The sequence below is a fragment of the Glossina fuscipes genome, unplaced genomic scaffold (genome assembly GCF_014805625.2).
Source record: "Glossina fuscipes isolate IAEA_lab_2018 unplaced genomic scaffold, Yale_Gfus_2 2, whole genome shotgun sequence".
Taxonomy (NCBI): Eukaryota; Metazoa; Arthropoda; class Insecta; order Diptera; family Glossinidae; genus Glossina; species Glossina fuscipes.
This window is the reverse complement of record NW_023998416.1, coordinates 32,022,806-32,083,176: the sequence shown is the minus strand read 5'-3', so window position 1 is coordinate 32,083,176 and position 60,371 is coordinate 32,022,806. Positions and strand designations below refer to the sequence as shown.

The 60,371-nt window shown below is 35.4% G+C and overlaps 8 protein-coding genes across 12 annotated transcripts; 4 read left to right on the top strand and 4 right to left on the bottom strand.

Moving 5' to 3' along the window:
* Positions 1-6,548: 6,548 nt before the first annotated feature.
* LOC119634069 (intraflagellar transport protein 57 homolog) lies at positions 6,549-8,319 on the bottom strand. Its single transcript, XM_038028002.1, has 5 exons — positions 7,914-8,319; positions 7,390-7,854; positions 7,056-7,335; positions 6,701-6,991; positions 6,549-6,608 (listed from the first exon to the last, which is right to left on the bottom strand). The coding sequence occupies exons 1-4, from the start codon at positions 8,217-8,219 to the stop codon at positions 6,843-6,845; spliced, it is 1,200 nt and encodes a 399-aa protein (XP_037883930.1). The 5' UTR covers positions 8,220-8,319; the 3' UTR covers positions 6,549-6,608; positions 6,701-6,842.
* A 3,108-nt stretch (positions 8,320-11,427) lies between these two features.
* Positions 11,428-14,958, top strand: LOC119633593 (protein Spindly). The gene is made up of 5 exons (XM_038027208.1): positions 11,428-12,372; positions 12,424-12,639; positions 12,695-12,836; positions 13,763-13,861; positions 13,923-14,958. Exons 1-5 carry the CDS (start codon positions 11,691-11,693, stop codon positions 14,956-14,958), a joined length of 2,175 nt encoding a protein of 724 aa, XP_037883136.1. The 5' UTR covers positions 11,428-11,690.
* Positions 14,959-16,060: 1,102 nt separating this feature from the next.
* LOC119633748 lies at positions 16,061-18,563 on the bottom strand. Its single transcript, XM_038027457.1, has one exon. The coding sequence runs from the start codon at positions 18,437-18,439 to the stop codon at positions 16,739-16,741; it is 1,701 nt and encodes a 566-aa protein (XP_037883385.1). The 5' UTR covers positions 18,440-18,563; the 3' UTR covers positions 16,061-16,738.
* Positions 18,564-23,981: 5,418 nt separating this feature from the next.
* On the bottom strand, positions 23,982-25,455 carry LOC119633592 (putative leucine-rich repeat-containing protein DDB_G0290503). The gene has a single exon (XM_038027207.1). The coding sequence runs from the start codon at positions 25,389-25,391 to the stop codon at positions 23,982-23,984; it is 1,410 nt and encodes a 469-aa protein (XP_037883135.1). The 5' UTR covers positions 25,392-25,455.
* A 1,173-nt stretch (positions 25,456-26,628) lies between these two features.
* LOC119633591 lies at positions 26,629-28,809 on the top strand. The gene is made up of 2 exons (XM_038027206.1): positions 26,629-27,872; positions 27,936-28,809. Exons 1-2 carry the CDS (start codon positions 26,629-26,631, stop codon positions 28,807-28,809), a joined length of 2,118 nt encoding a protein of 705 aa, XP_037883134.1.
* A 2,413-nt stretch (positions 28,810-31,222) lies between these two features.
* Positions 31,223-33,301, top strand: LOC119633589 (early endosome antigen 1-like). The gene is made up of 3 exons (XM_038027205.1): positions 31,223-31,930; positions 31,997-32,358; positions 32,416-33,301. Exons 1-3 carry the CDS (start codon positions 31,223-31,225, stop codon positions 33,299-33,301), a joined length of 1,956 nt encoding a protein of 651 aa, XP_037883133.1.
* Positions 33,302-33,412: 111 nt separating this feature from the next.
* LOC119633278 (coiled-coil domain-containing protein 47) lies at positions 33,413-35,370 on the bottom strand. The gene is made up of 4 exons (XM_038026745.1): positions 34,809-35,370; positions 34,312-34,753; positions 33,906-34,253; positions 33,413-33,749 (listed from the first exon to the last, which is right to left on the bottom strand). Exons 1-4 carry the CDS (start codon positions 35,207-35,209, stop codon positions 33,510-33,512), a joined length of 1,431 nt encoding a protein of 476 aa, XP_037882673.1. The 5' UTR covers positions 35,210-35,370; the 3' UTR covers positions 33,413-33,509.
* Positions 35,371-36,202: 832 nt separating this feature from the next.
* LOC119633277 (histone acetyltransferase KAT7) lies at positions 36,203-56,552 on the top strand. Of its 5 annotated transcripts, XM_038026740.1 has the most exons (6): positions 36,356-38,010; positions 38,071-38,443; positions 46,906-46,993; positions 54,818-54,975; positions 56,218-56,313; positions 56,389-56,552. In XM_038026740.1, the coding sequence occupies exons 1-6, from the start codon at positions 36,356-36,358 to the stop codon at positions 56,503-56,505; spliced, it is 2,487 nt and encodes an 828-aa protein (XP_037882668.1). In that variant the 3' UTR covers positions 56,506-56,552. The 5 variants fall into 5 exon arrangements, with proteins under 5 accessions (XP_037882669.1, XP_037882670.1, XP_037882671.1 ...); XM_038026741.1 differs by lacking the exons at positions 54,818-54,975; positions 56,218-56,313; positions 56,389-56,552 and adding an exon at positions 50,889-50,994 and having other exon boundaries at positions 36,203-38,010; XM_038026742.1 differs by lacking the exons at positions 46,906-46,993; positions 54,818-54,975; positions 56,218-56,313; positions 56,389-56,552 and adding an exon at positions 38,496-38,648 and having other exon boundaries at positions 36,203-38,010.
* Positions 56,553-60,371: the final 3,819 nt, after the last annotated feature.

Genomic DNA, 60,371 nt, shown 5'->3' with positions numbered 1-60,371 from the left:
TAGTAGTAGTAGTAGTAGTAGTAGTAGTAGTAGTAGTAGTAGTAGTAGTGGTATTGGTAGAGATGCTGGCGGTAGTGGTAGTGGTGGTGGTGGTGGTGGCGGTAGTGACGGTGGCGGCGATGGCGTTGGAGGTATACACATATGTATGTAAAATACCTTTGGACAATTGTGTTTAATATAGCCTGCAACAACATTCTCAGCATTAGTGTTATATCAGGTTCGAATGATTGTTTGTGTACGTCATTCGGTCACTCACTCACTCACTCATTCGGTGAAGTTAGTGCATTCAACAGTTTCTATGCGCCTTCTGTTGAATACAATTGGACAGCAACAGCAGCAGCAACAACAATCATTAAAATGTACAGGAAAATTGTTGATGATCACCAATATTACTAATGCACACATACATATATATATATATATATATATATATCTAAATACATACATAGATATTTGCATAAATGTACGTATTGCTTACTAAGCAGTCATTGAAGACCAATAACTGTAATAACAATAATTATTATTATAATATTTTTTAGAAGATCTGAAAATATTTTTCTCCTTACCACGTCGAGACAATATTTTGGGGTGCAATTGCAGTTTTTTCTCTGATTATCATCGCGCCACTGAAAACCATTGCTGTTATGATGTTAATCAATTAAAAACAACTTTATCATCTCCCGACTTCTTACAAACAATTACTTGAATAATCATTTTACGAAGAGACTACAATCATATAATATTAACACAATAATCATTACATTATAATAATAACGAAAATAAGTTCTTTGCTTTCGTTGGTAAAATTCAAATTTTATTAAAGAATATAAGATCATCCATCTTATTCAGATCTGGATCAAGCAATGCTTTTAACCATTATTTGTGGTATGCAACCTATTACGAACACAATTAACCCATGGTTACATTTCGTGCATGCGGGATGAAACGGCTTTGTTACCCCTTTGGTGGAAAGAAAACACGACTGCTCTTCGCAGGAGCCCTTTACCTATTTATTAACTTGCGAGTGCGGTTTGTGGACTGACAGTGTTATTTTTAATCAAATGATTTCGACTTGAATGGTACGTGATATCAGGAAAACGGCACAAAATGCTATATATCTCGCGAGGGAAAAGTTCAATGATCGTGTAATCTACAAAAATGGCTAACGGAGCTAGGTACAATGTAATGTTATTGGACTTTTTACTTTGGGATTATATGGGGCATTAGCTTACTCTCTAATAAGCCACGAACTCTTAATGACCTCAATGATCTTATTCATCAAATTTATTTATATCACTGACGAAATATGAGCAATTGATTATACGAAAATAGGTGTTCCAGGATTCCAGGGATCGAGAAGCGATCATTTATATGAAATCGTTTTTTATTAAAAACGGCCTGAACCAAATTTAAGAGAAAGAAAGAATGCTTATCTGATAACCGTACACAATGACTTTACTGGCAAATAATGCTGTTAGAACTTCAACAGGGTCCATAGTATACAAGAATCTTTCACTTTTCCAGGATGCTGGTGAAATTTTGACTTCAAATGGGCTCATATTTGTAGAACTTGTTCATTGCTCTAAAGCCGTTCCTTTTCTCCATACGGAGTGATATTACAATTAGTGGTCTTACTAGAGCTAGACTAGCTTATCTGCAAATGTCTCACAAACTAAGATCAGTTCATTTATCCTTTATTACTCTTTCAATATATTCCGCGGTCAACAAGACTGCTTTCTTAATAATTGTCTTCGCTCAATTGCTCTAAGTGTGTTCTGTTTGCGTAAGTTTTTGAAATATTATTGTTATACTTAGAATAGACTTGAAAGCCTAATTCAATTATTGCTACTCGTATCCCACTTCATTGCCTGCAATCTTTCTCAAAGCATGCGATTCTACAAATTTATTTGCAACTATGAGAAATTTCTTCCTTCTATTTCTTTATAAAATCTCCTTTATTGTTTTTAGCTTTTATTGCCTATGCTTATTGCAAAACTGAATGTGCGAAATATGCCTCATCGTGTATCGGATAACTGGCGGATGCGCTCAACGTAGAAACTTCGTGACAGCGAGGTCATCGACCAGTTTTCGCCCTTCTCCAATATTGCAAAGCTGCTGATCAGCTGCTGAAATGTGTCCACATCTAGCTGAAGTAATTGTCCTCAAGAAGAAATAGCTCACGACCATAATCCATAGCTCAAATTAACGATCATGTCCTGGCTTGCTTTTCCTGGCCGAACTTAGATGAATTTCATTGTCTTCGAGATAAACATTTCTGCCTTAAATCTCGTAAATGACTTTCTAGCTGTTTCATAGCTGACCTCCAAGCGAACTTAACTATTTCCGCATTGCCTGCAAGCTTTTCTAGTGTAATCCATTTAAAAGCAGAAGAAAGAAAAGGTCTTAACACTTTGATATACACTGAAGGACAGCCTGTAAAGAACTGCAACTTACGACCACTATATAATAATCCTAAGAGAAGATGGATTGACCTAAAGCAACCATTCACATCCCTTGTAGACGCTAACATGCATGCCCAGTTGGCTTAACTGCTACATATTCGCATTCATCTTTTTAATCGTCAATATACACTGAACGACACACACACACACACACACACACGCATACACGTGACACAGACGCAAATGACCAAGTTATCTATACACAAAATTTCGGAAGAAATAGTCGCACGAGATAGGCTTTCTAAGCGAGAATTTTTTATTTATTATTAATAAAATGTTAATTATAATTATGACAATATATTTGTTTACTTTATCTTCTGTAAATTTATTTACGGCCTCTTTATTAAAATGCTCCTCTGAGCGATAAACAACACGATAAGCTTGGCATAGCTGTACACACCATAATTGATATGAAGAACAAGAGAAGAAAAACTTGAACGACTTGACATAGGCCAATATCATCGAATATGTTGCCGGACCTGTCAATAGACCGCAATTTTCGAAACAGTTTCATGAAATATTTCTACGATAACATGTACCGGTCGAAGGGCGAACGCTCTCGAAGAGCGTTCGTCACAGAACGATGTATTTTATGAAATACCATCGACGGCCTATGTCTGTGTATTAGTCGACTTAGCTTGTTTTTGTTATTATCAATGTTTTCATCACTGATTGGTGTCGATGACATAACGAATGACGCAATTTTTCAACCGCTCAACATGCCACCCATGTCGTGTCCTTTCTAACATTTTCAGTGATATTTAACAAAGCTTTCTTAGTGGAGACGATGCTCTTACACATAATTAAGGATAATTGGCCATTAATCAAGAACAGGCCTTTTATGGATAACAATAGCATCCTCAGCTCCTTTTTTTGGAAGCGTTAAGGCTCGTCTTAATCAATATTTCAGAAAAAAGTAAACTCACATATCAATTCAAATGCTATTGAATATTGAATTGAATATTAAACGCTTCTGTTTGAACTCTACAAGAGTTTTTTTTTTGGATCCAGCATATACTATATTTGTTCTTTTGTACGTAACAACACGAAAAATGCTCATTAGGAATCCTATAAAGTATATACATTCATAACCATTCGTAAAATTCGTCCATTCGTACGTCCGTCTGTCCATCTTTCTTGTTTACATTTTTATCGTTGGTCTTAGAGATGCAAAAATACATTGATCAGCGTAATACTTGCTATGTTCGCTGGTCCATTCATCCATCCATCCGGCCTGCCTCTCTAGCATCTGAAAATTGCCCTATGCACTTGCAATGGCCATTGATCAAATATGAAATATGGCCATTACGTGCCATCGTCCATGCAGTTGCATGTTTGAAGCCCAGTGCAAACGTTTACTGCGATTACATTACATACTCAATATAATCGTAAGATGACGTATGGATTTCGTCACTGTTGATTTCTAGATAATACCAAGTTACAGTTGTTGTTGTGAACGAATGGAAAAAGCCTGAATTCCGTGTGCAGCCTCACTAAAAGAAGTGTATGGCCTGGTCAATAGCCATGCTACATTTGTATGTTATCCCGCGCTCTTGTTGTGTGCCGTGTTATATACAGCTACAGTTAGGAACTGTGCGAAATTTTGACTAAGTTCACACATTTGCTGCCTGGTGTGAGGGCATTCACAATTACGAAAAGTTGGTATGAGAAACTTGCAGAGTTGTGTTCAACTGGGACCAATAAATCCGGTCCGAGAGTAGGTGCAATCAGCCCATCAAAGAGGAGTAAGCAGTCGGAGGACTGATTGAATTGTATGATAAAACAAACAATAAATGAATAAAGTGTATGTGTGCCGAGTGTAATATCGCGTTACTTAAGAGAGTTTTTCTTTTTACCCAAAATATTATTTAACTTAACCGGCTTGAAAGTATTTCGTGAAAAATCGCTAACAAATACTAAAATAAAAGAAAACAATAAAGACATAAACCAAAGGATAACAAAACGGTTAAGATAATGCTTAAAAACACACCTACACATCTTGATCAAATAATCAAAACCACAAACGTAAATTTCATCTCGTACAAGCGTAGTGTATCTGATTCTAAGCAACCTGTAAAGATTTTAACAGATTTCACATGTTAGCGTAGAAAAAATATTATTACCGCAAAACTAAGTAAACAAATAAATAAACTCAGTGCCAATGGTTATGAGGAAAAGTAAAATTTGTAAGTAAACACGTCATCTGTTAAGTGAGTGAGTAAGACACGGAATTGTTTAGAACGCAAATAATTACGGCTATCATCTGAGTACATCGTAAATGTCCTTTTGTGTCCATTAACCGCTATTTGAATATCGACAGATAAGGAGATTTCACATCACAATTATCTGTTATAAAATCAGCGCTAGTTCGAGTTTCTTTCTTTACCTAATACAATATTTATAATGCTTGGGTACAACTTTATCTATCTGTTGTGCCACAGAACACGCCAACCAACCGCACGTTATTGCCACAAACGCCATAATACAATATCTTTGCTTAGTCAAAACTCGTGTCCTTGAAAAGCGGGAATAGGCAAAGCTGGGAATGCTGGGAACTGAATTTTAAATCCATTCTTTCTCTTCCGCGCCATCAAATTAAAGTCGAAATGTAGCTGAATTGTTTTTTAGATATAGTCATACACATCAAAACACGTGAAAATTCAGAGGAAAAAAAGATTAAATGAGTAAAAACGCTATAGTTGATCGCGGCCCGCCAATAAAATATGCTGCATCACTTTTTCAAAATCAGTTATATGGAAAATCGCCAAAAAGATGAGCCGATCCGAGCCGGTGTACCACTATATTTCATCAAGATATCTCAAAAATGGCGTCCTGTAGGTTGAACGCAAAAAAGCGCAAAAGGAGGATAGACGGACAGACAAGCTTAAATTGATTCATAAAGTGATGCAGAAAGCGAAGGGAAGGGTAGAGGACAAAAGATGGACAGGTTTCAAGCCCGCGTAAGTGTTACATGCATCCGTACAAACTCAACATACTATAAAAAATATTGACTATTAAAGGGGAGGAAGGCACGAACGAAATTTTATGAATTCAACTGCATTAGAGGTCTGTATAAAAGTAATTTATTCTTTTTTTTCTCGTCCAGGAATCTCTGACATAAAAAGGTACCAGAAAAATGGCGAAAAGTTGTCAAACAAAATGGCACACGTTTCCGTTAACAGAGTGTTGCTAAAATATAGGAAAAATGTCTTTGATTTACAGTATTTGAGCTTCTAAAGTGATTAGTTAGTTCATACAACCTATTTACCCAATCCTCTTCCAGATGATCCAATGTCGAGGTTGAATTAGTTACAAATATGACCTAAGCCTAACGTTCCACCGCTAAGAACTACATTGTTTAGTTAGTTCTTTACTTATAACATTTTAATAATAATATATTTGCGGCTGTGGCGCACGTAACACGTAAGTACCGAGAATTGTGTCATATACTTTTCTATATTAAGTTTCGACAAATTTTCTATTGAACGTAAAGATGTGCAGATGTCTTATAAAAAGTTGTAAAAAATTATGTTCGTCTAAAGCAAAAGTAGAGCATTTCTTCTTTATGTTTTTATTTTATTATTAAAGAATACGCAAAACATTAAAAAGTTGATCATTTACATATGCCTTTGTTCGTAAAGATAATGCGTACAATTTTATGATTCTCTTAATTAAAACGCCACACACATGCACGATTATGATACAAACATATAATATATAATGATGGGAACTTCTACTTGTACATAGAGGCACATAGCATAAGTAATGAGTGCTTCTTCTCTAATGGAGTTATTATTATGTGCTGTAAACAAACAAATTCCAATGTGGTTTAATCAAGACGAAAAAAATTATACGACCAATTATAAGCCGCTAAGGAAACATAAATACAAAAATCGTTGCCTTATTCAGAATGCCTTTTAATAAAAGATATCAACACACAATATCGCGCAACGATTGTAGTAGATAAGCGGGAGTAAAGAAAGAAAAAATAATGTCCTTTGCCTCTTGACAAAGTGCTCAAGTCAAATGAAGCGTCTTGCGGACGAAAGGCATTGCAGCAATCTAGTCAATTTAAAAAGTGTATAAATTATTTAGTTTATTATTGAAACGTACACCACGGACCACCAACGAACGACTGACGGCTGACTTATTTAATTGTATATGATAAGAGACGTAGAAAAAAATAAAAAAGAAAGAGTCAGATAAATAAATATGTTTACGCTTACGGACAAACAAACCTGATTGCTTTGAAGTTATTAGTTAAATTGTTGAGTAACATTATGGTCCACCGATAGACATAAGATGCAGAAATATGTAGCATAGAATGTGTATTAAAATCAAATGACAATATTTAAGATATCTTCAGGTTGACTTTTTAAGTTAATAATCTCTGGTCGTTTCGATCGTATTCGTTATTTTTCGCACTATCTCACGATCGATACCGCTAACGAGTAACGCAACTTCCAAATTCAGATGAGCTACGTCGTCTTTAAGTTTAGCTACAGCTTTCTTAATCTGTATCACGAAACCTGCAACAGGAAGGAAGATAAAGAAAAGCTTCGCTTACGATAAACGATTAATCAAACAACTCACTGCTATCCGACATCATTTGTCCCCGTCTTTCCATTTCAGTTTTCTTATTGTCATTCTCAGCTATTACAGCTTTCAATTGCTCTACGGATTGTTCAGTTTGTGCCAGTATCTGAGTGTGGCCATGTTGTACGTGAGACAATTCAATGGAGATCTCTTTGTATTGTTGTATAAGCTTTTGTAGTTCGTTATTCAAGTGTTTCTCTCTCGACTCGACCTTTTCTAAGATATAAGTGAACTCATTGTATAGCTTTTTCAATTCCAATTGCGTATCTTCCGTAATCTATTGAAATGAGAAATCACGTTTTTTTCTTTCATTATAATTGCTTCTTTGTACCTCATCTATATTCTTTTTGAAGGATTCCATTTGAGCAAGATGTGCTCTCCAATCTCTGATATCGCTTTTTACAAAGACTTTGAGCTGCGGCAGAACCTGCTCAAATTCTAAACGCCAAAATTGCTGATCGGTAAGCTTATCAGATATCTCCAGACTGTTTAAATTTTTATCAGTGGAACGAATTGTCTGGTTTTGCCATTGCCTAAAATTGTAACCATTTACATCGAATTCACCGCTATCGTCACTCATAATCCCATTTTGTTCGTCCTCAATCTTCTCCAAAATAATCTCTGCGTTATCCTCCATATAATCGTTAATAATATCTTCCTCCTGAGTTATATGGGGCTTTTGGCAGGTGAATTTTATCACTTTTAATACTTGCGTAGCTAAAGTGTCCAAAACAAAAATGCAACTAGCCCCAGCACCTCGTATCAATTTATTAGGAGTGAATTCCACTGGGACATCCTGCAGCAATAGAAAATATTTAAAAATGTTTTAATAAGTTTCTAAAATTTTTCATTTACCATTTCCTGCAGCAAAAGCACAATTTTAGCTATGACTTCATTGGGATCGTCAGATTCCTGCGGTTTAGACATTGTCTGCTTGCCCAACTTTTCTAAAAGCCACCAAGCAATTAATGTAAACATATAAAATTGCTCTCCAGGATTTGTTGATTTTAGGAAATAAAATCTTGAAAGTGGCTTCATTTTAAGTTCACTTAATAAATTCTTCTCATAGTTTAGTAATTTAAGTTTTTCCAATAAATCATCCGCCTGAAAGCTGTTAACAGGTAAATTATGAGCGTCAGCGCTAGCGGGCATTTCGTCCATACTGCTTAAATATACGGATTTGTTTTATTCGGCGCAAGACAAAATAATCACCTGGTTTTTGATCTGCTTAGAGCGTTCAAAGCAGCGATACTATATCTCTGGAATGCTGCAAAAAATTAAATACCAACAATAGCAAAGTTAAAGAAAATTTGTTTATAATTCTTTACATTCTCTTATTTCATAATAAACGAGAAAACGTTTTGTTTGTTTTCAACGCCATAACTAAGGATACGAAAGTTTTGTTGTGACAATAGAAAAAAAATTTATAAAGGGAATAATAAGTAAGGAAACGATGTCGCGAGAGACAAAATGAAATGGAAACTAACTCATTTTTGCGCTTCGTGCTTATACAAAAAAAAAAAACCGATGAAAAATTCAAATTGGAAATGTGTACCAATTCGCCCAATTGGTGTATGCTTCATAATAGTAAATACAACAATCTTTGTTCAAATTGTATTTTCACTTTTCCTTCATTCCATTGTTCCACTTTTCGAAGACACAAACCCTCGGTAACTTTTAACGTAAACCATACATATATAAAAACACCAAAACATTATATGTATAAGATGGAACATTTCGCTAGCAGCGTTCACGTATTAAAATTATCATGTCATGCTTCATGCGCCTAAATGTAAACAAACGTTGTCAGAGCTATGAGAGAGAGAGAGAGAGAGAGAGAGAGAGAGAGAGAGAGAGAGCAAATATTTTGTGCGACGTTTATGTGTAAGTGGAGACAACGAAAAAGCATCTTGTTGAAAATTGTTGATCATAAACCCTATTTGAGAAAACTATATATCTTTCCAACCCAAATGTATATGTATAAAAGAGTACTTTAGTGGTCATTTCATGGCTTAATGGATATTTTACCGACTATAGGAGTTAACGGCAATCCCACACCAAGGGCACTTTTCAGTAATGCATATAACACCCAAAAGGAAGCTTCAGAGACCCTATAAAGTACATATATTCTTAATTAGCGGGAAATTCTGAACCGATGACCCCACGTCTATCCATCTGCGTGCTTCAAATGTCTGTGTGTCAAATGCGTGGGTTTTTGTTCGCCATTCAGAAATTATAAAATGAAAATTAAATATAAAGTTAAAATTTCTTCTGAAATTTTTCACATTTACTTTATGAAAAACTCTACTCCTTACAACTGGAGAAAATCGGCTATGCCCACACAAAGTTACAAACGATTAGATTTTATTGTTTTCACTTTTTTGAGGTTTTGTGCTTATAACGCAAACAGGACAGAATGTACATTCGTCAAATGAAGATATGTTATTATTATTATTATAAGTGCGCTAAATATTGAGCCTAGTAATTTTAATAAAGTAATATATTGTATTGATGTTCTGTTCTGTAGCTGATTTTAGAATGTCCATAGGATTAGTCGCTCCAAATGCAATACTTCTAGCGAAGGCAAATAATGAGAATTTGTCCACAATTTAGATCTTGATTTTCTCAACATTTGTTGGATATAAAGGTGAAATTAATTGATGGTTAAGAGAAGAGTAGTGCTGATGATGGTATTGTAGATTTCATTGTGTAATTTTTTCTTTAACTTTTCTTCCAATGTATCTTTGATGTTCCAACTTTTCCATGACATCACCCATAATTAGAGGTGCAGAAGCAGCATACTTTGCCTCTCGATCAGCCTGCTTATTTCCCAATAAACCGATATGACTTGGCACCTAAAGCATTTTCATTTTTTCGCCGGATGTTGTAATGATATTGCTTAATTTTTTGACGGTGCTCCATCTCGAAGTCGAATGATTCCGTATAGCTTTTAATACAGGCAAACTGCCAGTAATAATGACAGTTTTGAATTTGTCTTTTTGGGAAAGGTTCGTTGTCTACGAAAAAATGCATATGGCAGAGATCGCGATTAATTTTTTCTTAATAATACCAACGATATGGGCATTAAATAAAAGCACTAGAACAGTAGAATGTGAAAAGCCTAGTGATGGATACGTGAGAATCGGTGGTCGCCGAATATAACTTTCTTACTTGTTTAATTTACCAAAAGCACTTATAAAATTAACATCTGCTTTAAGGTAAAAAAATATTTTTACGTGGCACAGTCCTTTACGCGAACCGTTAGTTGTGTTTGCCCGTGTAATCACACGTTAGCGTTAGGTTTTCAACTAGCGTTAATTTATTTTTACCTTATAGTCGTCTCTTTTTTGCTTACTTCTGCGTATACGCGAATAGTCTTTAGTTGTCTTTTGACTCGTCAACATGCATACAAATCCGTTCATTGTTCGTCTACATAGCATATTGCAAAAAATAAAGCGGACTATTTCTACAAGTCTACTATAAGTCCATTTTCAACAGGCGGCGTTCATAATTCACATCGTTTGGCATCATTGCGCGTATCTCCATCGGTTCCAGAAGGGCTCCTAAAAAGGGAAATCTTTTTATACTTCATAAATAGAGATAAGCGCATCATCAAATTAAAACAGGATCAAAAATCCTTTTAAAAGTATATAGGGAAGCACGAAAAAGTTGAAAACAGTGGTGGCGGTTGGTTATTCGCATATCTTGTACAAAACGCATAAAAAAATAAGTAAAAATGCATATTTAATTTAATAAATTTACAAACTTACTTGCAAGCGTGTGTAACATTATCACTTCTTGTTTAACCAATAAACATTTTAATGACCGAACTCGTTTTCTTCTTCTTCTGCAAATCAATAACCGAAAATTCGCAGTGTTCTATAAAAAAGGTTCAATGTGAGCACTAAGTTATTTGTTTGAACCTTTATGAAGTTGATAAAATAAATATTATACGTGTTATGACGTCCGCCACATAACATCAATATTACTTTTCCCGAGTTTCAAGTTAATTAATATTTTTTTAATATTTTTTTTGATTCCATTTCATAGCCACCATTGATTTGCTTTGAAATATAAGTCGAACATATCACATGTGATTTCATAAAAGAAATTTATTATATGTCATACTAAAAAAAATACTTTAATACATAAATATTTATTAATAAAAATTAAAAAATCTTATGAAGCAATTGCCGAAGCAAACCGACCATCCCTTTCAAATAAAAAAATTTGATTCATTTTGTAACTTTTTCATTTATTTCAGTATACGATTAATATTCCAAATGGTTTTTGTTTTAAAATGGTGCTAAAAAGTAAAAAGGAAATCCAAACCAATATAAACAAATAACGTAGGAAAAATAAAAACAAGAAAGTTCATATAAAAATGTATAAAGGCATCAAGTCTCATACGTTAGCATAATTTTCAAAGCTTGATAAATGAACAATGATTCTGTGTAGATTGTACTTAACTCGTTACGATAATTTACATCACAAATTCTTAATATATATAGAAGATGCTAAATACAATATCTTTTATAATTTATAAGAAGAAGAAAAATTAGTTTGATTAAAAGGCGCTGTCTTTCATAAATTTTAAAGAATATTTTCTATTGTCAGTTGTTTCGTGTTAAAATGGATGATTATTCGGATGTTTTAAATTTGTCGCCTGAAGATTTGCTGGAAAAATATTGCAAACTTAATGATCGATATCAAGAAATGGTCAAAGTTAATGAAGCTGATACTCAACACATTTATGAACTAAAAGGAGCACTCCAAAGAGCCACAGCTGCAGAAGCCTTCCTGTCACAAGAATTGGACCAACTGACCAGCTATGAAAACAATCGTAATACAAATGATTTACAACAACTGCAACAGGAAATAGAAAGACTAGAAAATGCTAATCGGAAGCTGAAACAAGACTTTGATGTTGTGGTTGATGAAAATATTCAACTTTCAAAAGTGGTGGAAGAAACTGTCAAAAACAAAACTGACCTTCCTGTTGTTGTATCACCTCAGGAGAGTAAACTGTCCAATGAGGATTTTGAACGCATGCATATGTTAGAGAATGAAAATATTGAATTGTTGCGAAAAATGGAGGAATTTCAAGAGAGTTTTTTGCGCTGCACGCTCACAATAGCCGAACATGAGAAGAACATTGAAATACTACGAGATCAAGTCAATTGTTTAGAAGAAAATTTAAAATCGAAACAGACAGATTTAGAAGAAAAAGTGTCAATGCTCGAAAGCACCCAAGAACAACTAATAGAAGCCAATGCCAAACTAGCGATGATGACAAGCATGCCGGAATGCGTTGGTAATTTATATATTTATGGGGTTTATTGAAATTTTAATTCGTTTTCTTTAGATCGCAAAGGCAATTCCTTGTTTGCTGAAGTTGACGATCAGCGCCAAGCGATGAAAAAGCTGCTAAACGCTCAAAAGGTAAGTTATCTGGAAATGAAAAAGATCTACAGCGAAAGCGAACACGAGATACGTCGTTTAAAACGTGAAAATACTTCTATGCGAACTGAGTTGGAGGCATGCAGTTCAATATTTTGTTTCGCAGATAGGACTTATCAAGGTAAAAACACATCTTTTATTGCAAGGCTCACATTTCAAATGGAAAACTTTTTTAGAAAAACTAAACCAACGTATTCAACGGCTACTAAGTGAGAACGAGGGCTTGGAGCGCAAATTAAATTGGACACAGGAACACCTTAAGGAATTATCTTCTGAAAGAGGAGTACTTTGGCTGGACTCAATGCTTGATTTTTGCAAGTAAGTTTATAACAAATTAAAGTTGACAAGGAGGTGGCATAAAAATATAACGCAATTGCAAGTTATTCTTTTTCAACAAGTGTTTAAAAAAGTTGGGCCAATAATAAAAACAAATCAATCGAATTTCGCATGAACAGACAGGGAGAATGTGTTAATAATTTGCATCGACCTTAGTTATATCTGAAAGTTTTATACAAAGCAAATGTGTGTAAAGCAAATGTGTGATTGATTGTAACCTAATTTCTGGTGCTTTTTGAAATAATCAGGAAGTTGTCCTACACATTCTAGACGTTTGTTGAAAACGCAATAACCACCTCCTCCTAGTCTTGCCTGGAAACTTAAGACGGCTTGGAAAGATATGAAGATCTGAAATATGTTGACACTAATGGGTGTTCCTCGCCCAATAGCGTGCTTGTGGATGTTATTATTGTGGTGGGTTTACTGTAAAAGGCTTGACATGCTCAATTATTTTTATAAATCAACGAGCACGGCAACAGTGGCGGTTTCCTTTTTTTCTAGTTTTCTAGAAGTTTTCTGCGCCCTGCATTTTTTTATTTTTATTTTTAAACATTTACCATAAAGTAGAAACAATTTTGGTAGTTAAGAAATCGGGCTAGAAAGCTAGACATATTTTTATGATCGGATATACAGCCGCACGGTAGATTTACTTAATTTTTTTCCACCCATCAGTCAATTCGAATGCCAGGTTTTTTGAAATTAAACCAACATTTTAGGTTGTTCCTTGAAAATTGTCTGCGTCTCACTGGTTTTCTAAGTTCAATGAGTTTAGCCAAACTGATACATGCTATATTTGCTAAATACACTCATCCATTACATTCATTAGAGAATCTGTTTAGAAAAGTAGAGAAAGTCAAAGTTTCACATCAAACAGTCATTTATTTATTTTTTTTTTTATTATATTCCAGAAAAGAAACTAATACTCTTAGGCAACAGCTGCACAGCGAGCGTTTACAAAGGGCCAGTTTGGAGGAACAGTTACGTAACGCCCTTCAGGATATGGCTCGGCAAGTATTTGGAATGCTTTTCAAAGTTTTATATACTAAAAAAAAATATTTCAAAATTTAGCTGGAGATTTGAATCCTTAAAATCACGTTGCGTTCTTTTAAATCGCGAATATTTATTAAACGAACATAAGATTCCATTTGAACCAATGCAAGCCTTGGATTTTCATATAACCCATAAAGAGCAAGAAGAAGCAAGACCACGTATAATAAATAGACCGAAAAACGATCTGTTAAAGCCAACCGCAATAGCAGAAAGTGAGAAAGAAGATTTAATTGGAAAGGATCAATGCTGCGAAATCCAAAAAATTGGACAAAAACTTGAAGACGAAGCGGAACCCAACGAATTAACAAAAAGTTCTTACGCTGGACTCAAAAACAATCAGCCACCAAGCGGTAGCTCCAACGCAGGCCTATCGGATTGTGAGAAATCGGAAATATCTCCCAAAATATCAGAAGAAATTGCCAAACTAAATCTCGTACAGGAAGTTACTAACCTCTCCACGAAAAGTGAATCATCTGCTTCCGATCAACAAAAGCCTGAAAGCAAATCGCAAAGCAATGAATCTGCAATAAAGGAAGATTATGATGGTGAACAAAAGCCTAAAAACGAATCGCGATGCGATGAATCCTTAACAAAGGCAAACTATGAACTGAAAGGTGAACAGAAACTTCAAGGAAGCCCTGTTCGATCTTTTAATATATATAACGATAACGAGAATTACGAATCGTCTCCGAAAATAAAAGAAAAATTTTTCAAGTTAGTTGGTAAACCGCCCTCTCCAATGCGTCCTTCACAAAGAGCTCTGAGGAAACCAGATAAAGTAGACAAATGTGTAAAGAAGTCGCGTTCAATATTAAGTGAGAAACGTGATTTATTCCATGAAGAAGCACCCAAAAATGTAACATTTTCGACAGAAAAAGCAACGATACATAGTCCGACCTTTGATAAATCATCATCCGAAGATTGTGTGTCCGTTTCAGACGAAACGTTAACACCACTTTTCACAAAGAGCATAAACAAAGTTTCGGTTAAAGGATCTCGAACAAAATCTAATATTGTCGTACGCCATGTAGTTGTGAGCTCCAAACGCGATTAATGTTCAGCTGTCCGTGTCAATATCTATAAAATAATTCTCATTTGTATTATTTATAATTAATTTTTGCAATAATTTGATAAATCAATTCTTTGTTTTTTATTTATCGTATTTTAATTAATCCGAAAAATTTACATTGGCAGAGAGTTTAGAATTTTAAAGCATTCACAGCAACAGCACTTACAGTGAAGTTATGTATAAAAATTCACTGCCTTTATGTCGCTGCCTTAATTTATCATAATGAATGAAGCTCGAGCTTAAAAAACTCAACTTTCCTTTTTTGAGCCATAATGAAGAAAAATAATTTTTTTTTTTTTTTTAACTCAAAGATGTTTTAAACAGGTGTTTGAAATTTTTTCGCCAAGGGAGACTTAACTGAGTGCCTGATCGGACGCTGTATTTGATGATTTCTAACTTATCTAACTCATTAATTAATTAATAAAAAGTGTTTTTTGTTTATTTAAAAGCATTTCCCCTCGTAGCGTAGGATTCAAAGTAAATGAAAATTGTGCGATGAAGACTTTGATGTCTATTACAAATACGGAAGTCATTTCTTGTCGCTTTCTCTGTAATTCCTCAACACGTAAAGTGTAAAACGTGTAGTCGGTATAACACCAAAAACAAAGGCATCTTCTAGCGAAAATTCTTGGGGGAAAAAGAATGCGGAAGATTTGAATTGGATAAGTCAGGGCGTTTTTAAGGTCCTGGGAGTGTACTTAAAATAAATAAATAAACGTATTGTAATACCAAAAACATGCCTATAAGGCATGCGAACAGTTTATATGGATAGCGTTCATAGGATGGCAAACGATGTTCATTCTTTACGTGTGACTTTTCCACAGTATCCTTTATATAGTCTTTTTGTAGAGAAAGTCGAAAAATATTTTAGTTCGTTAGTTCGTCTAAACATTATTTCTCAAGATTGTTGAAAATCGAAAACAACTCGTCTGAACTAATATGCGTTTTTCTCGAAACATGGGTTTCCAAATCGATCGCTCGAAGGATATTTTCAATAAATTGATTTAATTATTTTATATTATTTATTACATAATTCCTTGTTTTACATTACGTTTTTAACTAAATATCACCTTTTTTTGGATAAGGTGGAAATTTTCCGCTTCGTTCAAATAGTTGTTAATCGCACAAAATATTTACTAAGGATTTCACTTATTCTGGCGTCTCCTTTTTTCTTCCCGTTTAGGTGCAAATTTGCTTTAGGCCATGGAGCCCCTTAAATCAAAGTTATGTCTCGCGGGTGTGGCTCCGATCCTACCGTCCTCAATACCTTCCAAATATAATGTATTGTTATACCCTACATCAATCATGGGATAATGGTATACGTACAGACATCCTGCAAGTACGCATAGAGCAACTTTTTAAACATTTGCGAAGTTGAACACAAGACGGACAAACCGGATTGGCAACGGTGGGTGTGTTGTATGCATACGCGCAACTTAATATATGTTGATGTCACAAAAAGGTGTAGGGTACAAAAAGTTATCAAGAATACCCTTTTTGTGTTATCCCAATGGCATTGCTCCTCAATATCTTAGGTTTGATAGCATTTTATCCAATCACCAATTATTGGCTGATTTAAATTAGTCATCGGGAAACGATAAGATTTATTTCATCTGTTTATTTGACTATTTACTTATTTATAATTTTTGTAAACTAGTAAAAAAAACCTTATGGTCTATGCTGCTTTCGCTTCTGCAGTGTAAATGAAAGAAGAGATTATTACTTTGCCTTGACTTTCAATTCTCGAATTCATGCTTCGCATGCTTCATGCTCGCTTCTCTGAGAATTCATCTTCGACATCTATGATTTGTTCATATATTTGTTGTGGACGTTCCTTAGGAAAACTTTCGTAGATTAATTGCAGATTTCTTTGACAATTGCCGCCATTACCGATTTGATTGCAATTGCATATAGATGGTACGTCCAACTTTATCGGTTCTTCATAATTGTCATTAGTTTGATTGCATACAGTAAGCGAGGGATCCGAGACCGTCAAGTGTAGCGAATTGAACTCGTGCCCTGAATTTAAGACACTTTGCTCAGGACGACGCCTGCAATTGAAATTCTGATAATATGACAAGTGAAAAACTTTTTGACAATATATCCACAGGTACAATAGGAGAAATAATAAAGCTATGCCCAACGGCAACATGAAGACAATGATTAAAGCTTCTGCCCGTTGATTTCTTTTAAATTCCCATGGATTACCGTAAATGATAGTGTAGGCGGAGACATTTACTACTTGATCGGATGTGCTAGGACTTGCCGATGTGCTAACTGTAGTTGTACTTGTAGTTATGCTTGTCGCATTACTTTGCATTATGGGTTCATTAACGGTTTGTCGCCTTTCGGAAGGTATACATTCCAAACCATTCACATTTATCTTTGATATGAATTTATCGTATCGTAGTGTGCGAAATACCTCAGGATAATTATGAGCAAAGCTATGCAACCAAAGACAATCCCAGGGATTACGATCACTTAGCACCTGTACCCGAAAAAGCGTTAATTCATTGAATTCATGATCAATATTATGTAAAGATTGCATACGATTGGCTCGAATGTCTAGACGCCGAACTTGTGGTAAATATTGCAATATTTCGTAGAATAGCAAGACTTTAATGTGGTTTCCTTTCAATATAAGATCATGTAAACTGTCAAGATTTGTTAGCCATTTAAGGGGTAACGTTTCCAAACGATTATTACTTAAATCTAACGTACGCAAGTTATTCGTAGAGATTTCGAAATTTTCTAAATTGTTATCACTTAAATTAATGCATTCGATACTGGCAGCTGCATCGTTTACGGAAACGGATTGCAAAAAACAATTAACAATTGTTAGATTATTTAAAGAACCGTCATTAATCACTTGTATAGCATCACTATCGATTACGGTATCTGCTATATAAATATTTGTTAATGCCTCAGGTAATGAATGAAATATATCTGCCGTTAATTGCTTTATTGATTCGATGTGTAAGTTGGTCACTTTAGTGCTCTGTATTAATTCAGAAGATTTGATTATTAGAACCGGTTCATCGACGATTCGCAAAGCGGTTAAACATTGTAAATTTTGTAAAGATTTCGGATGCAAAGATCGCAAAGAGTTATGAGCGATTTCCAATGCTTCTAATAAGTCGTAAGATTCAAATGAATTCTGATCAGCAACAGCGATTTCATTGTTAACGAAACGTAATGCTTTCATCTGCAAAGGGATCGCACTCACGCAGTGTAACTGTCTAATGAAATCCATATGGAAATTCTTTATAACGATTTCAGTGATATTGGAACAAGCTGGAACATATTCCAGACCGTAGCTATGAGTATTTAACGGTGTGCGGCAACCGTCTAATATTATTGACTGGATATCAATAGAACGTTGTGACGTCATTTTCTGTGAACGATCCATATGCGCGCTAATCTCTTCCCGATCGCTGCCTTGCAATGGCGAGCAATCAATTTCCATAATATGACTTCTATCGTAATTCGTTGGATTAGCATGGTTTATAATCTCGATTTTTACCAAACAACTATCATTCCAACTATTCCAACAATTTTTTTGTGCATTTATTACTTTGAAGGTAAAAATTGTGAGGAGAATACACGATACACATCTACCGCCCGATGCAATCATTTTCATTTTCCGTACTAATCACGCTTAATGCTGTTCGCACGTTGCTCTAAAACAATCAATCGCTTTAACTGCTCAATTTTTTCTTCAACTGAATACATTTGGCCAAAAGTTTTCATTTTAAATCCATCTATATAATCAGAGAGATTCATCTCATTCTCCTCACGGTGCCTGTACGTATACGTGTACGTATATGCGTCCGTGTGCGTGCTCTTGCTCATTACAAAATTCTATATTTTCCTATAAATATAAAACATGAAAAAAGAAAAGAAAAAAAGTGCTGCATTTTTTTTAACATATCCCGCTGTTTCCGAAAGCAAGCAAAACAAATTCTCTAGTTGCATAGCATCGGCCATTAAATGTGTCTAATAAGTAGGAAAACGGAATTTCTTCTTGTAACGGATTTTGAGTACCCTAAAATACCGATGAAAAAAATAGTATCGTGCTTTTTTTTTTTTTTTTAATTAATCTTCTGTGATTTCGGCTTTAACCACTTAACTGCGTCCGATATGCGTACACGTCGTGTGGAATAAAAAGTTACCCTTCGTGGTGAAAAGTTAAAATTTCAGTAAAATGCATAAAAATCTCATAATAATACCAGTAAGCCTACTGTTAATTGGACCTTAGACGACCCAGTACAACGGAAAAATCTACATATTTCTTTGGGGAAAACATTTCACTAACTTTACACCTTTAAAGGCAAAACCATTCCGGAGATGTTTCGTCAACTCAGGCAATGCAAAATGGATACCATACGAGAATCCGAAGAGAAGTAAAGCATAATTTTATCCGGCATACACATATCCACATCGGTTGTAAGGCGTAACGTTCATGCCCAGTTGGCTTAAATGCCACCTAATCGCATCCATCTCTTTACTCTCTGATATACACTGAACGACAGCTTGGAAATAACTGAAACTTGTATAGTACAACCGCCGAAGTTCTAGTTATCCCTACCCAAGATTTCGCAAAAAATTGAATTCGGTATGCATGCCTTGTGCAGCAAACAAGCCCATTTGACAAATCTTGTGTACACGCCTAATATATTTCGTAGTTAAATGGTTAAAAGGCTGGTTGCCATATCTTGCAGCGATCTTAATCTAATACAAAATATACATGTGTAGTAGGTTATGCATTATTGTACATATTTAAAATCGTTAATTTTTCGTTAAACTCTAGTTCTTTTACGTCATATTTCAACTGCATGTCTATCAATCCTCGCGCGTATAAAGTGTTCACATTCCAAGATCTCTTTATTTCAATTGCTAAGCTCGTATATATCATTTATTTATTATATAGTTCTCCTAGTAATTGCGTGGAATTACAGAACAAGGGATCGCCATTGGGCTGACACGTATTAGATTGATTATAAAATAAAATCTTCTCATAGATATATTGCTGACTGTATATTTTAAAATACTCGTACTATGATATCGATTTATATATTTATTTGGTAGAGCTTAAGATTAGTCACTGCACTGCTCAGCTGACACAAATTTCGAAACGTGGGCCTTCCGGGTCGTAAGCATAAATCCAAGTTTCATCGCCAGTAATTATGTACGCATTTTGGGTAAAAAGTATAATTTTTACCATTTCAACAGGGCGTTGCTACTCCTCTAGTCTCATGCCTCCTAAATAGATTTTAATTAAATGAAAAGCAAATCGAGATGATAGCGAAGTCTCAGCAATAATTCGCTATAAGAAATGGATAAATGGTTAAATAAAAATAGCTAAGGCACTGAACATAATCAATATACATTTGCACCGTGTAACATGCAACAAATATTACAATAAAATTTCGTTCCACCTACTTATATAGAATCGTTGAATATATAGCTTTCATTGCATTGCCGGAGTAAAAGAAATATAAAAAGAAATATTTTTCATAATGCACGACCTAAATGCATTCATTGTGTTTAGCGCTTAAATCAACCAAAATGTTATGGTAATAAATCAAGCATAAAGCTTCTGGGATCATCGGTAAGTATGACGGGAGTTCACGGAATTAGTACATGAATCCGTTTTCTATTGAAGAGATCTTCGAAGAATGTTGACGGCATTGCAAATTTACTCCCTTCCAGCATATACACTCGAGAGCAAAAAAATCGCACATCCCTTACATTTTCACTGTCAACCTGTATTTGTTAAACTAAACTTGGATTGCAAACCTAACTTCAGTTATACTGAAGAACACACTGTTAACTTCCGAAAAACTTATAATGCGTGACCTTGAGCTTCAAAATCATTACAGTAACAACAAAACAATAGAAACACAGAATATATTGATTGACCTTCAGCTTCAAGATCATGCAACAAAACAACAGAAATACCTAAAATCGCTCGTTTCAACAAGAGAAAGAGCGCAAGCATAACAGGACAATAATTGATAGAAATGATATCATTTGCATACCAGCTCGCAGTTTGAAGAATTCTTTTTCGAATACGAGACTGTTCAGAACAAGCACATGGATACCACAAGGGAAGCATTGTCTCAACTGATTGCACTAATTGAAGCTGGGAAGAATCAACAACCAAGCGGCCAAAGACAGTCAATTTAAGCTGCTATGTTGTTCGACGTGTACACCAACGACCGCCGTGTACACAAGAGACCGCCGGCTATGCTCGGCGACGAGGATGTGGTTGAAAACGTGTTACAAGACACCGTGATGACCGTTTGCTAGTCACAACATCACTAAGAAATCCCCGGTTGAATGGAATTCAACTCGGGTAGTCAGTCGGTGGACGATTAAAAGTAGACTAGCTGCAGGAAGGTTGACACCGCGCAGACCAGCAACTTTCGCGAAATTGATCTCAGGCCGGCGGCAATCACGCTTTCAGTTCGCTCCAATTGCATTATGGATGGAAGATAGTACTGCTCTCTAAGGTGTGCAGAATGTTTCTTCGTGACGATGGACGGTAAACAGTCCGCGGAAGACACGGCCAGCGTTTGTCACAATGCCGCATCTCTGAAACTGTCGCGTAGGGTGGTGTTTCGTGCACGTTTTTAGGCGGCATATCACTTTACGCGATCACCGAACTTGTGTTGACCACAAAACCCAAAACCAGCAAATCGAATTCCCGACGCAGCATTAAAAAAGTTCTGGAAGAATATGTAGCGCTCTTTTTGGGATTTATCGACGAAATTTTCAGTTTCATGCATGACAACGCAAGATAAAATATCACTACACCACTACGCCAGTAGTTGGAAGATTTTAATATGCCAGTTTTGACGTGGCATGCTCGAAGCCTAGATCTCAGTCCATATTTTTCAATGAAAAATCAAATAGAAATAGGAAAGAGTAATACCTTGCATTAATAAACTTTTTTTTTTGCCAATTTTATTGTTTTATTATCCTCTTACTCTCAGCAACCTAAGCTTAGTTTAATACAGAGTCAGTTTGGAAATGAGAATGTAGGGGATGTGCGTTTTTTTTGCTCGCGAGTGTATAAAGAAGATCGGAAAGAGAGTGAAAACTCTTTTCAATACACTGAGAGCCTTTTGTGCTTTATATTTCCTTACTTTTATATATGTATGTAAGAATTCGCTCATACCATGCTCGTCTAATTTATTATTGTATAGCGATGCTCTTCAATCTATTTTATCCGACAGCAATTAGGAAAGACTTCGTATGAACAAAATAAGAAAAAAATAATAATAAAAATAAAATGATAATTAATTTACTTACTGTATTCATTAGTTTAATAATTCTTTGCGAGTTTTTCAAAAACACACACCAAATATTCTTTGAAATATCCATCCGGAATAAACACCTTACTCTCATTACATTTATTTGCATTTAATGTAAAGCGCTATGCTCAGAGCCGAGAAGTTTTATATAAACTAATTATTTTCTCTTTCATTAGGTTACAAAGGGACTTTAAAAGGCTTACGCAGCCTGCAAAGAAAATTATATTCACCTTGGGTCGAATCTGTGACATGAGCATCTTGAACCCATATATCGGAAATGCAAAATATATTATTATAGTCACCATCGAGACTGGGATGAATTTATCAAAACGTTTGCAGAGGACACGGTCATCTTCGTCAACTTCGAAAACGATCTACCTATGTCCGTCTGTGTATTTGTGTCAATATTCTTCTGGTCACTAAAATGAAAATATAGGTTTCAAATAAGCAAAGTTGGTACTGAAAACAGGTGAAACCGTGCAAAGAACACGTTTACATTACAATGCGAGCTGTTGCATCACTGTTTACTGCGTTTTTTTTTTATTCATTGCTCATAAATTATAACAGACTCGTGATAATAATTTTCACGTGTATTCTACAAAAATAAAAAAAAACAGTCACTGCCACCAAATATTATAGAATATAGAAATTTCTGTTTCTTGCTTCTTTTTTCTGCCATTTTGAGAATAAATGTGATGGGTGTGTATATAAAATTCGCTCAGGTTTGTTACACATTTAAATTGTGGATGCCGATGTACATTTTCATTTTGAAAACCGACTAGTCGGTCACTGCGCATTACTAACTACCCTACATTACTATGCTTAATGCAGTTATTCATGTCACTACATTTTTAATGGTTCTACGTTTGTCCTTGCGCCAAAACCCGTCGGTGCACCAAATTTTATCGAAATATTTCAAAATTTGCGGCATTTTTAAAAAATCGAGAAATAATTGTAAAATTAACCGCTATCTGCAATACCATGATGGATCAAAATTGGTTCTGCCAGAGCTCCAGTTAGCGGAACATCGTTTCTTGCTCGCACTTTTAATTACTTTTACACTATTTGCAACGGATTGACGTTTTTAGGCCAAGCAATTATCGAGGCAATCTTTCCTCTGTAAGGAGGATTGTCCTTCGGACAATTTTTAATCCGTAGCGGGGATTGAGTCTAATAAGACGTAGTCACATTTTGTCCGCAGGCAGAGAAAGCAAAATGAGCTTCGACAAATTGTACGAAATTTCATTGCGACTTGATTTTTATCCGATCCGAGCTAATTTCCGAGTTCACCCCTACCTAAAAATTATATTAAGAAATACACACATGGCACATAGTATTAGTGCATTTAGAATTTTTTAACATTCTTTCCTATTCACTAATAAATTTTTTGATTTTATTTTAATCACCTCTAAAAAAACGAAGAAAACATATAAACACATATAAATATTACACGTATTACACGCTTTAAACAATCCTTTTAAACAAAACTGCTCACGAATCATTCAGAACACTCGAAGAAGAAATGCATCTTAAACATTGAGAATGAAGAGAAAAAAAATGTCGATCTATTAAATTTGTTCTATGTAGTGTAACAGATCTTCTATAAGATCTATTATCGAAGAACTGTTCACTTCACACTGCAAACTTAACGCAACACTAGAGCATTAAATTGAAATCGCTTTGAAGCGCTTAATTGGTAGCGGTTTCATTTAAGATACGTGTTCGTGCCACAGCTTCGCGAGGATTGCCGCCAGACATTGAGTAAATGTGTCGCCTCAGTACGCGTATATGCTTTTGGGATACTTCGAAATTGTGAACCAAAGTGTTAAGCTGACTCTGTAATTCCGCAATGAGACTGTCGCGCTCGTGTATTAGATTTGTGGTCGAGTTCTGGCTGCGATTGAGTTTAAATTCTAGCTCGTTGACTCGTTTTTGCAACTCGCGACGTTGTTTATCGCTTTGCTCACGTTGGCGAGCTAAAACGCGTTTATTGCAATTCTGCAAACTATCCATTTGATCGCGTATCTTTTGCAGTTCGTCGCCTAGATTTCGTTTCTCTTGCTTAAGAGCCGCATTATAGTTTTTAAATATCTTCAAGTCTCGTTCAGCCGCCTTCAAACGGGTCAATGTGGCCATTTTTCGCCTGCCCATTTCCTCCAATTTCAATTTCAATTGATTTGCCTCCGCCTGTATGCAGCGAACACGTTCGTGCAATATTGTATTCTCAGTCACTGCCCGTCCACTTTTTACCTGTTCATCGTGTAGCAGCTGAGGTAATTGCGCGACTTCGCGAAGTTTCGCCTCCAATTTGAGACGCAACTGGTCAATACCGGTTGTAATCTCTGTTTCCAATTGTTGATTGTTAGAATTAAGTTTTTCGATTTCAATCTGCTGCGTCTGCATGATTTCTTGCGCCTTAACACATCGTTTATGATAGTCTTGAAGACAGCTTTGCTGTTTTTCAATAATGTCGCGATAATGTTCCTGCTCACTTTGCAAGCTAGCAATAGTGTTTTGCAAGAAATCGACATCGACCTTCTTAGGCGAGGATTCTTTTCTCTTGCCTTGGTGAGTTTCCATTATTGATTTAAAAGTTTTGTAAATATCGGTAAGACCTTTATTGCATTTCTCTTTATAGTCAGAGCCGCGAATTTCGGATAACGGCGGTGCATTCTCCTTATCCAAACGGTATTTACGTTTTTGTGAACCGTAGTCTTTGCTTTGCCTTCGATGTTTTCTGCATAGGTCATGTTCAATTTTCCCGTGACCTAGAATACTATTGTTCGAATCTTTGCCGACAATTTGCAGAAGGCTGGGACCGCGATCAAAAACTTGCGTATATTTACGTTTCAATGAGTATTCCGAACCTGTACTTGTCATTTCTGAATAAGATTCGGAATCGCCGCTGCAACTGTTATGTTTCGTATTCACAAAAAGATCATGCTTCTGTTGCATTTCATTTAATTCAAAATTAATTTGCATATATTTCTCTTCGAGATGTTTCGTTGTGTTCGTGTACTCTCTAAGCTCTTTTTTGTATTTCGATAGTTCGGCCTTAAGTTTTGAACTTATTTCGCGACACTTCGAAGATGATTCCATAAGCGAATTCGAACTGGCATCGCAATGCTCATCAAGCTGCTCCTCGTCGTGATCCTCCTCATGGCCTAATTCGTCCATATTATTTCGTGAAAGAGAATATGAAAGTTTTGGGAAATTGGGTGTACTTGAATGGCAGGACTTTAGCATCAATTTTGCTTTGATATCACCATTCGAACTACTCGCCAACGGATCACTTGGTATCACAAGATGGCTACGCGATACCAAGTCTTCGTGTCTTGTTTTCGTAAACTCTAAATTTTGACTTTTACGCTCCATTGATGCAATCCAGAATTTAAGCCCATAAGGAAGTGGGAACGTCTCAAAACATGTATTATGAGATTTCAAAAATGATGCAAACTCCCAAATATCTATTTTACCAACGGAAAATTTTTCGAACGAATACTTTTTACTTTCTTTCGTATGAACAACCGAAACTGAATATGAAACAAAAACAAATTTATCATTAACACTTGTCAAAATTGATTAGATCAGATTAGAGAGTCAACTTGAAGTCGTTTTCCAAGCACAATTATTTTGATAATCAATCGGAAGACGAAAGGTACTAAGCGATGGGCATCTAAGGCGATGGGCAAAATTGAAAGTTTCTTCTTGTTTTAAAATTTTTATATCCTACACCATTTGTGATGCAAGAGTATATTAAGTTTGTGTCGACATATGCTATACCCACATTCAAAATCATTTTCTGGATCGATTTAAATTTGTCTTTCCGTCCGTCTGTCTGTTGTTTTTTTGTCTTCAGCAACAGCAGGCCGCACCAACTTGTTTTCACCCAAGGGCACCGCTTTTCTGACCACTTCACCTGTTATATTTGAACTTCTTTTTTCGATGGGCTTGAAGAATCTAAAATGTGGAACTATTTACGAACAGATGAAGAACATGCTGCACTTACAATTCTAGCAAAGCGAAAGTAAAGGAGCGAAGGCTCCTCAATTCTTCTTTCTTCATCATCCTCTCATTTATATCTTGTTTGCGAAATGTCTGGAATTCGGTTCAACTTGTCGAAATACTCTAAAATTATTTTAAATTTTCAAAGCGCGTTCATTGAATCAGATTATCATCGTCAAAACTTAATCAAATTACTTTCCAAAACTGGTGACTATACTGACAAATTGAAAGTCACATAAAAAATAAATCAAAATCAAAAAATTTTGTTTAATCACATGCTAAATTTCTAGTTATTTTAAATTAAACTTTTTTAACAAATTTTCCAATAAAAATGGCCGATGCTCCGGAGACGGAAGAAGAGAACGAAAGAGTAGCCGGTACTGAGGGAACTGCGGGCACCGCAAGCGCTCCTGATACCGAAGCCGAGCCACCTTCCAATTTAGGTGAAGGAACACAAGATGAAGAAGAGCAAGAACAAAAAGATGATTACACTCCATTAGGATCTTCGGATGATCAGGAAAAGCAGCGCAATTACAACGAATATAAAAGACTTGTAGTGGAAATCAAATGTCAGAATGAGATTATAGAGCGAGTCAAAATGCAAATCCAGGATACGGCTTGCAAGCCATGTATTACAGCTTGCGAACAAAAAGAGCTAAGGTGTCTGCAAGAGTGCTTGGAGCAGGAAATGCACAAGTTACGATGTCTGATAAATAAAGCAATGCATCTGCAAAATTTTGGCTCAAAGCGTCATTACAGAGAAATCGCATTAGTTACGACATTCGATGAGGATCAAATGGCTCCCATATCTTACTATTGCGATACAATGCAAGTGAAAACATCAAGGAAATCATTTGCCAAACAACTACATCCGGCGCGTCATTGGAAATCGGTTGTTAGCTCCGATATTAGCGAAGAAGAAAAACCCTGCTCCTGTCAAGATCGTCCGGAAAGTCATGACACATCAAGTACTCCCGACGAAGACGAACGAAAATTGATGAGAGAAGTTTTAGAAGCAATACGACTCTGCAAAAAGAAAAATCATGTATGCAAAGATCAGACAAGTAAAACAGTCTCTCCGAATCAAAAGAAGAAGATATGCCAAACGGAATCGTCATTTGAGAAGCTTAAAAATAAAATATTCGGCATGCAAGAGACAGTTGAAGAGTTGAAAGAAGAAATTTGTCGACGAGAAGTTGAAAGGAAATTAAGCGGACCTTGTCCGCTTCATAAGCAAAAACGTGACGTGCCTCCTCAACCATGCTCAACAGGTCATATACCCAGCCGTGCTACCCGCCCTGTTGCCTTTCCCACTCCCTTTTCTGCCCCATGCTCCATGCCTTGTCCTAATCCCTGTCCTAATACCTGCACTAATGACTGTCAGTTTTCCAGTCATGGTCCCTGTCACGATGACTGTCATATGGTATGTGAGAAAACCACGCTCCCCCCTCAGGAGCCCTGTGCATCGCGCAAAACACGCAAAGAAGATCTATTCCAGAAGCTCAAGGATAACTATGTCTATTTATTAACAGAGTATACGAAAAAAGATGGACAACTTAAGGAATTGAATAAAAAGCAAGTATACCATGGGAAAGAAAATATTTACACAATAACATTATTTAATATTTTAACAAATAGATTAAGAAGCGAATGCGCAAGCCTTGGTACCGGCCGCATAGGTATTGGGGATGGGAGTAACGCTGACGAAAGCGAATTGGTTTTGCTGCGGACTCGTGTCAATGAATATAAAGAGGAGCAAATTGAGTTTAAGTGCTTGATGAAGGAACAAGCTGCGCAATTAGAAGATTACCGTAACAAGTATATAAGCGCCCAACAGAAAGTCGAAGAGCAAAATGCCTTGATCGAAAAGCTTAATATGAATAATAAGCGTGTAGAGAAACAAATTAATATGGAGTTGAAAGCGATTAGAGCTAAATTTCAGGAAAAACTTAATGAATTATTGCAGTATCCGAAATTACTTGAGAATGAACAATTAAAACTGTCTGACGTTTGCAAACAGAAAGAAGCTATGGAGAACAAACTAATGATTGTGTGCAAAGAATTGAAAGTAGTGAAAGCGAGGTTGGACAATGCGGCGGAGGATTGTCGACCGCAATTGCAGAAATGTCAAGTAGATTTAGAAAATGTTACTAGAAATTATGAGGATATGCAGAGGCAACGAGATCTTTTCTGTGAACAATTGAAAGTGACGAGAGAAGATCTAGATACACTGCGTTCCGAATCAGCCAAAATTATTGCTCGCACTAAAGAAAGATTTGAAGTGATTAAAGAACAAATGCAAGAACGTATGGATCGTTTGGAGAAAGATTTGGCTCAGTGTAGAGCTACGGCCTGTCTCTCCGTTAACGACCGCGAAGTTGTTATACGCGAGATGCAAGGCCAACTAAACACTTTGTCATATAGTTTCGATGCGGCCCAAAAGCAAATAAAAACATTACGTAACCACATAGCCTACATGTCCAATGAGAACTGTTTTCCCATTAAATGTTAAGACGGCACAAACTATACCAAATCAGTCTTCATACTTATACATTTATTCTTATAATTATATATTTTAAACAAACAACTCACAATAGCAGTTTTTAATCTGTTCCCCCTAGGATTATTGGTAAATATATATGTACTTCGAAATAAATGAATTGTGGTAAAATGGCAATGATCTAAGGTTACAATATTTCCAAAAAAAAAAAAAAGAAGCAAAACAACAGATTCAGTCATCAATACCTATCAAGTGTAGCGAAGTTTAATTATTTCATTTCGGTTCACGCGGCATATCTTCGCGGCGACAGATGTCGCAGAGAGCACAGATTGTGTCGCTTTTTCGAAACGAAGATCATCGTAAGCTACAAAGATAACACAGAGAGCACAGGTCGTGTCGCTTCTTCGAAACGAAAATCATCGTAAGCTAATTAAATCGACAAAAGATATCACAGAGAGCACAGATTCTGTCGCTTTATCATCATAGACCAGTTAAAGCGAACGAGATTTTTGTCTTGCATGGCAAACCAATTTGATCCCATTTAAAACGACATGAATTATTTGAAGTGCAGTCACAGGCTTCCCTCAAGGCTTACTTTTTCATTTGCGTAATTTTCTTAAATTCGGAATTTTTGTTAGCCCTTCCTGTAGCCCATGGTACCGTTGTCACAGTCTTCCAGATCACTAGTTTCTCTTTTTATTCATTTTCTTCATTACATACTATCCCTCGTCTTTATCACCTTAAGTAAGTATTGACTTTTCCCACATTTACGCGACCTAAACTTGATTTCATTGACTTAAGCACGTACTCGCAATTGTCGCCTGAGGGCGCCATCTCGTAAAATAATAATAAAGAAATGTGTGTATAAAATTGGGTGAGCATAAGCTTGGCTTGAATTGTTTACTTAACATATATACAAGAAGCTGTTGTCCAGTAATGCGTGAGTACCCGATGGTATAAGTAAGTGAATGTCTGTGTATGTATGTGGGCGGGTGTAATCACGGATGGTGATTTGACGTCCCAGCAGGCCCAGTTTTTTTTGGGATGAGAAAAACAAATATCAAACATAGATGCACTGATCGAATGATCGAGACTATATTACCTAATACATGCACAGAAGCTTTCTTCTGGCCGTTGCGAACGAAATTCCTCTAACACTCTTATTATTGATTAATCATTTTCGTTTTCCACAGCATATACAGAACTTTAGTGTGGCCCCTGTTCGCTTACCGTGTACATATACAGAATCCTTAAGTGATTTACTCTTCTAAATTTCATAAATCACAAGCTCCAAGTAATATCATTCAAGAACTTGCTTACTTAAGATATTCGAATAACATAGAGCTACGCATCACGGCCCAACGCAGTCTTATTTGGCTTTGTAGAATTTTATTTTGATCACTTCAACTTCAGTGATCATTTTGGATGCAAATGTGAAATAAAGTAAAATTGAATAAGCATTTTGCTTCGCTAATTAAGAAAAAGAAGCGGTTGAGTAGCCACAAGTCCTAACCTCAAATCGATGGATAATTAATTAATCAATTGATTGATTGCAGGCTTAAGCTTAGGTCTGGTTCTCATATTTTTCTATCTTTCAGCAAGTCAGAAACGCAATTTCATATTTCCGGAGGTCATGAAAAAATTGGTTCTTGCCAAGAGACTCGATACTCATAACACTTCCAAAGGGGTTATAAGTTCACCTATTCGTATGTCTTCACAGCAAGAAATTTGCAGATCTCCGTGGTATCGTTTTCTAGGTCATTGATTAAGTTTTATTTAGCTACAATCACAAGCGGTGCACTCCATCAGACAACGTAATCTTTAATACTTTTTTGGTTTTCAAAAAGAAACGTGAAAAATTTTATTTGAAATTTTGCGGCAAAAGTCTTTATCTATTTTCTGGACGTTCAAAAGCCACACGCCTTCTTCATGCAGATTCCTTCAGTGTTTGAAGAATTTTTCTCTTAAAATCAATAATCGGCTCTAGCAATCAGGAAATCATCGAAACTAGTCTTAATTTCGCATTTTTTAAATCGTTGTTCTGATCAGTCTTCCGAAGCGTACTCTCAATAGAATAGCAAAACTATTTGTTACTTCCTCTTGCAATAATCATCGAAATCAGTTTTTCAAACACTTTAACATCGATTCGTTATGTTTTTAAATTAGTTTCATTCCATTTAGATGGCTTTCGAAATTCAGTCAAAATATTTTTTTCGAATCTATCATTGAAAGAAAATGTTTTCAAACCTAATAAAATAAAGTTAATAAAAAATAAAGCTGTTCTTCTTAAAAATCCTAAATTTGTAGTATTTATTTTTTCTATATTCTTTTTAAATTTTTTTGTCGAACTTTTTGTTTAAACCTTTCGTTGAAACTGCACATAAATTCATTGCTGAGCTTTTACAAATAATTTCGGGGTAAAAAAATGGCTGATGAGGCAGAAGCGCCGCCACCTCCTCCGGAGGGTGAACCTAGCCCGGAGGGTGAACCTAATCCGGAGGGTGAACCTAAACCGGAGGGTGAACCTAAACCGGAGGGTGAAGCAGGTGAGGCTGGTAAAGAGGGAGAAAAACCTGCGGTTGATATGGATGATGGAGAAGATTACAGCCCGTTGGGATCTGCGGATAATCTGGAGAATCAGCGTAATTATAAGGATTACAAAAGGCTCGTAAAGGAGATCAACTGTCAAAATGAAACCATCGAACGTGTCAAACAACAAATCCAGGACATAGCTTGCAAGTCGTGTGCCACAAGTTGTGAGAAAAAAGATCTAAAATGCCTGCAAGAATGTTTGGAGCAGGAATTGGAAAAGTTACGCTGTTTAATAAACAAGGCAATGCACTTGCAAAACTTTGGCTCAAAGCGTCGATATAAAGAAATTCCACTCGTCACGACATTCGATGAGGATCAAATGACTCCCATATCTTACTACTGCGATACAATGCAAGTGAAGACATCGAAGAAAACGCCTGTCAAGCGAGAACATGGTACATGCTGTCCAGCGAAAGATTCTGCCGAAGCCAAGCGAAGTTCTTCAAGCAGTGAATGCGATAGATCGCGATCACGTCAAGAGTGCTATGACAGTCAAGGATCATCCGAGGAAAGAGATGAGCAGTGCGAGGATAAGGAAATAGTGAAGGAAATCCTTGAGACATTGAAAATATGTAAAAAACAAAAAACATGTCCGCATAAAAAAAAGAAGACGTCGCAAGACTATTCATCGGTTGATAAATTAAAGGAGAAATTATGCTGCATGCAAAAAACACTTGATCAGTTAAAGGACGAGGTTTGTCGACGAAAGATTGAGAAAGATATAAACCAGCCCTGTCCACATCATCAGAAAAAAAAACACGACGTCAATAAGCCTTGCCCTCCTAAATCGCATTCCAAAAACTATGACGACGACTGTGATCAAGGATCACCCCCCGTAGACACCTCCATGTTGTGCAAATCAACCAAGAGCAATAAGGAAGATCAACTTCAAAAGCTCAAAGGAAACTACATCTATTTGCTGACCGAGTTCAGTAAAAAGGATGACCAACTTAGGGAAATGAGTGACAAGCAAGTATAAATATATTTTAAATAAAAATTTATAAAAATTGGATGTTTTGGTAACAGATTGAAAAATGCCTGCGGTGGTGGAGCAGGAAAAGTTCCTTGCGGCGGTAAAAACGCCAGAGGTAACGCCGATGAATCTGAGTTGATTTTGCTGCGTAACCGTGTCAGCGACTATGAAGAGGAGCAAAGGGAATTCAAGTGTCTGCTAACAGAGCAATCGTCGCAATTGGAAGATTACCGCGACAAGTATTTAGGTGCCCGACAAAAAGTCGAGGAGCAGAAAGCCACAATCGATAAACTTAACATGAATAATAAAACTGTTGAAAAGCAAATCAATGCGGAAGTAAAGCAGATAAGAGCTAAATTCCAAGAAAAGCTATGCGAACTATTGCAGTATCCGAAACTACTTGAAAACGAACAGCTGAAGTTGGCTGAGACTTGTAAAGAGAAAGAAGATTTAGAGGACAAACTTGTGATTGTTTGCAAAGAACTGAAATCACTGAAACGGAAGCAGGGTGACTCAAACGGCAAAGACGATTGTCAATCGCAGCTTCGCGAATCTCAAAAGGAGCTAGAGAAAGTTAATAAAAATTTGGAGGAAGCGCAAAGACAACGCGACCTTTTCTGCGAACAATTGAGAAATACAGAAGAAGATCTAAATACTCTACGCTGTGAATCGGCAAAGATAATTGCACGCACTAAGGAAAGGGCCGAAGTAATGAGAGAGCAAATGCAAAATCGTATGGATCGCTTGGAAAAAGATCTTGCCCAATGCAGAGCCGCCGCTTGCATGTCCGTGAACGACCGTGAGACTGTCATAAACGAAATGAGAGGACAAATTAATACATTGTCGTATAGCTTCGATTCAGCCCAGAAACAAATAAAAACGTTACGTAACCACATAGCCTACATGTCAAATGAAAACTGTTTCCCCATTAAATGTTGACAGCATGCAGACTTTGCTTAAAAATCTACGCAACAAGGTATTTATTACAAATAATTCAATAGCATAGAATTTTGATTCAATAGATTTTGTATATGTATTCTCAAAATTTTTTCAATGTATCATTTGTTCACTTTTCCGTAAATAAAAACAAATCTTTTCAATAAATTTCTTTCGACTTTTCATTCATATTAAGGATTGTGACGTGGGTTTATAGAGATTTGACGGCTAAACGTTTCATTTTGGGAGCTTTCTTTTTGGCTTGACGCTTCTGTTCCTTCATCTCCCATCGACGTTGCTTTTCGGGATCGTCCTCAGCCATGACCCGTTCTTTCTCTTGTTTTCGCTTTTCTTCACGTCGTTGAGCTGCAGCCTCGGCACGTGCAGCATGAGTACTCTTTAAAAATTCCTCCTCCACTCGCAAACGATTACGTTCAGCTTTTTGTTTTCCCTAAAAGCCAAAAGAAAAAGATTGAGCGGTTTTTTATCAGCCTGAATAGAATAACGTTCTGTTTAGCTTTGAATTCTTTTGCAAAAAAACTGATGGATGCGATGTGCCCCAAATGGGTACAAATAAATGGGAATATTAAACAATCTTAAAGCTTACCTCTTTGGACATGCGATAGGTTTTCAGTCGTTCCATTAAATAGAATATAAGAATAAATAAAGGCTTAACAGCTTCCATATTCCCCTCTCTTGGTAGATTAAAACCAGCCCATAAAATAGGTTTGGTGTCGGGCTGTTTTAGAGTATTTGCATCTTCTTGCTGCACTGGACCACTGAATTGATCAGATATATGTAGGTAATCAATATATTGTTGATATTTAGTTAAAGTAATTATGACACGATTCTCTAATATAGCAGCAGTAGCCTCAGGTATTTCAGAAAGTACGCTTAAACCATTTGGCACATTATAACGTATCTCTGGCTTACTGACTTGAGTGCAGTATTTGCTCTGAATGGAAAAAGAAATTATGAAAAAAGCAAAAAATGCTAACAACAATAATAATTACCAAGTCCGAGTATTCCTTAAAAACTTTAGTAACAGTTCTTTTTGTGCCCACGAAGAAAACAAATGTGTCCATTACACCGCGTGTTAGATCAATTTTTATGTGAATTTGATCTTGCTGGGGTCGCATTAATCCAGCCATTAATGACACCACATCCTGACGTTTTATCATTTTCAACTCAACAAGCATACCTTCGCAGCAAGTACGACCTGAGCACCATAAGGTATACAGACTCTCGCTTTCTTTTATCAAGCCATTTTTTTCATTATCCATTTTGCCATCATCTCCCACCAAAACAAAATTATCATCAAGCAACGCCCGATGCGTGTTAAACCACCGATTAGCTAAGTTTGCATTTTTTGCTTTGCCGGCAAAAAAGTTAATGAAATAAACCATTAAACCAGCTAACATAAGCATTTCCATCCAATAAGAATCCCAATGAGTTCTATAAAATCGATACTTTCGTCAATTTGAATTATTTTTTAATGGCGCAAATTTACCTAAAATGCATCGGTATTTTGGCCACGGTTAGCTTAGGCTCTGTTTTTTGGTCCAAATCCTCGTCATCTTTATCAGGTGAATCGAAACCCTCGAATTCCTCCTCGTCCTTAAAGAACTCGTCCTCATCTTCTACAATGCCATCATCATCGTCATCCTCTAGAATACTATGATCCCTTTTAAGGCCTTTCTCCGTCAAAGTGGGGATTTCTTCCGCTGTAGATAATTGGGGCCCAACGTTCGATTGTTGTACTTCCACAAAATCATCATCACTATCGAAATCTTCAAATTCTGCAAAGTCATTATCTTCAAAGGAGGAATCGGCAGTAGCAGCTGGACTCAAGCAACATTGCGTAAGCATTAAACACAGCACTATAAACTTGGCATTCTTTTCATGCATCATTTTTTAAAGGAAATTGCTCAAGATGTTTTTAACATAATCTAAAATTTGTATTGCTCCTGGTTTCATTCAATGCCCGCCGAGGATAGGTTCTTTCAAAAGATATACGATTTATACTTTTTCTTTTATTTATGCGCTACGTTTTGCTTAATAATTTATGCAGTTATACGAGTTATACGTCTCCTCTTTTGACAACGTCTAACATTTATTATAAAAACGTCAACTTTTTTACCTGGCAATACTTCCATTAAAACTGCAGGTTATTAGCAGAAATCCAAATCAAAAAAAAAAAACAATAAAGTAACAGATTCCACCGTTGAAGCTTGTGCTCGAAATCTTTACGTAGTAATATGTGCGCAAAATATTCGTGTATTATAAAGGTTTAATTCATACTTATATTATATATTAAAATTATCCGCGAATGCGTTACAAAACGCTAAGAATATAAAATTTGACTTTACGCACTTACTTTTAAAGGGAGATTAAGTTAATATAGAAAATTTATATCCTATAAATTTATTTTTATATATTTTAATTAACTTTAATTACATATTTGTATATGTAACGTAAGATACATATTATATATCTGAAATTTGACCACTTGTTGCGACTCTAAATTTTGCTTCATCTAAGAGTAAGCGTCTGAATTTGATACACCCGAAACGATATTGCCTCAAGTGAAGAACAAATGTTATTATTTTTTGTTTTTTTTTTTTCATTTTGTAAATTCACGGTAATTTAATTCCATAAAAATTGATTAAAAATTTGGCTTGCGGTGCTTTTTTAATTATCGCATTTTGGTGTGGGTTAGAAAAGCGTTCGAAATGTCCGAGCAATACTTGAGCATTTTATTGGCAAATAAACATTGAATATTCTTGGATTTGCAGCATTGCCGTTTTGAATAGCTAATGTAATATTAGTGAATTGTTTATATTAACGTCGCTGAATTAGTATTTTTGATCAGCTGCTACATTCATATTTTCGCATCCAGGCTTGGCAACACTGAAACATGTTGAGAAGAGGAAAGAGTAGCATAAATATACAAAAGATTAGAAACAGTCTCGAATTATTATTTTTAGCATTTTTTCGAAATTATTGGTGCAAAGTGTAGAATTTGGTGGTTTTCAAGGGCTTTCGATCCCTGTTGGCATGAATTCAAGCTCAAGTTCTTCGTCAGGTAGTACTTCGTCAAGCGGTAGTTCGAGTTGTTCAGACAGCTCAGGCAGCACAACCGACGATACAAACGAAACAAGTACTTCAAGTGATGTAAAACCTAATAACAACACTTCTAAAGGTAACGATTCCAAAAGCAAAAATCAGCCAAATACGCGAAGGAAAAGTTCGGAAAATAAATTAAATCAACAAAAGTTGAATGAAATTGATAAAGTTACCTCAAAATCAAAAGCAATTACAAACGGCAATGCTACTCAACGCCAGTCAAAACCCAGTGTTTTTTCAAGTGAAGACGATACGCCGCCACCCAAACGACCGATCCGAACAACCGCAAATGCAATTACGGGACCAACTAGTACGCAAAGACGTAAGAGTTCAGGAGCGGCTGCAAGCGCGCCATTTGTCTTAACATCTTCCAAACTTCAAAAACCCGCTACGGAAGTAGCTCCAACGAAGGACGTTGCTAATAGCAGCAAAGCTGGTAAAACAGGTGCTGAAACAGAAAAGGATAAGCAAGTGGGTTTGTCAGCTGATTCAGAGGCTTCGGAAAAAGGACCTGCATTGAGAAAAGGAAAGTCAGATAATCAAAAACCAGCAACAAAAAACGCAACAACCGAACAGACAGTAAAAGGAAAAGGCCCTCCACCAAAACGTGGACTGCCGGGCAAAGCAGCTAATAACGCAACTAGACGTAAGAGTGTCGAAGAATCTGAATATGATAGTGCGTCCGGATCAGAAGATGAATCTAGCAGTAGTAGTAGCGAAACAGACAGCGATAGCGACTCTTCGTATTCAACGAAAGCAGGTAGAAGTCAAAGGAATAAACGTCAAATCAAAACAAATGGTAATAACAAGGCGGGCAATTCAGATAGCGATGAATGTCATACACGAAATATGTCCAACAGGAAACTTACACGCTCTCTAAGTACTCGGCAAAATAAGCAACAATTGAAACCTACAACGGTTGGAGGAGGTGGCTTTGCGTCCGAAACAGACTCAGATGGTCGAGAAATAAAACGTGCCCTCTCCAAGAGCCCTGCCAAAAAAGCGTATCTTGGTGGTACTGGAGGCGTTGGTTTAAGTAAATGTAAAGTAAAAAAAGAGGTGGGATTAGGCAGTATATCTCTTATGCCGCGAGCACCCTCACCTCCGCAATTAGAGAAAAAATGTCCTATTGAAGGATGTGATTCTTCTGGTCACCTGAGTGGTAATTTCGATCGACATTTTTTGCCAGAAGCTTGCCCAATCTATCACAATATGTCTGTTTCTGAGTGCAAAGAACGGGCTAACGAACGTAAATTACGCAGTGAAGTGCGTACAAAATCATCAACTAATTCCAATAGCATCGATGCCCAAAAGATCGCCTCCTATACGAAGCATGCACAAACCCCCGAGCAAAAAGAATTTTATAATAAGATCAAAGACTCTCGATCACGATTTAAACCTATTTCAGACATTGTCAGCAACGATAAGGTAAAACTGGAGAAAGATTGTACAGATGAGGATCGAGAACCTAGCTTACTAGGATTGGTACCCGACTATGATTTGCAATTGTTTAGAGATGCACAGGCTTTGGCCTCTGAAAAGGTAGAGGACGAAGTCAAAGACTTGCCAATCGGTAAAGGCATAAAGTAAGTCACATGAAAATGTGGAATTTAAGAAAAAAAATTTGCTAATAATCCATATCTTAGATATATAACTATGGGGAAATATAAAATGAAGGTGTGGTACCAATCTCCGTACCCTGAAGATGTTGCGCGTCTACCTCAAATGTATATATGTGAATTTTGTTTACGTTACCAAAAATCTGAAACAGGTATTAAGCGACATGCCCAGAAATGTGTGTGGCGCCATCCTCCAGGCGATGAGATTTATCGAAAAGGCAAATTACAAGTATGGCAAGTGGATGGTAAACGCCATAAACAATATTGTCAGCACTTGTGTTTGCTGGCCAAATTCTTTCTCGATCATAAAACTCTATACTACGATGTGGAACCATTTCTCTTTTATATAATGACTTTGGCTGATGTTGACGGTTGCCACACGGTTGGTTATTTTAGTAAGGTAATTAATTATATTACAAAAAAATAACCTTTAATACTTTCAAAATGTTTAGCGACATTATTTCAAAGTTTATTTTAACATCGTTCAAAAACCTAAAGTCTTTGACGAAGAGGTAATAAGCAACAGTTTGAAAGGGTGCTCAGAATCACAAGAACTCGATTGCGATTTTTATGCTGAATATTACAAGTGATAACCTTAATTTATTTACTATTCTTTCAAAATCATTTTCGGAATCCATCTAAGCTTGTCTGTCCGTCTTAACTTCTTGTGTCCAACTTGCAGGCAGTTATTTTTAAGATATTTCAATGACATGTTTTTGGCCCACAGATGAACGCTATTGAGCATCCTGGCCATTTGGTTCGGATCGGACAACTTTTTCGATCACTTCCCACTTAACGCCTTAGTTTGAATTGTCGATGTCTGAATAATTGTAAGGCGATGTAAGGTATTGGCTAGTGCACCCTGCCCCCAATGATAATGTTTTTACCACTTTTCTTCATTATCCTAAGACCTCAAAGCATTTCTTTTCGTTTTTATTTATTATAATTTATAACATATACATATGTACATGCAAGTAAGTTCAACACAATTCAATATATAGGGAAGTATACTTCATTAAATAATATCTATTTTTGTACATTAGTGACATATTTTTTCCAGATACGAATACTTATTCGCTGAAAAAAAGGTCATGAACGCGCAATATTTTGAAACTTTGAACATTATTGTTATGTAAATCAAACGAGAGGTTTTTATAAAAGTCTTACTGTATTTCAAATTGTAAGCCATGTACGCTTAGCTATAGGAGAAATTAAAATTCCTAAAAATATTTGGAAGTAAGAAAAATCTATTGTTATCAATATTAGTTATATTGATAAGATTTCTGTTCGCCATGGAAAGTACCCGCCATCTGAGTTTACATATAGTACGCATAAATTAAAATCGAAAAACTTACAGAATATGAACAAAAAGAGATAGAAGCTTCAGTTCGGATTAAGCCAGTTAATTTAATACTCATTGTGATAGCTGGATCGATCTATGAAATTAATGCATGTTTATAAATCATATTTACACTGATCAAGAGTACATGTATTCTTTGTGAGTATACACTTAATATACTCGCTCGGCTTGGCGTAAATATTCGACTCGCTGAAATAGAAAATCAGTCTTGAAATAAAATCCCATATGCAATAGGGACTGTCGGTAATTTACTTCATCAATGCAAGCAAGATACGCAAGGAGTCTACCTTATATTATCATAAAATAAGGGCAACTAACTCCGCTGATCGAGATAATACATCTTCATGTGTGGAATGTACAGAATGATTTTTAACATTCCGTCCGAAAAAATCAAAAAAGTGAAAAAAAATAAAAATAAAAACTTAATCGTTTATAACATTGCGTAGGCGCGGTCAATTCTTTTCCATTTTGCAAATTTTTAATGTTGCAGTTGTTGCAGACAATGTTTTCCTCGGAAATTATATAAATAAGTCAGTACAGAATTTGACGCTAATCAAGAATACATATGCTTTATGGGGTATCTGAACTTTCTTACTGGCTGTTGCAAACGTTTTGGCAAAACGAACATACCCATCTTTGGTGAGGGAAATAAAAATGGGGTAACTTTACAAACGTTTGAAAATAATGGGTCTACGGAAAGTATATGTTTCCAATGTTTGCATTATGAACAAAGATTGCAACAAAATGTACAGACCGTGGTATTCGAGTAACTTATGGTTCGGAAAATAATAAAAGTACACAACTTACGATTTTAGGTTCGATGGCAGAATGGGTTTCTGCTAATTAACAACAACGTCTTTGTTATACTTAACCTGTTAGACAAACTCAATCATATAATTTCAAGCGGAAAAAAAAAGCATGCGCCCATGTACACATGTCCAATAGAAACAAAAAACATTTCGTCGATTTTTTGGTGACGCTTTCTGCTGGTTATACAGACAATTAATATGTAACCAGCAAAAAGTTTCTACTCACTTTAAGGTGGTGAATATGTAACAACCATCAGCTTACGTCAAGAACGTGAAGTTCATTTGATAGTTCGCGACTATTTTTATGCTGAAAGTTTAAATAACTCTTTTCAAACAGCCCGCGGCGTTTTTTATTTTGAGGGTTTTCTGGGCAGATTCCATAGGTCAATAGACGTAAGCGACGAAATGAAGTCGTAATTTTATGCTTTTATATAAGTAGTTCCGTGCGTACATAGACAAAACGAATCCGTTCTTATCTATCGCACCAATATGTCAAGTGCCAAGAAAATATGTAAAAATTTGTCAAATTTCTAAATTCTCCAACCAACCACTCGTAGGAGTGTATGCAACATTGCTGATGGGAGCTTTCGTATGTCAAAGAAAAAATAATTCAAACACACAGGCGCTACTTTGTAGTTTTCTTGCTTAATTCGGAGGAAATTAGTGCAAAATCCTGACGAGTGAAGAGAAATGAAAGCAATGCAATATCGGAAATAAAGAAACCTTTGCGTAGAACTCAATGAAAAAATTAGTATCCACTGTAAAGCCGAATGCTTTTCGCATTTCAGCCATCTTAGCCGCTATTGCTGGTCTTTTTTGCAACACTACATGGTTCAGTTTGTTCAATTGACATATGTCGGTAGACATATGCAGTAACAGTTTAAATCGGTTCTCATAATACACTACAACTTGCCGATCCCATCATATGCACACTAAAATTGTATGCCCACGAATATTCCGCTTCGGTATCGATGTGGATAGCTGTCCTGAACTAAGCCGTGATTTTTTGCGCGGGCATTGTTCCTTATGTTATTCTTTTTTTTCTTGCCTGGCAAGCAATTACATTACGTAAGGTAAATGTCTAAAAACAGTTGATTCATCAGCTGCTACGCTATTCGAAAGTTGTTTGAGAGTTTGACCTGGGTTTTCGTCCAAGTGCTCTTTGAAATTTTTTTGGTGTTCTTGGCCGTTCTTTGTAACTGACATCAAAATCACAATTTTTAAACCGATGAAATCAAACCCGACAATTGGGATATAATGGAGCAGCTTCACGATAAGCTTCTAAAGGGGATGAGCTTCGGCAGCAGATTTCTTCAAAGCAGACCACAGAAGTAGTTAATGTCGAAAATTCAATTTCGAGTCTTCCTTGATTAGCGCCTGTGTGCACTGAATAACCCAATATTACTAAATGGAAAACTGTGATTTCCGATCGAGAAAGGTCAAAATCATCGAATTTACCGTTGTCTACACTGGTAATCCGCATTACTTTACCATTTTTAACTGTAGATGTCGCTGCTCAAAATTAATGCATGCATCCGATATCTTTATACCACATCTCCCACATCTTGGATACATCTCGCGTTAGAACGCATCCCTTTTGCCCACAATGTTTAAAATTTCGATCGTATGTAGGAGAAAAATTTAATTGTAGAAAGATTCCGGCTATTTTCAAACCAAGAAATGGCCTTCAAAAATAAAAGGACACGAGTAGGCTGAGCTCACAAATCCTATTTTGACAGGAATTTTTTACAGCGCATCTTCGTACTTCGTACCTTCGTTCGGCGAAAAAAAGCAATTTTTAACAAAATTCAAAGCATTACAAAATAAACAATTTTTGGGAACTCTGATCAAACTGGGTAACTCACTCCGTCCTCCCGGTAAAATTGTTTTTATTATTCGTTTGTTTGACACAATGTCACCAATTGCATGCAGATTTTTGTTAAACGTAACCACAAAGTTGAAAATTTAAAAGTGAAATTAATTAAGTATGAAAAACAGTTTTTTTTTTTTTTCTATAAATTATTTTAGTTTTTTTTCTATATTTCACTTGCTTAACCTTTACATTCATTACATAGGATAAGCAATACTAACGTTTCCGTAGGGCAGGGAAGCAGCAGTGGCAAACACCAGAAGAGATAGAAAGAGAGTGCGAAAGATTGAGTGAGAATGAGAGAGATAGATAGATGGAGAGAGAGAGAGAGAGAGAGAGACGGACAGACAGATAGCGAGAGAGTGGAAAGTTTTGCAAGTCCATGCTCTCATGTTCTTGACCATACCCAAAAAATGTTGATTAACATACAACGACACAACAATGTAAAGTGAAACAAAGTGGAGTTTGTAGACGAGTGCTGCACTTTGCTCGTTTTTGTCTATGTTTTGTTAACTGTCTGACTCTTTTTTTCATTTTTTATTTTATTTTAGTTTTCGTACATACACAAATGTGTAAATATGTATATGTATATATATATATATATGTATATGTACCTTGTTCCGGCTCCCTCAATGTCGAAAGCATTGAATGATTATATAGAAGAAGAGCATGTACTCGTATGTATGCTTTCACCAGGATTTACCGATACATTTAATTCGTTCTTGTTGTTGTTGTTGCTGTTGTTGTTGATATTTTGCAGAAGCCAGGCACCCAAATAAGGTAGGGCAGGGCAATGTAGTGTAATGTAACCCTTAGAGGGCTATGGTGAATGACAATAACCGCGATAACAACGGAGCAGACTGGGTTTGTGTTACAAATTGCGCATGTCGTGCCGTTGACTTTTGGTCCTCTCACACTCTTAACAACGAACTTTAAAGTGTACATTGTCTGGGCGTTTAGTGCTTTAACCAACAACAACAATAACAACAGCACTTGAGTAAATAACGCAAATTTTTATAATTTAAAATACTTTGCATTTTTTTTGTTTTCCTTTTTTTGTTTAGCAATGAATTTATATATAACTTTAAAATGAGCTTGTGGGAAAAAGATTAATATAATTTTTTTTCTTTTTTTCAACTCCTTTAAACTATATTCATAATTAAAATTAAGAGCACTTGGTTATTTTTTTTTTTTCAAACTTGCTCAGATTTCTGTAACATTCATGAATTATCAGACCAGACCAGTCTAACTATTTATTTACTAGAGTTAGTTGTCGTTGGTTATGTTTTGGTGGTTGGATGGCAATATAGTTTATACATATATACGATATATATATGCGTATATGTTCTTTGCTTGTATCTGTCTCGTAGAGAAATTGCAGCAGTTCATCAGACGATGATTGTGCGTAGTCGCCATTTGCTCTTTGCCAGTGCAGCATAATGAGGTCGTGAACCTCTACACGTTACGAATTCCAGGGGATACAATAATGATTATATACTACAATGCTCTAAAATATATATATGTATATATATATGTATATATATATATATAAATTTCTTAGACCCGCATAGTTGATATATTATTATATACTTGTACTTATATTTATCAAGAAGCAAGAAAACATTACAATTTCATTTTGGTATGTAGCGGAAATTTATGACGTTATGACGGCGTTTTATGATATATTATATATTAAACAAGATAAACCCATAAAAAAAGAGATAAGTATTTCTTATAATTAATTAACTATCGTGTATTGACTAGAGAGAGAGAGAGACAGAAAATATTTTATAGACAAGAATCATTTTCAGAATCCAGATCAGATGATTTTCCGAAGCCTAAAAGTGTGCTATGAAATGTTTAAAAGTTTGCTACCAAAAGAATGCCACAAACTAAATTCTAAAAGTAAAAATAATTTTTTTACTCACCTTTCATTCGGTATTTGTTATTCGTCTCTACGAAGCACAACACTATCGAGACGTCTTGCAGCGAATCCGTAAAACAATTTTCAAATTTGATCCTTCATCGCTTTGCGTATAAATTAAGTGAATGAAAGTTTGAATCGAATTCGATTGGTTAACCTGTTGTTAGGACTTGAAAGAAAAAGAAACTTGAAACAAAATACTTAAATATAACGCGGATATCCAACAAAAAAGTAGGTGTCAAGAAGTGAAAAGAAAAAAAAAAACGAAACTTGATATGATTGTAGCAACGTTCCCTCTTTTACTACTACGTAAGAATACGCTTAATGTCCAAAGTGTGTCTTATATACATATATATATACATATGTATCAAATTCACTTAAGCCATATAAATAACGTATAACTTTTCCATTAAATGCACAAATAACATTTCAAATGTGTGAGATAATGTCAACTTCTTTAATTTAAGATCAAAAGTCAGTCTAACAGATCTAACAATGAGATTACGGATCTATTCTTTATTGTTGTTGCATTTCTAGTAATCTTTCCACGATGTTGTCATCATGAATACATTCATTTAATAAGAATAGAATTAAGAATAGAATTTTAAAGTTCTGAGGTAATTTCTTCTTCTATGTACCATGACAGCAGGCTTTGAGATTAAGTTTAATCTTTTTAATCCTCAATTGCAAACCTTGATTTCAACATCTTGCATCAGTGGTGGCTGCGAACGTTTACGAACGAAACGAAAGAATCATAAAAGAGCGAAAATATGGAGCTAATGGCTCTTTGGCTCTTTGTCGTGCTAAACTTAAGATCGATGCCTGAAACCAATGTTGGAATCATGTTCAAACTCATTTCCAAATACTCGATTAACACGATTTGATTTGAATGAAGCCAGTAATGAATGGCGGATTAGATTGGATGATTATTTTGAAGATCCCTTACACAGGCACAAGGTTCAAAAATTAAATAATTTAGAAAGAAGAATAAGCAAAAGGTAGACGTTCGAAAATTCTCCTAAATCCTAAGTCAATTACATTTTACAATTTTTCACCGTTACTAATATCCTGCGTCAGCGCCTCTCCAAGCACATTCATTTATCCAAGTGTGCACATTTGTAATGTAATGTAATAAAGAGAAAAAAACAAAGTAGTTACATGAAAACTTTCTCAATGCCGTTATATTGTCGCGTTTCCTTATTTTCTGCATAAATATAAACGAATTTACACACATTCGGAAATATATACGCCTACTTATATAAATACATATACATGTATATGTATATATAGCTATATATTCGAAAATTTTGAATGCATCTCCGTATAAACGTATTAAACTTTCGAAACTGCTACGACAATCATGAGAACAACTGGTATTACTACTATTACAACTACTACTGCTACTACTAGTACTACTACTACTACTACTACTACTACTATTATTATTATTATTATTATTATTGCTACTACTACTTCCACTACCATTAGTTCGTTTTAAAATTGATTGTTATTGTTGCTATTGTTGATTGTGATTGTAGTAGATTTTACCGACATATGCATGAGCACGAAGACACACACACACATATATATATATATATATATATATATATACATTCTTCTCTGTTTTGGGTGCTTGTTTGATTGTTAAAAGCTCTCCGCTCGTACAATATGAATGTATATACATTTATATAGAAATGTACACATAAACGTATTAATACATATGTAAGTGCAAAGGATGCCGGTTAGAGTCCTTTCAAGTTTTTTTTTTATATATATGACGTTATCTCCCTAGCCATCATAAATGGTCGCCTAGATGACTGGCTGCTTGTAATTCTGTCTGTTTTTTTTATGTGTCTGACTGCTATTTTATATATTTATTTATGTATAATTCCCATCCATATATATATATATTCGTATACAGCTGCACACAATTATAGAAATTTCCCACTATATATATGTATATATATATATATATATATATATATATATGTATACCTATGTATGAGCGTCCACAAACGTTCACATGCTCAGACAACGATATAGTAATGCTGCAGCTATATTTAATACTCTCCGAGAGGTCATTGAACTGCCAAAAATTTTTAAGTCTGTAAATTGACCCCATCGACCATACATACGCATAACATACAGATGTCCGTTTCATATTAATTTTATATCATTTCGTGTATTATTCAGTTTATTAAAAAAGTACTTTTTGATGAAATTTTATATAAAAAAACATACAAAAAAAAAAACACTTATAAGCGAATTTTAATTTTCACAATTGGAACGTAATGCATCAATGTCAACTCAATGCTTATAAAATAGGCTTCGGGGCGTTTTTAGGTAAACAAAACTTATTCAATAATTTTTCGTGCACAGGAAATACATAATTGCAACTATACTTAGGCTTTAGTCATCATTATAATTAATTAACAAGTGAAAAGACTGTGTTGGGCCATGATTTTCCAAAACGAGTTGTTGTATAGGAAGTGGCCGAAATAGCGTTCGTCCTTGGGCCAAAACACATCAGTGTTCCAAATTTAATCACAATGTCTCCATCGTTGCGGCCTATAGGTTGAACACAAGAGAATAAGACAGACGGACAGACAAGCTTAGATCGGGGTAATAAAAAGTATTATCTATCTCAAGTCCTTCTGAGGGTTGCATACATCATACATTAAATATATTTTTGTACCGCAAGTGGTGTTGGTAGTGAAAATTAGAATCGAACATTGTTCGTTTTCGAAAATGTTTGGATGCAACTTAAATGTAAATTATAAGTGGAATTTTTTTTTTTTTTCAAGAAAGTCTTGTTGAAATCCTTCATACAAATTTGATTTAAATTGTTTGAGCTGTTTTATTTCTTTCTCTGCTTTTTTTTTTTTTTTTTTTTTTTTAGGAAAAAAATTCATTTTACAATGTCTCGTGTATACTGACGCTACCTCCTTACCAGCGAAAGGGTTACGGAAGATTACTAATTGATTTCAGTAAGTAGCTTGTAATCAATATCCTTGTGCTTTCAGTTCTTACGTACATGTAGGTCACTCAAGAACTTCGTTAGCCTATTAAAATAACATAAATTAATGAATTAGGACGTATTTATTTTTAAGTACATTTTTGTTTATATTAACCATTTTTATGCACGTCACTGAAGGATGAGGGGTATATTTATTTGTCAAAACGTTTGCAACGCCCAGAAAGAGGCATCAGAGATCCCACAAAATAGATATATTCATGATCGGTAACAAATTCTACGTCGTACTGTCACGTCCGTCTGTCCGCCTGTTGTAAACATTCTTCTGGCCGCAAAAATGAAGTTATCGACTTCAAATTACGCAGAAACACTAGAAATTCTTACACGTAGGTTGGCATTGAAAATGGGCCAAATGGGTCGAAGGACGCGTCCACAATACCCCTCGGCTGATCGTCTGTCCATCTGTCTGTTTGCGTGACGTTTTAGTAGTTGTCTACAACGCCAATGTAGTAGTTGTCTATAAATCGTGAAAATTATGTTCTTTTGCTTCTTTTGTCTTTTTAGGATAACAGTGATGGGTAGAAAAAATTCGGTCCCGACCGAATTTAATTTTTTTACTTGTTTATTTTGTTTATATTAAATGGGTCGCGGCTCACGGATAAATGCTCCACCCCAGCCTGCAGTTATTCATACAATGACTTTTCAAAATAAGACGTCTTATGGGAAGCGATCAAAAATGGGGTGCAATGAGGACTATTTTTAATGGCGTTGGTTCTTGGTTCGAAAGAGAAAGAAAATAGGATGGACGAACGGACAGGCAATTCAATGTGTTGCATACATACGCACAAACTTAATACACCCTCGTATCATAAGCGGTGTAGGGTATAAAAAATCGATAATCAATAGGAATATCGTTCAAATCGTATTGAGCCTATACTTTTAATAAATTCTAAATATTTCGTGCTTCGCTTTCTTTCGCTCTATAAGCGGTTCTATTACTTGTGAAAGAAACGGAGGAACTCTAAATTCTAAACATTGCTCTCTTCCTCTCTCTGTATCCATTCCAAAACTTTGATACTGGAAAAGCGAAGAATACGTATTCCTTCATATCATATACAAGATGACATTGACCTTAGACGACATTGCTTTCGTGTCTTATTACAAATTAGCAACCGACATAAAAATATCTATATATATATATATATATATATATATATATATATTTGCAGACAGGTATGTGTGGACGTATAATGCGGCTAACAAACGCCATTAAACATAAGTACACTCACCATCGAAACATGCTTCGAAAAGGTATTTTGTGAGTTAAATTCGTGATTCCCTGATATAACCCAAGTTGCATACAAACGCAACTTTTCTTGTACATCTGCGAGTGTGTATAGAGATGCAAGTGCAAACAAAATTCATTTCATTTCATTTCGTTAACTCGCGTCATTATTAGCTATTCATGCATTTTTTTTTTTTTTTTTTTTTTTTTTTTTTTATATATAAATACTTAACAGAAAAAAGCAAACAAGGCAGTTTATAACGAACTTTGGATACCCATATTAAGTAAGGTTGCCGAATGAGGTAATTAGCAGAACTGCTACGGGAAATATAATTATTTCGATGTATTAACGAAGACTATACTTTTCTCGTCTTACGTGTGATAGCATTTAATTTAATCTACCGGAAACTTATATGATAACCATAAATAGGATTAAGAGAGGTGAAATGAAGCCGCATTGGATACAAAGTGCCGCTAACTTGAGATACAAATTTGGGCCAAATTATCCTGTAGGCGACAACTTGATATTTGATATTTGAATGATAGGAATGATTCGCTCGATAACAATATTTATTTCTTCCTTTTATATCAAGTCTTGAGAAGATTGCCACTTGTCTCGCTAGCGAATCTTTCAAGTGTATGTGTTGCCAATAAAATGAACGATTTAATAGACTGCCTTGCTACGATCGTGGCTATGATAAAATACCAACTGAATGAAGGGCGATGAAGTTTGGCAATGTTTCTTTATGGGTTGTTGTGTATATGTGTGTGTTGCTAGCCAACCAACTAGCCAACCAACTAACCAGCCAAACGCTCACCTGATGAAAATGTATGAAAGACAAAAAAATGGAAAAAAAAGAATTAACTAACCAGCTATAAGTATATATGACTATCTCTCAGTTTGTTGTTGCTGTTGTTGTTGTTGGTCTGTATAACATTATCCTCTATTTGATAAAACTAGTCTACCAGTCGTTCATTCATTCATTCATTCGTTCACTCAGCCAACCTGCAAAATTCAAGTCTATTATTTTATAATTAGACATGCTTTGTGTTTCGGCGTTATTGCTTTTCTTGTTATTCTTGTTGTTGTTGTTGTTGTTGTTGTTGTTTTATCATTATTATTGCATTTAAAATCAACAAAAAAAAAAAAAAAACAAAAAAAACAAAGGCATTGAAACGTCGCTGTCCGTCATTTACCAAAAGAGCCAAAACTTTTCATAGCCTTTGTGGTTAAGGTGTAAAATGTTTATATATACGTATGTGCAAACGTTTTCATTAATCGTCAGCTAGACATACACACACATAGACATGCATGCGTGCATGCATGCATGCGTAAAGCTTTGTAGTTGAGGTGCTTGTCAAATTTGCCATAAAAGGATCAAAAATGCTCTCATTGCTCATTCGTATATGGCTATGAAATTTACATACGGGCACATATGCATATACATATGCATATGCATGCTCTACACACACGCGTCTCCTCCAAAAAAAAAAAAAAACATTACATCAAGAAAATCTGAATAGAGAATGAGAGTGAGTGTGTTTACCTCATTTTTGTTACTTTTCTTTCCTTTCTTTTTTTTTTTTTTTTTTTTTTTAATATATTTTTTCTTTGTTTTTATTAATTTTTATTTGACTAAAATTAATTTAATTCGCGTTTTCGGTTGTCATTGCTACCACGTTTATTTGCAGACAACAAAGGTCAGGATAGGTCAAAGTAAAAAGGCGTCGTCCTCTTCATTAATGTCTAGCAATCTTTGCTTGTGATTCGGTTACCGAATAAAATGTAATGCAAGCACAGAATACATTTGATCACGAACTTGATTATAAAAGCGAAAAAAAAAAAACAAAATAAAAACAACAACAACAACAATAATAATAATAAAAAAAAAAAAATGTAAAGTAATTTTACTGTTTATTAAATTCTAGTTCGGCGAACTTTTGCAAATTTCTACCCATATATAGAAAGGCAGAAAATCTTTTCCTAGGATCGAGCGATTTTCTTTTTCTAAATGAAGAAATAAGTTCTTTTTATGAATTAAAAAGACTGGGAAAAAAGTTACATTCAAAGTATCGTTCCTCGCTAATCGCACCTTTGTCTGTTAGCTCCTTTCACAATTTGTGGATTCGCTTCCAGCCGGCCAGTAGGCCAGCAGGTTCTTAAGGCAACCATTTTTGACATTTGCGTTTTGTAAACATTTCCAAATACTTCTTGGACATGTAACATATATTCCTTCTAGTAGGCTGTTGCCTTTCGCGTAAGTACATAGATTTCTCATCCCAGAAAGGAACAGGTTTTTCACTTTCAAAGGTGCCAATTATTAGGTAAAATCTAATGCGAGAAAAATTAATTTTGTTTTTTTTTTTTTGTTTTTGAGATAAACTTCTGGCGGGATGAATATCCGAATCGCTTTAGCGACTTAACGAAGTGTAAAGATTAGATTTCGATTATGTGCTGGCAATAGCTTGCCACTTCTCGATCGGACGTTTCGTCTTTGCTTTAGCTCGCAAACCCACCATAGTACAACATCTCGAAAAGATGTTTGTTTGCGAGTTATCCGATATATTTTTTATGAGCGAGCAATTGGAAAACATAAAAGTTCTTATTGTTTTTTTTTTCTAGATGTTGGCTTCTCTGCGATCAGTTTGGAACAAGTTGAAAGAATTGAATTTTCCCGACATACGATTTCAAGAAGATGACCTTACAGATCTTGTATAGGCGACGAGAGAAACGAGAGTTTTTAAGAACACAATTCCCAGAAGAATTAACTTTGTAATGGATGCTTGCATTGTGATAATATTTGCGTTTCTCTTTTTTTATATTATCGCTTTTTATAAGCATTTAGAATGAAGGAGTCTGTCCATCCGTCTTTATAGACGTAGAAATGTTAGCGGCTGTAATAAGTGCTATATAAGTACTAGTGTCGGCCTGAAGGAATATATAAGAACTGAAATTTTGGCGAAAATGATTTATCTATATTTCACCAGATGGCGTTGTACAATAAAGACGCAATATGCAGCTGTTAGTTGATGAGACAAAAAAATCCCTGGATATTTCTTGATAATGAATAAAAGTGGAAATCGCGCATGCAAGAGGAATACAATATTATGAAATATATATAATATTAAAAAAAATGTATAACATTTTGGTATTCGTGACTTATTTTCACGCCAAAAGATTTACTCAAGAGAGTAGGGCTGAAGTGTGGTGCTGAAAGAAAGCAACCAGTCAAGTGAGTTTGCACGCCCAGTATAGTGAAGTTTTGTAAACTCTAATTGCTATAGATAAGTTCCTTTAACTTTGTAAATAATTCTCTGTAAATATTTTTTCTAATTTTGTGAGGGAAATATTACGCCATTCGCGGCTCAGTGCCACGAATCTAATCTAGTTTAAGAAATATTACGTATAACATGTAAACCAAAATCAACCTTACACCACAAATATTTGAAAAATACATTTTATATTCAATACACTTTAAAAAAAAAAAGGGTTTGGAAGCCCGTTTTTCAAAGGACTTTTTCAAACTATATCTAACAAAATGACATATATCCCTAGCATTTGCCTGAATTCGTTCTATCCGCATTTGGAACAACCTACCAGCACTGGTCTGTCTTTGGCTCCTTGTTGTACGTAGACAAACACAATTCCCTTCTTCCATTCCTTTCTACCTGAAACCCTTCCGAGGCACCACCGTGTCCGCACATAAAGAGGATATCTTCCGGTCGTCACAAAAAGTCAATAATCACCGGCAACTAACAAAAAAGCAATGTTAACCCTTTGCACTCGAAGTTTTTTTTCATTCGTATTACAATCCGCGACCGGCGACCGCCATTTGTCACCAATAGCGAAACACCCGAATACTACTTTTTACGATTTGTTTTTGTTTTTATGTTAAGAACTGCAAATTATTTACAATGTCTCCGTAGCGGAGCCCTCAAGTTTGAAGAACAATTTTAAATGGCTCCGCTCCGAAGCCCTCGAGTGCAAAGGGTTAAATTTAGAAAGTATCACATCTCAAACAATGCCGGACAAAATATCGATTGTCGTTTCGATTGTGCGTTTACGGAGTTGCAGTGGCTTCTGCTATTTTCGAAGCAACGAAGAATTTCAAGCGCCGAGTAAATATTGCTTTTGAGTAGGAAAAAAATCAACGTTGATTTGAGAAGTGTATGTGTGGCAATCCTTCTTCTTATCAATGTTTTCTTGACTATAAACAAGCTTGCATGGATACCGATAAGGCTCAACGCAGTCTCTACCAGGGAACAAGAGACAAAAAAAAGAAAATTCTGAAAACTACTGTCGGCAATTCTAAAGGGAAGTTGCAAAGACACATGTTACCTTGCGCGAGAATTTGAGCACGAAAAACGGATGCCTTTTTACTCACATGGAAACACAAATGCCATTGTCTCAAGTGGATGGCGAAATTAAACGAGTTGTAGTTCGGATTGTTGCTAAATCCATCCATCGTATTCTCTTGAGCTGTACTTTGCGTTCACAAATCTTACAAGGTTGCTGGATGAAGGATTGCGGATGAAGTCGAAGACCATCAATTACAAATGCACCTTCTTTTTGCTTATTGAAATTTTATCCTACGAGGTCGGCCGACAAAAGAACCAAATTAAGAGCAATTTAAGATCTTGTCCTGCAAAGATAATAACTCAACTTGTCCTAGCTACAGTGCCATCTTTGTTATGTGCTTTAATTTCTACGTCGCTGAAGCTTGGAATTAACGAAGAAAGAGAATTAAAGGAAGTCTCGTATTTTCCTTGCTTAACCCGCAACGAAGTCTTGCTCAATGATGACTGATGATACAATACCCAATACCCAATTACTGAGTGTAATTAAATAGGAGCTGGTCCCACTTACAATGAAAGCGTCATTATGTCGACAAACTCTACCGAACAACTCCGCCGAAAATAGCCACAATGCGTGCGACGACGCTCGTCCTCATGTTGTCAAACAGCTTTGAAGAGACGAAACCAGTTCTGAACTGTAGAAAGCAAATCCCTCCGGCCTACCCATCCGACTTTTGTTACTTCTAATTAGTGTTTGTAGCAAAACATGGCCAGTGCCCCCGTTTTTGTGACTTTGTGCTAAATGAGAAAACAGCCTATTGTCTGCTTACAAACTGCTCTTATCTACAAGAAACTTACACCGACTTGTGGATTGCCTTGCGTTTTCTTGTTACTGGTTAGCATCTTCAGATTTGTTCATACAAGTATTTTCTTTTTACATAATCGGTTCACTGACAATGTAACAGCACTAATAAAAATGGATCGATAAAGTTGTCTCGACGTTTTCCCCCATACCAGGGAATGCATTGTTGGAATAAACACAATAAAAAAGAATGTAGCCAGGAAAACTTTGGTGACGTTGACGCTTTGTGAAGTTTTTTTTTTTTTTTTCTCTCTTTTCTTTTTTTGCTCTTGATGTGTATATGTGTGTTATAGAAACGCACGTTCACTGTGTAAAAAGCAACGGCAACGGTAGCGACGGCAACACACACAGCAATGAATTTACACAAAATTTTATATTCAACCCCAAGACTGCCGCAGCAATTTTCACATTATGTAGGGGTTTGAAGAAATTTAGACGCCACGTCATGTACATACAACAATTCGCAACAAAAACAAAGACAATAACTACGGAAAATTATATATACATATATATATATATATATATATATATATAACCAGCAAATGCTTTCACCATCAACGAGAGTATGAAAAAAAAAAAACAAAAAAGCAAAAAAAAAAAAACAGCAGCAACAGCAGCAGCAAAAGATATCCCAACATTTGACTGCAACACCCCGAACATCGAATTCGAGATTGCAGAGACAGAGAGTAACAGAGAAAACGGCGACGGCTGTCGACGACGACAGCGTAAAGGACCAAAACTGTTAAAGATGTACGACCGTACAGACGTAAATACACTTGCAAAACGGTTACTACGTGAGTGGGTTGAATGGACTGAAGTTAAATTGTGTTATTGTTGTTGTCCTAGTCTTAGTCATATTCATAATCATCATCACCATCACACCATTATCATCATTACATTCACCGCTGCGAGCTTTGTAAAATTATGCATGTATGTATGTATGTATGTATATGCATATGGGTATGTGCCTTTGTAATGGAGGTACGAAACTGAAGAAGAGGTCATTTGCAGTTTGATACTCACACTTAACGATGTTTCTGCAGCAAAACAAGGGTGATGGCGTTACTGTCTAGACAAGTGCATTTTTTCCAACGGATAAGAAAGAATGTAGAGAAAAAAATTTTTTCAAGATTTTTCTTCTATTTTTTCTATTTTTCTTTTTTTTTTCTTTTTTTTGATTACTTGTGAAGAAGTGATTGTTTATCTTTGATAAAGCTTTGGCTATCCTACATAAAAATTCAGTTCGAGTATTTATGAAAATAAGAAAATATCAGGCAAAAAAAAAAAAAAATTTTGTTTTTAAGACTTTTTCAACGCTTTTAATTAGAAGCTTATTAAAGCGAAACGAATAAATTAAAATATGTTCTCGTATTTTCGTATCTTTTCTCTTTAAGGTTATTTGCTAACACGTGTTGAGGGCAAAATTGGCTCTCCCGAAAAGCCTTTATCGGATTTAGGACTAATATCATATCGTTCTTATTGGAAAGATGTTCTATTGGACTATTTGTGCAATCGTTCCGGCAGCACATTAAGCATAAAAGATGTTTCACAGGTGGTTTTTGAAATCATATCAACGAATGCATTTACATAATAAAAGCAAATAAATAACAAAGTCAAAAAATGAGATACGATCTTAGGTGAAGAAATACAGTCCGCGCCAAGTCCACATAAATGTTAAGGGGAAATGCGTTAAGAGATCTACAAAGAGAAGTTGTTTTTTTAATCAAGCGATATATTACGATATAATTTCTGCACCTAAGCCTTAAAGGCCTTAAAGCCTTCTTTCAAAGAGTGCCTCTGTAAAAATTTCATATAGCCAGTGATTAATATTTTCTTTTGCATGCGAAGACTTTTGAAAATCCGGAAAACTGAAATCACTTATTGTCTTTTACAAGGATCTTCAAAAGTCATTGCGGCCACACACATATACCATTTGACTAAGATATGAACCCACACGTGAAGTACTTTACTTACCGTCAAGAAGAATTTTTTCGTAATTTTGAAGGACTTTTTTCCCGTTCAAATCATCTCTGGTTCGTCCAACGGACTTTTAGTGGAAGGGATGGAAACTTCTTTCTCTTCTCATGTAGTGCTGTTCAATCAGCTCTTTTCGGAATATGAGACTCGGCATTAACTTAACTTAAATTCGTAGATTCGTTCTGTGAAAAGCCCGTTAGTGGAAATATAGAGCTGAGATAAATCAGACACGGATGAATGGCTTCGTACTGCGTTCTATAGAATCTCATCGCTTTGGCAATGCATTATTATTGTTTGCTCATTTTTACTCGAATTGCGAATAACCCATAATTAACAAAAATATGCATTTACGTCACAACAACGAACAAGCGCAGCCATTGATAAATTTTTCCAGCCTAAGTGAATTATTGGCATGCTCTTTTCTGCTTATGTCTGTAGTTTTAGCTATGACGAACCGATTACAACCGGAAATTGCAACTTTTAGCCGATTCTGATAGCAAACTATGTTTGTAAATTGAAAGGAAGCAAAAAGTTTTCATTTTCCCCTGTTTACACGACACTCTCTGCTATACAGTCCGCACAAAAGAATTTCCGATGGTCCATATTTTGCTTCCATACTAATAGTGGGTGAGAGCGTGTTTCTTGAATAGAATTGAGGAGAAATGCTATTTAATAGGAAACTTCGATGTTTACATCTTCCAAGATCACTAAATTTTAACCTCCGCCGGCCACAATAATGGGGATCCCAGGCGCGAAAATTATTTTAAAAAAATTAAAAGCGAGATAAAAAGTATTTAATAACTTTTCACGTCCATAGGAAATGGCTATATACTCATACGACATTGTTAGCACCCTACAAGCTTTAGGTATGATGAAGTATTGGAAAGGGAAACATATCGTACTCAAAAAACAGGTAAAAATTTGAAATTGTACAAAATAAAAGGAGAGTTTCGCTTCACCTTCTTGATCATCTTTTACTTACACTTAGGACGTCTTAGATGATTATGAAGAACGTATTAAACGACGTGGTACTTTCCCCAAAATTGATGAGACATGTTTGCGTTGGATCCCATTTGTGCCCACACAAACGAACGAATCTCCCTGAAAAAGGGCGATAACTAATTATGATTAAAAATCGCTAAGCTATAAGTAGTAAAGATGTCCAAAACAAAAAATTGCTGTAATTAAATGTAAGAATAAAGTATAACTAAAGAAAAAAAAAAAAAGAAAAGCGTTTGCTTAGTTGTTTTGGGTAAAGGGTCATATTGATGAAGTTACACAGGCCAAACAAATATCAATATTAAATACATATATATATATATGTGTAGATGTACCTAAATACATATATACATCTATATAAATATCCGTCGATTTCTTTGTTCTGGTCTTAAATGTGGTCATTTTTGTTATTTTTTTTCTTATTCACTTATATGCGAACACAGTCATCCACAATTTGCCAATGATTAGTCACACATGCGCTTATTTCAGGTATATATGGCGCGACTTCACACCACATTCATACTTTGAAAGCGTGGAGAATATTTTGAGTTTTTCGTTATTTTTTTTTCTTTTTTCTTCAACTTTTTTCCTTTTGACGAATAAATAAGAAAAAAAAAAGAGCAGGCATTCACTCAGTCAACCGTCAATGCAGACAAGATAGTTAGGAAGTCAGTAATGCATACATATATATATATATAAATATAACTGTGGTTAGCTAAATAACCAGAGATGCCAGCCAAGTGTTTTGCGTTTATGCAAGAAGACAATGAAAATTTCTTATTTTCCTTACGACACTTGGAGACAACGGATATTTTCTTTTAAAGACAAATTATTTGTGGGAAAATGACATATGTTTAGCTTTACATTGGAATGTTTCTAAGAGATGTACACACACAAAACACCGTATATGCATATATATATTTGTATGTAATCCATCATCATATCATGAGTATGTATAACATTGCTAAACGATAAGTAACTCTCCATGTGCTGCTGGTCATGCCCACATGCCCATCCTTAAGAGTGTGTATGCAATGCACCTCACCTTATTGAATGATGAGCTTTTTCGTTGGCTCCATGCAAACGTTATCTATGTATATATATATATATATATATATATATATATATATATATATATACATACATGTGTACATTTGATGACTTGATACATATGCTTGCATATACGGAAAGTATATATTTTCATTTATATTATGTATCTACACCATACCACGCATGCTAATATACAATTTCTGATGTCTCCCGGCTGGCGTTGTGTGTACGGATACAATAAAACATAACCGGCATCCAAAACACCAGACAACAACAAAGCCTTTTATGTATGAATCAGCTAATGGTTCTCTTTTTCTTGCTTTCATTTGCTCTCTTTCTCTTTCTCTCTCTCTCTCTCGTTCTCTTTTATGAAAGACGCCCCAAAAATGCACATAACACATATCTAATGCGGCACACGAATGCATATATTGTCGCTACTTACAATCCGTCAGACAAACAAACGTGTAGACAATTCTCTATAAATTTAACTCTACTACATAGGCTCATGACTTGAAATTTCCAAATAAATAAATAATAAAAAAAAAAATGAAAAGCTCTCTTACTCTGAATTTTGTGAGCCATACGCACAAAACATAAATGTCCGCATTTACACATTTATTCAAGGAGACTTTGCTTTCTGGGAGAATGAGTTCACCAAAAATTCTACGGGTGTTTGCTGAGTGGAAAGAGAAAAAGAGAGAAAAAGAGAGAGAGAGAGTGGAAAAAGATATATAAGTTTGTCTATAAGATTGCCAGCCAGCTCTTCGCTATATGTACTTCATATCCTATATATTCTCGATCACCGCACAAAAGCGAGTATACTAAATTAGTCATAAAGTTCGATACACACATGACGACAATCAAAAACTAATTGAAAATTTATTACGTTCTCTTCTCTAGTGAGAAAAATAATCATAAGATCTCAAGCGCGTTCACTATATTAAAAGAAGGAAAGGTAGAAAAATTGGAGTCAGGTGAAATGACTATTGATGGCAAAGAAGTTCGTTATTCAAAATTTAAACGCTCGATTAGTTCTTAGATAGAAAAATTTTTTGCTTTTAGGCAAAGTGGACTGTGCATTATCTCAATAAAAGGCAACGCACTAGACAGTTTGGTCCAACATAGAAACATTTGCGGCATATATATCCATTTGACAAGTGTTTACAGAGAAAGCTACATATTAATATCGTAACTCGCGTCACCACAAAAGTTTATTCAGACAAGCAGGCAACTAAGTGCACTGCTTTTTAAATGCAGTCCTCGCACTTCTTTTTAGAAATTTCTAGACTTTTGTTATAGACTGAGTATTTATTTATTTAAATGCTAAGCAATAAGCAAATGCTAATGTTGTGACCGACCACTGGTCATAAGGAGAAAACGATTTGTTCTCTTGCATAGTTTTTATGACTGTGCAATAGAAGTGTTCAATAGCAATTTTGTTATGGAAAACAAAAACAAAAACGTTTCCTTGTAACTTGTTACATATCGGTGATGTGTGCCAATGATAGGAATCTAAGAAGTTTTCCCGGCAAAAAAAGCCTTAGAAACATTTTTTTCTCCCAAGACGGGTTCTCGGTATTTCTTTTCTGCCAAAATTTTAGTGATCTTAGATAAATGGATTAGTCCATTCTTATTGAGATGTGAATATGATATTTATTTCATGCAATCATCCCCATGAGTTGATAATATTATAATAAGTGGTTTGAGCCTTTGCTGAAAAATTCTTTAAGTCATAAAATGCAAAAATAGAAGAAGAGCAGATCTTTCGCTTTTTCAAGGTGTCCTAGTTTAGGATGATAAAGTCCTCCAAGGGCACGCTTACTTTCTAAGTCGTCTCACAAGTCAAGGAATACAGCAAGTTCGATTAATCGATCGATTCTGCCCCTCCTTTATTAGTAATAACGTTCTCAATTATACTGGATTCCATTCAAATTTGGCTAATCATCTATACGGATGATTATCTGCGCGCTTAGCTCAACTGCAGAATGTTCTAATTAATGATAATCAGCTTATAGCTGGATTATAGAAAACGCAAAACTACCTTAACTTAAGACCATAGATGCTAAAGAAAACCTAAAACCTAAAACGAGATAATACGAATAATATGAAAATATGTACAAAAACAACGATGGATTCAACTTACCGCTACAAAGAATCTATTGTTCCTTTTCTCTCGGTAAAAAATTAGATTTGATTTCCGAGCAAATATCGTAGACCAAAGATAGCGCCGTATAAGATACGGTCACTAAAACTCATTGAGCGAAAAATCGATGCAGACCATTACGTTTCATATTGCGTAATTCAGGGGAACCGTTATCGTTTATTCTCAACAGTCTGTAATTAAGCGTGCTTCTTTTTCGCGAGTATACTAGACCTTTTTGACTCCTTTGACATAACCTTTTTTGGCGATTTTGATTACAATTTGGCCAACAACAACCAGAAAGACAGTATTCGGGTATCTAAAATGTAATCAGCTACGCAAAAATAAAAATGTAGAGTTTAGCGTAGTAAAAGACAGAAGTTCATTTCACTTTTTTTTTAATATTTAGGGAGCAAATTCATGTGCTGGGATTGCAACATAAAAAACGATCGCCTTTCCGATCAGTCTGCAAGCATTGATCGGAAATGATACCTTGAAAAGTTTAGCGAGTTTCAATTGGTCTCTGATAAATTGCTTTAAAAATATTATTTAATCATTTGAATATCTGCTATGAGAGAAAAAAGGCCAAACCAAAAGATTGGATATATTTTATGAGAGGAAGCATGTAAACCCAATCTATTAGTTTAGCGTTATGAGAGGAGAAGTGGAAACAAAAAATTTTGCAGTAATTGTTGGCATCTCTTTAGTATCTTTTTCTTTGTGATGTGATGGTGGGGTAATGCGGACGACATGTAAACGCGAAAAGAGAATCATTCAAGCAG

Coding starts and splice junctions, on each gene's coding strand:
- LOC119633593 (XM_038027208.1), top strand. CDS start 11,691: ATGGATGATTATTCGGATGTTTTAAATTTGTCGCCTGAAGATTTGCTG. Junction 12,373..12,423: donor AAGCATGCCGGAATGCGTTG/GTAATTTATATA, acceptor CGTTTTCTTTAG/ATCGCAAAGGCAATTCCTTG. Junction 12,837..13,762: donor TCAATGCTTGATTTTTGCAA/GTAAGTTTATAA, acceptor ATTATATTCCAG/AAAAGAAACTAATACTCTTA.
- LOC119633278 (XM_038026745.1), bottom strand. CDS start 35,209: ATGATGCATGAAAAGAATGCCAAGTTTATAGTGCTGTGTTTAATGCTT. Junction 34,754..34,808: donor AAAATACCGATGCATTTTAG/GTAAATTTGCGC, acceptor TCGATTTTATAG/AACTCATTGGGATTCTTATT. Junction 33,750..33,905: donor CCTATCGCATGTCCAAAGAG/GTAAGCTTTAAG, acceptor TTTGGCTTTTAG/GGAAAACAAAAAGCTGAACG.
- LOC119633591 (XM_038027206.1), top strand. CDS start 26,629: ATGGCCGATGCTCCGGAGACGGAAGAAGAGAACGAAAGAGTAGCCGGT. Junction 27,873..27,935: donor CTTAAGGAATTGAATAAAAA/GCAAGTATACCA, acceptor TTTAACAAATAG/ATTAAGAAGCGAATGCGCAA.
- LOC119633748 (XM_038027457.1), bottom strand. CDS start 18,439: ATGGAAATTGATTGCTCGCCATTGCAAGGCAGCGATCGGGAAGAGATT.
- LOC119633592 (XM_038027207.1), bottom strand. CDS start 25,391: ATGGAATCATCTTCGAAGTGTCGCGAAATAAGTTCAAAACTTAAGGCC.
- LOC119633589 (XM_038027205.1), top strand. CDS start 31,223: ATGGCTGATGAGGCAGAAGCGCCGCCACCTCCTCCGGAGGGTGAACCT. Junction 31,931..31,996: donor AGTGCGAGGATAAGGAAATA/GTGAAGGAAATC, acceptor CATAAAAAAAAG/AAGACGTCGCAAGACTATTC. Junction 32,359..32,415: donor CTTAGGGAAATGAGTGACAA/GCAAGTATAAAT, acceptor TTTTGGTAACAG/ATTGAAAAATGCCTGCGGTG.
- LOC119634069 (XM_038028002.1), bottom strand. CDS start 8,219: ATGGACGAAATGCCCGCTAGCGCTGACGCTCATAATTTACCTGTTAAC. Junction 7,855..7,913: donor TGCTTTTGCTGCAGGAAATG/GTAAATGAAAAA, acceptor CTATTGCTGCAG/GATGTCCCAGTGGAATTCAC. Junction 7,336..7,389: donor TCAAAAAGAATATAGATGAG/GTACAAAGAAGC, acceptor TCATTTCAATAG/ATTACGGAAGATACGCAATT.
- LOC119633277 (XM_038026740.1), top strand. CDS start 36,356: ATGAATTCAAGCTCAAGTTCTTCGTCAGGTAGTACTTCGTCAAGCGGT. Junction 38,011..38,070: donor CCAATCGGTAAAGGCATAAA/GTAAGTCACATG, acceptor TCCATATCTTAG/ATATATAACTATGGGGAAAT. Junction 38,444..46,905: donor CGGTTGGTTATTTTAGTAAG/GTAATTAATTAT, acceptor TTTTTTTTTTAG/GAAAAAAATTCATTTTACAA.